Source organism: Phragmites australis, chromosome 12 (assembly GCF_958298935.1).
Source record: "Phragmites australis chromosome 12, lpPhrAust1.1, whole genome shotgun sequence".
Taxonomy (NCBI): Eukaryota; Viridiplantae; Streptophyta; class Magnoliopsida; order Poales; family Poaceae; genus Phragmites; species Phragmites australis.
In genome coordinates this window covers 3,553,217-3,608,297 of record NC_084932.1, presented here as the reverse complement: position 1 = coordinate 3,608,297, position 55,081 = coordinate 3,553,217, and the positions used below count along the sequence as shown (strand labels likewise).

The 55,081-nt window shown below is 44.7% G+C and overlaps 1 protein-coding gene and 1 pseudogene across 2 annotated transcripts; one reads left to right on the top strand and one right to left on the bottom strand.

Moving 5' to 3' along the window:
- Positions 1 to 10,052: 10,052 nt before the first annotated feature.
- LOC133887299 (aldehyde oxidase GLOX1-like) lies at positions 10,053 to 14,546 on the top strand (annotated as a pseudogene).
- A 15,674-nt stretch (positions 14,547 to 30,220) lies between these two features.
- LOC133887473 (putative disease resistance protein RGA3) lies at positions 30,221 to 45,734 on the bottom strand. 2 transcript variants are annotated; one of them, XM_062327440.1, is made up of 5 exons: positions 45,651 to 45,734; positions 33,989 to 35,034; positions 30,949 to 33,079; positions 30,727 to 30,838; positions 30,221 to 30,660 (listed from the first exon to the last, which is right to left on the bottom strand). In XM_062327440.1, the coding sequence occupies exons 2-5, from the start codon at positions 35,018 to 35,020 to the stop codon at positions 30,609 to 30,611; spliced, it is 3,327 nt and encodes a 1,108-aa protein (XP_062183424.1). In that variant the 5' UTR covers positions 35,021 to 35,034; positions 45,651 to 45,734; the 3' UTR covers positions 30,221 to 30,608. The 2 variants fall into 2 exon arrangements, with proteins under 2 accessions (XP_062183424.1, XP_062183423.1); XM_062327439.1 differs by lacking the exon at positions 45,651 to 45,734 and having other exon boundaries at positions 33,989 to 35,900.
- Between the last annotated feature and the right edge of the window lie 9,347 nt (positions 45,735 to 55,081).

The following is a 55,081-nucleotide window of genomic DNA, read 5'->3' as shown; positions in this document are numbered from 1 at the left end:
GGGGAGAAACGAATGAAAAAGGGGAGAAATGAAAAATATGCACCAAATCACAAACAAGAATCTTGCATAAATGAAAAATGTGCATTCATCAAGGGGGAGTATTTGATTTTGTGTTTTTTGAGCTTTTATTGCTCTTTTGAGGTTTTTGGATTGTCTTTGCCTCTCTTAGGCCTTATGGAATCTTTCTTATGCCGAGTGATATGTTTTTACTCCTTCTTGAGTTTTTGGTCACGTGGATGAACATATCTTGTTTTAACTTCTTCAAACCAAAATCTTTGTGCTTTGAGGTGTTGTCAATGCACTCATCAAGGGGGAGATTGAGAAACCAAGTTCAAATGTGCATTGGTTTATATATGATGAGTGATTGACAAAGTTGTCGATTTAGTTTGTCGAGTTTTGGATTGCTTGAGCTTGGTTAGCTTGAAGTTCAGTTCAGTCCAGAATCTGGAACTTCCGGCCCATTCAGAATCCGTTGTTCGATTTTTCTGAGTTGGGAATTCAAATGAGATGTGCTTTGAATTGATTTGGGATTTCAATTGAGCATTTTGATTATGAACTAACTGGAAATAGAGTTGGAGATATGTGTTTGCTAGTCTTATGGTGTGCAGGTGATGGATGCAACTTGGCGGTCAACGGTGGGATGATGAGGGCCAAACGGGATGCTTGGTGCCGGATGATCAAGGAGGCTGGACGGAGTCAAAAGTGATCCTAGCTAAACACGTGGAGGTCAAGCAAAACTTGGAAGATGGATAGAGATGGCATGTTGACAAAGTCAAGCTAAAGGGATGCCTGTGCAATTGACAAGGCGGTCCGAGGGATCGGGAGCGGGAGAGACTTACCGGCGGTCAGGATCGCAAGACGAAGTACACATGTCGACATCGGAGCACTTACTTAAGGTGTAAGTAAGTGGAGAGTCACGCTTTAAGAAGCGTGCTAAGATTTCACAGTTTGGTCTCAAAACCGTGGGAGGACTGAAGGAGTGCGTGGCACCATCGGAAAGCTTGCTTTGAGGCGAAGTTAAGTTATGAAGGCACCGCACCCGTCCGATGAATGTTGAAAAAATAGACCAAAATGCCATTGGTGGTAGGTAAGAGTGTACTACAAGAGAGAGGTATTTTGTGAATAAGCTAAGAAACTTAGGGATCAAGGAATCTAGACCTATAAATAGAGGGGTAGGGCTATGAGAGAGTTTGAACTAGCCACTTGAGCCCCTTGTGCCTCCATATGAGAGCCTTGTGCTAGGGTTTTAGAGGAGAGGGAGAGAAATGCTTAGCCTATTGTTGGCGAAAGAAAAGATGTCTTTCACGAACAAAATACGACGAGAGCCTCTTCTAGAGAGGAGACTCAAGTTTGGAGAAGAAGTGGAGAGTAAGGAGAGCCACAAATATATTGATAGTAAAAAAGATTGGTTCCCTGGCCTGATGGCCATGAGTCCGTATTTATAGTGCCATTTAGGGTGCAAATGTGCAAGTATACCCTTACAGAGATAGCGATACAATTTACCACTATACCACAGGAGTCTAGGCCGGTTGAATCACACAGCCTGGGTCCCGGTAAAATACTTTTACCCCTACCTAGAAGATATTATCTGTCATGGAAAATATAGTGGTGGAAATGACCCTAGGGGCGTGCTACTTAGCCGGTCATCAATTGCGGCGCCGCGCTGTCCCATATGTCAGGGTGGCCTCCACTTGCATCGGGATGTCAGGATAGCTACCACTTGCATCGGCATTAACTGCTGGTCATTTCGTGTCAGGCCAATTGCAGTTGGTATTCTCCCTTTGCTGATATTACTCTCAGAGGCCAGCTACATCCCCTGCTGGGAGAGGCAGTGGTCGGAGGGGTTCACAACCTTCGGAAGCCAGACTTCTGCTGAGGATCTGGAGCCCCAGAACTCCGGATGAGCTATTGATGGCGTTCCCTTAGTATGTTTGTGGGCTGGGGTATTTCCCCCAACAGTACCCCCTCATCCGCTGACCCCGAGGTAAGGAGGAGTGAGCGGATGCAGAAGGAAACCAGCTCCAGCCCAGTATTGTAGTCAGGATATCCCATCATAGCTTCTGGCCATTGAGGAGCCTCTCAGTGGTGACCTTGAGAAATGATGGAGAGGCTTGATGGCGATAGCGTAACCTAGAGGAAATTACGTGGTTCTTCTAGGCTCGATGGGGATGAGGCTGTTTGGAGTCCATGCTAAGACGGGAGGCGTATTAGACATTGGAGCTAAAGGCCGTCAAGGTTCTATCGTGGGGCAACGCGCTTCAGAGCCTATGCGGAGGTTGGAGGCATGGAGGTGTTGGAGCCGAAGGCTGTCGAGGTTCAAACAAAGGCAATGTACTCTGAAGCCCATCCCGAGGCTGGAGCAGGCTCTTCAGCTTCTCTGATGGTGAGTCTTTTCTCCCTTTGAGCCATTATAGCGGAGATCGTGTGTGGAAGCAAGATATTCTCCCTGTTTTTTGGCACAAGTAAATGACGCGTGGTAACGTCAGTGCGTCTGACGGGGTAATGAGCCAGTCCTCCTGGGGTCTTGTGTCGGATGCCCTTATATGCACCGAAAGGGATTCAAGTAATAAATGTGACGGGATAGTTATGCAAAAAACCAGGGCGTACGCAAGCGTTTAGCCTGGCTATAAAAGATGGGGTTTACCCAGTTGGTCCTTCATTGCGATGTAAGGGAGCGACTCTTCTTTGGCTTGAGCATGGCGTCCTCTTCCTCCTCATCGTCGGAGATGTCGATGATTTCGACTGGCTCAACTGGGGTGGGGTCACCTTCGGTGTCGGCTCCAGTTCCTCCTGCTGCGGTGCCTCCGAGGCCGAGTGGTCCCACGGGCATGCTTGCAAGGTTGGAGCCAGTTCTTGCAAAGTTGGAGCCAGCGACCATCGTGCTTCCCTCCTTTCAGAGAGAGCCACCCCTCGCTGCTACGTCTCGATTCCCAGTCCGATCGGTCACCCCAGTCGAGATTATCGACATCCCTGATGATGAAGAGGAGGTCAACTGGGATCTTTTGGAGAAGGAGACCAAAGAGGAGGAGGCAGTGGAAGCGAAGAAGGAGGCAGCCCAGGCGAAAAAGAAGTAGGCCAAAGAGGAGGGAGAGAAGGCCGTGGAGGAGCCCTCCCACTCTTCCTCCTCTTCTGACAGCTCGGGGGGCTGATTTCTGCATCAGCTTCCGCAGCAATAGGCCGTAGATGAAGCACATTTGCCGTGACATGCGCTGTTGTTAGGGCTCGTGGTTTTCTTCTTCCTCCTTTGTTGTTGCCTTCTTGTCTCGAGTAGTCCAGATGTTATGAGCTCGGGAAGGCATATAAGCATCCTTTGGATGTAAAATTGATTAATATCACTAAATCCTTGGACCCGCTTAGTGTTTTTTCTTTGATCAAAGTGTATGGCAATCCTCTAAGCATGTAGCTAGGTATGTTTTTGGCATTTTAGGGGTGTCTGGTGCGATGAAGCTTTACATAGGTTTAGGCCTAAACGTGACCGAGGCAAGTGCCATCGAAGTGTGGAAGGTTTGGACCCCAATACTTTGGGCGGACAATATTTGACCTCGTCTTTCCTGGCAAAGGAAGTGTAGCCGATAGTGGGGCCAAGAGACGAGTTCTTTGACGGTAGGAGAGGTAGTCTTGGAACCTACCAGTGGTGGACAGAGGCGGAGCCAGTGAGCAAGGCTGAGGGAGGCAGTTTACGACCCCCTTAGCCCTGGCTGCCGCTATAACCTTTCTTCTGTCTGATGCTGGTTCACACTCCTCTCCAAATTTGGTCCAGATTTTTGACTCAAAGCAATCCATCTAGAGCCCGATGACGGTTGCTGGAGGTGAAGCCAATGCCCAGCCTTAGCTACGTCGGGGCTCCGAAGGTAGGGCCATCCGAAGCCCCATGGTGGTTGCCGGAGGTGACGCCAATAGCTAGGCCAAGGGAGGCACTTTGAGACCCCCTCGGCCCTTAGTCGTGGTGAGGCTCCGGAGGCAGGAGCCTCACAGCGGTTGCTGGAGGTGACGCTGATGGCTAAGCTGAGGAAGGCAGTCCGCGACCCCCTCGGTCCTTAGCCATGGTGAGGCTCCAGAGCCAGGGCCATCCGGAGCCTCACGGTGGTTGTCGAAGTTGAAGCTGATGGCTAGGCTGAGGAAGGTAGTCCGCGATCCCCTCAGCCTGTAGCCGCAGCGAGGCTCCAGAGGTAGGGCCATTCGAAGCCTCATGGCAGTTGCCAGAGGTGAAGCCAATGGCTAGGCTGAGGGAGGCAGTTCATGACCCCCTTGGTCCCTAGCCGTGGCGAGGCTCTGGAGGTAGGGCCATTCGAAGCCCAGTGGCGGCTACCAGGGGTGAAGCCCATGGCTAAGCCAAGGGAGGGAGTCTGTGACCCCCTCAGCCCTTAGCCACGGCGAGGCTCCAGATGGCCCTTCCATCCGGAGCCCAGTGGCGGTTGCCGGATGTGAGGCCGATGGCTAGGCCGAGGAAGGCAGTCCGTGACACCCTCGGTCCCTAGCTGCGGTGAGGCTCTAGATGCATGGCCATCTAGAGCCTCATGGCGGTTGCTAGAGGTGAAGCCGATGGCTAGGCAGAGGGAGGCAGTCCATGACTCCCTTGGCCCTTAGTCGCGGTGAGGCTCCGGAGGCAGGGCCATCCGGAGCCCATCGACGGTTGCTGGGGGTGAAGCTGATGGCTGAGGCTGAGGTGACCTCTTTGGTACTCGACCAGCGCCTGCGAGTTACCAGAGGCATCCATACCTCGGCAGCATCAGGGCTTATGCCTCCGACCTGCTAGAGGGTTTCTTTGTACCTCTACGACATTAGGGCTTACGCCTATGACCTGTCAGGGGGTTTTTAGTACCTCAATGGCATTCGGAGCACTCGGAGCCTTCTTGCCGGAGCCCTGCACCTCTTTGCCACTGCCAATCTTACAAGGGTCAAACTCGACGGGGGAGGCATGTCGGGGACCCCAACCGCCTCTAGAGGCTCAGGCGGGGCCCCTACATTGGAGGCTTGCCGGACTCTCGTTATGGCTAGGGCCCTTTCGTGACTCAATCCTCATCACTGGGGTATTGCACTATTGGTGGTGCAGCCGGGGGCGGCATAGCTAGCCGAGGGGGCTTAGTAAGGCCCAGTCGCGTGCCCGGCGGCCCGCTGTACACTTGCGACCCCTAGGTCACCTGCCGTCGAGGGGGCTTAGTAAGGCCCAGGCACTTGCGGCGCCCTCCTTTCTAGTATTTTTTGGTAATGTAGATGTAACATTCCGAGTTTTAGCATTTAGATTATAGCAAAATTCACTCCTTTTTAAAAAAAATTATAATTGTTTAAACCAACTTAAAAGCAAGGATATATATATATAATTGAATATGTGTATATATATATATACTTGTATGCATATATTCAAATATATTAAATTTGCTAAGTATTTCAAAGAGCTCCAAATTAATTTCTAAATTAACCCTTGCAACAATTGGTTCATATGCATTTTGGTTTAATTATTTTTATGGTTCTTGAGTGGAGATTTGAATTTGAATGTCTCTCATATTTCAAATCTATTCTTAGATTAAATTCAGCTGAAATCCAAATTTAATTCAAATCTTTTGAATTCAAACCATCTTCCAAATCTCATGAATTCACGTACAAATCCTTAATTCAAATACTCTTATTTGAATTTATTCCAAACCCAAATCCATTTTCAAAACCAAATTCAAATGTTTTCATTTGAATTTACCCAAATCAATTCCAAATCATTTTTCTCTCCCTAGGCCACCAATCTCCCTTCTCTCTTTCTGCACCAGCCTACCAGCCTGTCGGCCCTGCTCACCTCTCCACTTTCTCCCTCACCCTTGCCCCCCCTGCGTGCATGCCTGGGCCACAACGCCTCCTCGCCCCATTCCCAGCGCGTCTGCCCAGCGCCGCGATGCACGCGCGCGAGTGCTAGCCTGACCACGCTGTATCTCTCCTCACCCACTGCCACGTGGGCCCCACTGACTTGAACTATCCCCAGCCTCCAGCTCGCCTTGCCGCTCACTATTGCTAGTCACGCCGTCACCAGTTTTCCTGGAGCTTTCAAAGCCCGACTTCCGTGCCCCACCTCTCTCTCCCGCTCTCTCTCTCCCTCCCTCTTTGCTCTTAGCACGCGTGAACTGAGGCCTAACATCGGCGAATTCCTCGCCCGCCTTCCTCGGCTGGATGGTGGCCACACTGCCACGCGTGCCGTGGAAATTATGTTAGGCGCCTGGTTCAACGTGATGCTGCTTGCGCTCTGGCGCACCTCGATGCCAAGGTAGTAGCTGAGCAATCCCAGATGGCTCATGCGGAATCGCGCCTTCATATCCTCCTTGAACCGGCCAATCTCGTGAGCGTCGGAGTTGGTGATGACCAAGTCATCGACGTAGATGCCAATGATCAGGTTGTGACCGCCCTTGTCGCACGTATAGACTACGAGCTCGCTGATGCTTTTGCAAAAGCCAAGTGACAATAGAGTGTCATCAAGCTTGGCGTTCCACATGCTCAGAGCCTGGCAAAGACCATGGAGTGCCTTGCACAGTCGAAGCCAGGCTGTTGCGTGACGTAGACTTCCTCCTGGAGGTCCCCATTGAGGAATGCCGACTTGACATCCATATGGTGGACCTCCCAGGTGCGGTGCTCGGCGACGGCGAGTAATAGCGTCATGGTCTCTAGCCGCACCACCGGAGGAAAGACTTCCTTGAAGTCGATGCCCTCGCGCTGGACGTAACCTTTGGCGACGAGGCGCGCCTTGTGCTTCACCATGGCACCGCACCCATCCCGCTTGATCTTGAAGCCCCACTTGAGGCCAATCACCAATGACCTGTAGGAAGATCCACCAGGTTCCAGGTCCAGTTCTCATTGATGAATGCCAACTCCTCCTCCATCGCCCTGCGCTAGCATGGTTCCCTCTTGGCCTCGGCGAATGAGGATGGCTCCTCCGCTGTCACCGCATGGAGCTCATCGAGGCTGCACTCCACCAACCTAGGGTTGCTAGCCGTGCCCAAGACGTCGTCAAGGTCACGAAGCCTCAGCAGGCAATCATCGTGATCGTTGTCGAGATGATCATCGACCCTAGAGGTAGGGACGTGACCTCCACACCAGCGCTGGGTGTTGGCACATCAGATGCCGCATCAGGGTTGGTCGTGCCCACGCTATCTGGTGCGGTAGTGGAGTGGTGCAGCGTGCTTGGCATCTTTGCTCGGTCGGGGCAGACGAGTGTTCCTCTGGCCTGTTGTAGCTCACCATGTACTTCACGGTGAAAGGTTCATGGTCGAGCTTCACTTCATCTGCCGACTTGTCCCAGTCCCATTGGGCCACTTCGTCGAAGACGACATCCCGTGTAACGTGCACACTCTGGTCAACGGGATCGTAGACACGGTATGCCTTGGCTCCGGTCTCGTAGCCAATGAAGACCATTGGCTTGCTATGGTCATCGAATTTCTTCAGGTGCGGCTTGACCACCTTGATGTGAGTGATGTAGCCGAAGGTCCGCAGGAAATGTACTGCTAGCCGCTTACCGCACCACGCCTGGTACGATGTCATGCCGTTGACACTACGCGTCGGTGACCGATTGAGGACGAACACCACAGTGGAGATGACCTTGCCCCAGAACTCCCCTGACATGTTCTTGGCCTTCATCATGCTGTGCGCCATCACCACGACCGTCTGGTTGCGCCTCTCCACCACCCCGTTCTACTACAGGGAGTAGGGCACTGTCAGTTGGTGCGCCAAACCGGTCCCAGTGTAATGGTCAACGAAGGCGATGGAGGTGAACTATCCGCTTTGGTCCGTGTGGAATGCACAGAGCTTGCGCCCGCTCTCGACCTCGACCACCGTCTAGAACCGTTTGATCGCCTCCACCGCTTGGTCCTTGGTGGCAATGAGCACCAGCCACATGTAGTGGTTATGGTCATCCACCAGGAGTAGGAAGAAGCAATCCTCGCTTGGCGTTGCTGGCGTCACAGGACCGCACAGGTCACCGTGCACGAGATCGAGGATGTCCTGTTCGCGGTAGTTGGTCTTCTTCAGGAACGATGACCGTCGCTGCTAGTGAGGCAGCCATCGTAGACCTGGTCCGGCTACATGATCTTCCTCAGCCCCTGAAAGTTCAGGTGGTTGAAGCAGGCGTGCCATCGCCATGCCTCCTCAGTACTACGTGCGACAAAGCACTCCGGTCGAGCGACCTCTAGCTTGAGGAAGTACAACCGGCTGGGAGATCGCTTCAGCTTGGCCAGCAACCGCCGCTACTGGTCGTGGATGCAAAGCGTCCCATCATCGATCACCATCTAGCATTCAGTTTCATCGAGTTGCCCCAAGTTGATGATGCTCACGGTCAGCTTAGGGATGTGGTACACTCCGTGAGCGCGCGGTGTGCGCCGCCCTTGCACGTGAACAACATGATGTCGCGCCCCTCGATGCCGACGATGGATCCGTCCCTGAAATAGACAGTCCTAGAGATCCCGGTGTCAAGCTCAGAGAAGACGCCCCTCTCGTCAGTCATGTGGTTGGTGGAGCTCACGTCGAGGATTCATTGGCCGTTGTAGTGCTTCTCCTCTCCCTTCAGGTGGGCGAAGACTTTTTCCTCAACGAGGTGCACGGGGCTGCTCTCCAGCGGCCATGACAGTGTAGGCGATGGTGGGGAATTGGAGGCTAGGGTCGCTTGAGCCATGAGCAAAGTGGGCTCATCGTCCTCCGCCTGAGTCAGATGGGCCTCACCCCCCTTCTTGGGCTTGCTGCGCTAGTCCTTGGCCCAGTGGCCCACCTTGCCACAGCTGCGGCAGGTGTCCTTGGACACATCGCAGCCTGGCTCGGTGCTGCTGCTTTCGTGCCCAGCTCCGACACGCCCATGACCGCGCCCGCGCTGGTGGTTTCCAGTGCCGCTGCTGCTACAGGATCTCCCACTGTTCCCTTTGAGCTCGTGTTTCCTCAAGCGAGCCAGCCACTCCTTCATGAGGAGAAGTCGATCGCCGGTGTCGCCTGCGCCCTGTTGAGGCCGTTTTGCTGCTCCATCGCCTTTAGCCGCCCTACCAACTCCTCAACCGACAACTTCTCAACATCAAGAAGTGTCTCGATGAAGAACGCGATCTAGGAGAGTCACGAGGGAACAGCCTGCAGGAAGCATCGAACCACAACATCATCGTTAGTATGCTCATCGAGGGTGTTGAGCTCGGTGGTAATGCCCGTGATGCAGAGGGTGAAGTCATCAACCATCTCGTCATCGCGGAACGTTAGCGCCTAGAACTCCCATCATAGGGTTGGTGCCTTCTCCTTGCGGACATGGTCGACGCCAATGCGCATCATGTAGATTGCATCCCAGGCCAGCTTGGCGCTTCCCTTGGCGGCGAGCGTGCGCATCATCTCCGATGGCACAGTTTGGAGGATGGCCTCCAATGCCATTCGGTCCTCCTGGTAGTCGACATCCCCGGTCTCGACAGCGGCCCAGAGGCTATGAGCCTGCAACATCACCTTTATGAGCACCGCCCAGTCAGTTTAATTCGTCCTGGTCAGGGCCGGGTACGTTGTCGATCCACTGCCCTCCTTCACAATGCGCTGTAGGATGATTTCGCAACCACCATTGTCGCGGCGTCGCCCTCTGCTCGAAGGAGGCGATGGAGATTTCCGCTGCTTGCTCAGGGGTGGCATCCTGGACTGCTTCATGTCGATTGATGCTGACATTGCTTGCCCGCCAGACACAACAGGCTCTGATGCCAATTGACGGAGTTAGCGGCGCAATCGTTCAGCTGGAGTACTCCTTGAGCGATCCTCAAACACATGCACGCGAGCTGGAACACATGTTCTTTGTGATGCGGAAGAACTGAGCCATTTTCTCTTTGTATTAATCAACTATTTAAAACAAGCTAACTGCCTAAACTTATGCACCATGACCTCCTACACCCGTGCCATCCCACTAACTCAAGACACGGCGCACACGACGCTAAAAAAACACGAAAGAATGTGGACGACCCCGTGTGAATGCAGCACAACGTCAGGCCACCCGGACACGTGTGGCCATGAACATGACCACGCTCACTAGCTAGATAAAACAAGAAGCTGAATGTGTATGGATTATCTTATCTAACATGCTCGACCTCCTCTCCAATGTGCTACAACCTTACCCGCTCACCACTAACCCCTGGTGCTCGTCCGGGGCGCTGCTCCCCAACGGCACGCTCCTACAGACAAGCGGTTTTCATGAACGATGACCACGTCGTGCGCCTCTTCTCCCCCACCACTGGGTGGAAGAACCTGTCGTCATTCGTTGCTGCTCAGCGGTGGTACACCACCGACATGATCCTCCCCGACGGGCGAGTCATCATCCTCAGCGTCCGTCGGTAGTTCAACTTCGAGTTCTTCCCCCAAGACGACGTGTCGGCACTGACCTTCTTCCTATTCCTAGATGAGACGACGGAGCTGGATGCCGAGAACAACCTCTACCCGTTCCCCCGCCTCCTCCCCGACGGCACCGTCTTCTTCTTCGCCAACGATTACGCCATTGTCTTCAACCCATACAACCGCGCCCCACTCTGGCGCCTTCCTGTCATCCCTGGCGGCGTGCTAAGGAACTACCAGTCGTCCAGATCCTCCGTCCTCCTCCCGCTCCAGCCGGACGCACTGGCGCACGCTGAGGTGCTGGTCTGCGACTGTACTCCACGAGGCGTGTACCACCTTGCGCTGCGCAACAACACATTCGTCCCTACCGGTCGGACCTGCGCCGCATCGCACTGACGGATCCAGACTCGGTGTGGGTGATCGAGGAGATGCTGTTGTCAAGGGTAATGGGCAGCATGGTGCTGCTTCTCATTGGCGATTTGCTGATCATGAATGGCACGGCGGTCGACACCGCTGTGTGGGAGCTCGAGCGGGAGCTCGTGACGCGGCTAGTGCTGTACAAGCCGGACACACAGTTGGGCGCGTGGTTCGAGGTGCTGGAGGGGGCAACAATCCCGCGCATGTACCACTTGGCAGCCACACTGAACAGTACGGCCATGTGCTCGTCGGTGGAAGCAACCCGCACGTCGGGTATGTGTTCGCAAACACGACGTAACCGACGGAGCTGAGCCTGGGGACGTTCCTGCTGCCCAACATGGATGAGCGGCTCGACGGTGAGCGGCCGCAACTATTGGCGGCGCCGGCGGAGGTTGGGTACGGGGAAGCGACGGCTGTGCAGTTCGAGGTTCCCGGTGGTGCGGTGGTGGAGGGACCCGGGGAGGTGCGGGTGGTCACGGTGGCGCCTGCGTTCGTGACGTACTCGCTCGGGATGAACCAGTGGGTGGTGGCACTTGCCGTGGGGAGGGTGGTGCAGCTGGGCATCGGGCTGTACGAGGCCTGTAACTCCTCAATTCTTTCACCTGGGCCGAGGCCTATTTCTCTGTTCTTGGGTTGAGCCAGCCGAAGCCCAGCCTTTCTCCTGTTCCCTCTCTTCATCTCTCTGCCGCGAGGACCCCGCCTGTGCCTCCTCCGGCTAGATCCTAACAGCCGTCGAAACCGACGCCACCCATGCCTTCCCAAACGTCTCAGCATGCGCACGCCCTCCCTACAACCGCCCGTCCTCCCTTCACTCCTATAAAACCCGCCCCCAACCTCATCGCCCACTCTATTTTGCTTTCCGCCTGCTCCTCACCGTCGTCTGAGACGCCATTGCTGCCCCGAAGCTCTGCTGCGCATCGTCTGCCACGTTTGAGCCCTCCCTAATGACCCTGAGCCCTTCATTGGCTTCGCAAGAGCACGAGGAAGCTTCCTCGACCCCCGACTTTCTCACTCCACCACTGGAACAACCTCCTCGTCGAGCTTCTGCATCGTCGACCACTCCTCTCCATTGCCGACCACCGTCGAGATGCCTCCGACTGCCATGAAGCCCTCGGTGAGACCCCCGTGAGCTCCTCTCCATTTTGCGCTAGATCCCCTAGCTTCCTGTGCCCCATAGAACTTGCACGCGTAGCTGCGGCGAAATTCTAGCAAGATCCGAGGCGGTACCACCGTTTCTCCGTCGCCGTCGGCCGCCGACTTCCCCCAATCATCTTGACCCTCCAATCCTAAATCTAGGGCCCAGATTGCATACCCTTTCGGGGTATGTAACCGATCCACCATGGACAAGTGGACCAAGTCAACAGCCTTCGATCCATGGGTCTACAATCCATGTCAGCGCCACGTGTCACCCACGTCAGCACACCCGAGCCCGATCAGCAGTCCTAGTCAGCGATGATGTCAGCATTGCGCAATAATTAGGGTTTATAATTAAAAATGATCTGTTATTTCTTTTAATTAGGTATTTTTGCATTTAAGTCCCTAAATTTTCAATTTTCACAAAAGGCCCATGTCAGTACTGTTATCTTGCATTTAACCACTTTTAGTTTTATTTATTTATTATAAGTCCCTAAAATTTTACAAATAAGCCTCTAGACCTTTTCTATTTTTACTTAATAGCCCCTGCCTTTTTATAGAAAGACTCATATAACTTCAAACCTTTATAACTTTTTCGTTATAGCTATGTGTTAGACGATTCTTGTGCTATTGCGATCATAGCGATGAATACTTTTTGTTAGTAGGCTTTTTATAACGCTTTGCTACTATTTGGTGTAATGTTCTTTGATGTTTATGCTTACTTGTTTCTGGTTGTCGTGATTGAATTAGGAGGTGAGCAGTACGTGAGCCTGTAGGACCAGACCTTTGAAGAGTTTGAGCAGCCCGCTGCTGAAGGCAAGTGTCCTTGATCACATTGACTCTATTGTAGGAAAGTGTGTCTTTTATTTCTATTGCATGCTTGTCAATATGAATCCCATGACTATGGTTTACTAGATTCTTCCATGATTATCTTTGTCGCCTATGTTGTAGTTTGGTTGTCGATGGTAGAAATGCTTAGTTGTGCTGTCGAGTCGGGTGGTTTAAATGTTAATTTGTTTAATAGTCTATGCAACATGAACTGGTTTGGTAATCTTGGTAGCAACATGGATACTTAAGGGCTTAGGCAAGTGGACCGCATGTGGTTGTGATGTTATAGTTATCTCTGGTTGACCTGTGGATGTGTTCCAGGTGGTTTGGTTATTCTGATATTCATGACAATTAGTTTACCTTGTGGTTTGTGGTAGTCTTGCCCAAGTCGATGGCTAAAGACCAGTTCATGGACATGTAACCTAGCACAATAGCGCAACCACGAGGCTTATATGGGTACGGCTGGCCAAGTAATTAGATGTTCTCCCAATATTGTATGGGCCATATGGTGGTGTAGGGTGTGGAAGGTGCATGTGTGGACTTCCATGTAAGGAGCCTGTGTGGACTTCCTTTTTACCTACATGCACAAGAGGGTGCCTCTGGGGTAGAGTATTCCTCCACTTATATACGGTGGTGAAACCTTAGTGGGCCAATACAAGCCTGGAGACGTTTCGGAAAGGCCTTGTAGTGAGATCCAGCCGCACACCAAAGGAAGTGTGTAAGTGCTTGGCTGGCACAGGCATACGAGAATCACGACTCATGGGTAAAGTGTGCAACCTCTGCAGAGTGTAAAACTGATATATCAGCCATGCTCACAGTTAAGAGTGAGCTTGGACTTCTTCATGATTAGTGGGGTTTATGGTTGGTTTTTTTTGGTAATCGGGTGGTGGTAACTCGATGAGTTGGTAACCAGGTTGTGGGATGCCTAATGAGTCTGGTAGTCGGATGAAAACCGATAAGCTGTTTCTCTCATTGTGGGTGTCATCACACCTAGTAAATAGGATGCGGTACCTTTCTTTGAGTCCTAGGTTATGATGACATAGATACAGTAAACCTGAGTCAAGCCTTTCTTATCTTAAGCCCTCATATCATACTTTCCTACACTTGCTGAGTACTTTATGTACTCATCCTCCTACTTCTCCCTTTTCGGTCAACTGCTGTTTAGATGTTGGAGATGAGGTGAAGTTCTTCAACGACGATGACTTCAACCCGGATCTCCCTACTAGGCTAGCGCTCCCCCGGACGACGCCTATGGATTATGAAAGACCGCCTACGCTGAATGTTTAGTTCGATGTATCTTTTCTTTAGACCTACAGGTCCTTATGTAATGAAGATTTATCATTTTACTTATGGCATTGTAAGGATTCACTAATGAAGTTACCACATGTATGAAAACTTGATCCTAGAATACATGTGGAATGCACCTATTGTCCCTTTAAAACAGGGATTCACTAATACATGTGGAATGCACCTATCATTTTACTTATGTAATGAAGATTTATCATTTTACTTATGGCATTGTAAGGATTCACTAATGAAGTTACCGCATGTATGAAAACTTGATCCTAGAATACATGTGGAATGCACCTATTGTCCCTTTAAAACAGGGATTCACTAATACATGTGGAATGCACCTATCATTTTACTTATGGCATTGTAAGGATTCACTAATGAAGTTACCGCATGTATGAAAACTTGAACCTAGAATACATGTGGAATGCACCTATTGTGACAAGGCCAAGGTCTAGGCGCCGCCGACACCAGGGGTGGTGCCACCAAGGTACTACCTGTGGTTCGTTGTCCACGCCGACGTGCCCAGCAACACGGAGTGGGTGCGCATGCAGCTACTCGGGCCAGCCACATGATGTCGATGGGGTCAAGTGAATTCAGCAACACATTAAGTTCGAAGGAAAAAAAATCTTTTTATACAGTTGAGTGCATTTCTCTCGCGTAGCTTCCCGTGCGTGCTCCAATCCAACATTATCTTTCCATTCAATGTTTGATCACCGCGATTCGTGGGGTGACGGGCTGGTCGGCGCAGTCACGCGCTGCGGCGGATCGAGCTCTGGATTCGTTGGAGGAAGAGCGGCAAGGTTGCACATGCACATGAAGGTCGCACACATCGATGAGGAGAGTTTGGTTATGCTGATGGCTTGGTAATGGCGATAGCCGGCAGGGACGGAACATGGACTCCTTGGCATCGCTAGAGGAGATCAGCGTCGACGACTTCGTTGGGCGGCGGCGGCACAGAGGTTAGGGCTTGGATGGCACTGTAAGGTACGTGTTTCAGAGCTTTGTGCTGGCGTTCGACAACTTAGCTACCGCTGACAAGGACAAGAGAGTGAGAGGGCATTCATGGACAAAACGTTCCTGATTTACAATGTCTGTATTCTGATGCATCATTTAAAGTCTTAGTGTAATTCGATTCCATTATCGTTTGTGTTTGCGTTTTCCCAACCAAACACCACCTATATGGTTTATGTATTTACTAGGTGACGGTCAACTGAAATCTCATTCTGTTTCATGCGACGGTGTGTCCGTGCGAATGCGTCACGATTCATGCAACAGAACGAGACTGAGCCCGACTCGTTACGTCTGTTATCGGGCCCGCACAAGCTATTAGATCTGGTTCTGAACCCGTAGTAGTGTGTCATTTCGACTTCTTCTTGTTTTCGAACCGCGCGCTGAGCTCCGGTTTCATCGAGACTTCGAGAGAGGGAGAGAGAGAGAGCAAGACGGAGGCGGAGGCTATTTCATCGGCGGTGATGGCAATTTCCAGGCTGCGGAGCCCTGACGGCGGTTTTGTTCCTCCCTCGGTTGATCTCGTTGCTTCATATTTATCTGTGTTGTCTATCGTTTCGTCTCTCTCTCATTTTGCCCCTTTGGATTTGAGCAATTTGATCGGCGGAGGCCTCAAGATGGTGATTTCTAGGCTGCGGAGCCCCCACGGTGGACTTCTTTGCCAGTGAGCTGCCTCATCTCCTGTGAGATAGCATGCTCGCCGGTGACATCCTTCAGCTTATCTGTTTGCGCTCTGTTTGGTTGCGATTTCCCCTTTTTCAGTCGTGGAGTCTGCAGTTTTCAAGTCGGTAGTGTTCTTCAGCGGTGACGTGCTTGAGCTTGTCTCGCGCTAGGTGTACTGCTCCCTCTCCCGTGCACTAGTTCATCTCCTCTTCAGTTTTGGTTTATGTTTTGTTTGCTTCTTATTCCCCCCTAATGCTTCCTGTCCCGGGCAATTTGTTGTTTTTGGCTGTGATTATCTGCCATTTTTCTTGTGCGAATTAAGATTGAACGACTAGACAGTTTGCTTTCTAAATAATGGATTTTACACATTGATATCGGTTGTTATCGGTGGTAATGGGCTATAGTTATGGGTAGTTTCGGTTTAGTGGAACGTTGTTTCAGTGTAGTGGGACGTGGGTTGTGGAACTGCTATGTGGTTCTTTTGCCTATTTACTCAGCCAAGGTGGTGTTAGCATTCGTCACTTCTGTAGGCGCGTAGTTGTAGTTAGTTTCTGCTTCCTCTGTACTTATATGAAAGTAGGATTATATGAGTCAATCGAGTCATGTACCAGTTAAATGTTTAATGATATGTAATGAATATTTGTTGTTATGGTTTGTGCTTATATGAAAGAACATGTTTGTCAGGTTCATGTATTTGTTTCATATATTCCTGTACTTGTTTCATATGTTTGTCAGTTTCTGAATCATGGATGATGATGAAAATATTTTTTTTGATAATGAATTTGTTCATGGCAATGAAGAAAGTGAGTTTGAACTGAATATTGAAGAAGATAACTTAGAGATAAGTGACAATGGCAAGGTAACTTATATAAAGTGTCTTTTGCATCTTTCTAATTTAAAAAAAATATTTAAAAATTCTTGCTTTGAATGTTGTTGTTTCTGTTTAGGCCGTATGTTCGTCAGAAGATGAAGTTGATGATGATAAGCTTTTCAAGAGTTTCAAAATTCTGAGACGGGTATGTGTATTTGTTTCTTAGTTTAATATGCAGTTAGTTCAAGATATGTTTAGTTTTAAATTTGTTGTTGTGAAAATAAACCTTTATGAAAACATAGATACAAGATTAGTTAAATTGATCGATATGTTTTGTTTTAAATTTGTAGATGTCAAAATCAATTGAGTCTAATATTGAACATCCAGGTTTACAGTGTCACAACAAAGCTAAAACAAAGGCCTTCCAAAGGAATTTCTGCAGCTGGTTGCAGTAAAGCTATTAGTAGGTGCAATCATTCATACTTTAGAGACATTGTTTTGCCTCTAGACCAGCATAGGAGAGTTGTTGTGGATGAGTATGGGTTTGCTATTCTTCTTGAATATGATGGTTGCCCTGTTCCTAGAAACTTTGTTCAATGGATAGCAGATCAAGTTGATGTTAACTGTTTAGATATTCGTCTCGGTGATAAGGTCATTCCTATTTCTCCTTTATTTGTCCATAAGGCCTTGGGTCTCCCAATAGGTGGTCGAGATATTAGAGAAATTGGAGAATCTGGTAAAGCTGATTTTCTGACAAAAATTGAAGAAACTAACATTCCTCTGATAAAATCATGTGGGTCCAAGATATTATCAAAATAGGAGATGGCTGATGATCAATTCTTCCGATATTTCATGGTTGTGGCATTGTCTAACATTTTTATGTCCCAATTCGAGCACAAAACCAAGTCCAAAGTACTTCAGCCCATTGATTGATGTTGCCACTGCAAGGGAATGGGACTGGTCAATATTTGTGTATGAAAGGTTATTCGATTCTATCAAGAAGTACAGGAATAAGAAGAGGAAAACCTTGGGTGGTTGTATATACTTCTTTGTTGTATGTGTTATGCTGATCCTTTGTATTTTAAAATTTGTGTATGTGTTGTTTAGTCTTTTTGTTATTAGTAAGTTTTTATTTCTGTTATCTTATCATATTATAATCAACATTGACAGTTGTTCATTACTAGTTTCATTGTAGTTGTAATATCTTGATTTTCTTCAATTTGGGTCTCAAATGCAAGCAATTTCTCCTACTCTTCCAAGAGGAAAGGTTCAATGATCAAGAAATATAGCTCTTATGATCGTGTTTCTCAGAATACTTTTGGGAAGCGTCCAGTAAGTCTATGACTTTGAATCAGTAACTATTATTACTGTCCATTAGCTTGTTATATAGTTCTATATAAAATTTAATCTATTTATAATATTTGCAGGTTAAGTCCATTGAAGATACTTGCTATGGTCCTGTTTTACCCGTTGATCATGTTGCTTCTTTTAGGGATTCCCTGAATTCAAGATTTGGGTACTTACCAGATAATGTAAGCTAGCATTGCCTTTGTCATTTTCAGTTTTGCTAAATTCGAGACATGATTATCCATAATACTTACTGTTGTAGTAGTTTACAATAGTAAGTATTAAATTGCATGTTTGACTTTTAATAATTGCTATTATTGTTATGTGCAATTCTGTTACATTAAGTGTGCAATTTTATTTTTTTTGTTTGCAGTCTTTTTGAACCCTATATTTCCAGATATTCTTAAGTACTTGTTTTATACAATATTTTTCTATTTTCAAGTTAGAGATGATTTATGTGGGTTGTACAAAGGTTTTTGTGATCATGGGTTTCATCCCCCAGACCATGGTCCTGATCAACTTGTTTTTTCTATGTTCCAGTACCTTCGTGTTTCTGGTGTTAATATGTCTTCTAACTCGGAACTTGTTCTTGATAATTTCAATAATTGGCATCCAAATATTAATGATGATGCTGATGAGAATGAGAATTTTTGATAATTTGAACAAAGATGTAGTGCAAGAGCGAGAAGCAATGGCTACTAAAGTGCTTTCATCTCATGGCACATATGCTCAGTCTGATGCTAATAATCGTGCTTCTCAAGCTACTATCGTAATTCCTTCAGATAACACTACATCTAAAGGTATTTGTTTCATTTCATTTGTTTTTTGTTTGCAACTCTTTGAAATCAATTTACTAATCATTTAATTTTTTGTATAACTTAATTAGATTTAGGTGAAGTTTCTGGTCCAAAAAAGAAGAGGAAAAGGCAATGTTTGAGTCCTTAGTCTTCATATTATGTTGCTTGTAGAACTCGACGTCGACTTTCTCAAAGATTCGGGAAATCTCCTTTGAGCGAGCCTGTCAATAAGGTTTATGATGTTGGTTCCTATTGGTTCTGTTCATTTAGTGAATTTGTTTTACAAATTGTTTGTTCCCTGCACCTTGATGCCAAGGAGAATCCAGTTGTTGTTGAAGAGGTAGCTGTTGGAGTCTCAAAAGTTCCCAAAAAACGTAAAACTATTAAAGAAGCATTAGATGAAGTTGATAGGATGCATGATTAATATAATCGTGCCAAAAAAGCAAATGTTAGTGCAGCTAAAATTGGAAGTTCTTTTCTAAAATTTGACATGAATTTGTATATTTTTATTTTTTCTTTTTGTTACCATAAGGTGCCTCTTTTTTATTGTTAAGTTTCTAAGAAGACTAAGATTAAACAAAGTTGTGCTGCTGCTATTGTAAATCAGTCTGTATCTGCCAAAATGACATGTCTTCTACTTTGATAAATGAGGTTGCCCAGGATTGTCCTATTGCAAATGTTCATGTTTATGATAAAATTGAAGTACCAGCACATGAGGTTATTCATGATACTGATAAGGTTAGCTATTGTACCAGCTCACGAGATTGTTCATGATACTGAAAATTACTATCACCAATGTTGTTTTCATGTTAGCTATTATTTGTGTTCTCATTTATTTAATTTTAATGTTCATGATAATGATAAGGTTGAAGTAGCAGCACATGATATTGATGTATCCAAATCTGGCTCCTGAAACAAGGCCACTGCTTCTGATTTGGGAGATAAGGGTTATATTTGTATTTCACTTGCTTATTTTGAAGTCAAAATTTTCTTCTTTTACCTGCATTTCATCTCTCTTTTTTGTTTGTACATATTTCTTGTCTTAGGTGAATTTGTTAAACTTCAAGGACATTCAAAAGAAATCCCCTTATTTTAACTCCTCATCTGTACCTCCATTCTGCATATTTGATGATGAAGATGATCTTGGGAATTTTGTAGAATATCCTAATCTTAGGTGTCCAATCGGTTCTGTTGTCCCCCCTACTTCTCATGCATCTTCTATGAATGCTAAGAGTTCAGAATCAAACATTCCAACCTTCAAGGATTCTGCGAATGCTACTTCAAATGTGTATATTATTTTTCTTGTAAATTTTGAATTGTCCATGTTTTGTTTGTAGTTTTTTAATTGTAACTTTCTTTGATCTAGGTATACTTATCATTTACTGATTTTAATTAGTAACAATTTTTATTTTCCATGTTGAAGCCTCAAGCTTCTACTAGCTTTGATTTTTTTCCTCAAGGTGAAGGGCATTTGTTTTCCCATTGTATGAGAGGTCCAGGGAATGATGAAGGTGAATTTGTGGACATATGTCAATCTCAGTATAGATATTCAACACAACAATTGTGCAATAATCTTAACGTGGAGGAGGTTAGTTTATCTGATTATTCTTTTTTTATTCTCTTTATAAAGTATCTATCATTACATTTTCTGCTAGTAACATGCATTTTTTTAATCTTGTAGGACGCTATATACATGCAAACTCTTCCTTTCACCGATGGTGAAAGTGCTGGCCATCCAATTCAAACTGTTCCATTGTCTTTCTTTCTAATAAAGGGGTTTATATGAATCTTGTAAGTTTCAGTTTCAGTGTGAACTGCTGCTAGATCTATTTTTTTTATTTTCAATTCAAAATACTTATTATGTCTGCCATGCTATCTATTATAACAGAGTCAGGAATCTGATGATGAAGTTTTAATTGTTGGAACGAAAAATTTCTTTGACAAATGTTCTGAAATGTCAAATGACTCTGATAAGTTCTATAATAGCAATGATGGTGGTGTTGGTAGTGCCAGTTCTTCTACAAAATTAGTAGCTCATCGTGGAAAGAGAATTGGAATTCCTAGTAGATTAAGTGCTCTCTTTATGTTACTACACGTCAAAAGATAACAATATCAATCAAAGATGTTGATGTGTACAATGTTGTTTTAATACTTGGTTAGAGTCAACATGAACTGTAAGTTCTCCTTCTTTTAATTTATGTGTGTATTGTTATGTATAGTTTTCATTTATTTGTAATCAATAGTTATAGTTTGATTCTTTTGATATAGGAAAATAGCAATTGACTATAAGGGTGTCAAAGTAAATTTCAGCTCCCTTGCAAATTCTCTTAAACCTGGTGGAAATGTTCAATATTTTGTAGCCAATGCCCTGTGCAAGAAGATATTCAATTCTATGCATCCTCGTGAATCATATAAGCACTACTTCTTCACAAAAGTTGGTGTAAGTACCTTATAGCATTACTTCATATGTTTGTATAGATCATTTGGTTGTTAATTTTATATTCTTATTAGTTCACAACTTTGTTTGTACCTTTAGGATTTTTTGATGAATAATTTGTCATATGAGAAAAAGAAGGGAGACCTTAAAGAGAACGCTATCAACTGCTTTAAGGGTGCATGAACAGCTAGGAGATTATATTCTTCAAGTCTGGTACAATTTACATATTATCTAAATTTAAATTTTCTGTGTTTTAGTTTTTTGTTTCTTTCGTGAGTCAGGGATTATTGTCCCTTATGTACCAGAAATTTGTATATGTTTTAGCTATAGAATTTTTTTTGCGAATTGTCTTTATATATTTTAGTCTCTTGTTCTTCTATGACTTGTCATGTTTTATGTAATTGATTTTGTATTTTTTGCTGCAGATGTATTTCCCTATTCACTACGAAGGGCATTGGTTTGTTGTTGTGGTGCATTTCAAGGATAGAAAATTTGTTATTCTAGATTCATGTCAGCGTGATTTTGGTGAGTATTCAAACTACCATAGGAATTTCAAAGGCATCTTTGTGAGTTGAAGCTATTCTTTGTTTTATACTATTTTTAGTTCAACTGTGCGGTAATATGAAATCTTAGTGATTGTATCTATCTTTTTTTTAATTCTATTTAGATTCCTAATTTCGTCAAGATTTGGGAAGAGACTGTAAAAATGGACATGGCATTTTATGGATATAAAACTATTTTTGCTAATGTCCCTCAACATTCTATCGAGTATGTTCTCTTCTCCATCTCCCGTATGTATATGTATTAAAGCTTTCTATACTAGACATTTCATAGAGTTTCCCACTTTGTTTCATTCAGAGATGATGCTGGCATTTTTATCATGAAATTACTATAGCTTTGGGAACCATTAGTGAATGTTAATGACAAGTTTTCTTAATTAGACATACCAAACATTCGTATCAAGTACATGAATGAGATGATTTTCCACGATTCCAATACTGAACAAGCTGCCATTGATTTAGTGATATGATCCCGAGGTTCTGATATTTGGTTAACGACATGAATTTACCTATTTTCACCATCTATACGAATTTTGTTGTAAATGAATGTATTTAATTATTTTTGCAGGTTTATGCTAAATATTTCCGACATAAGTCGATGTAATGAATTTAGTCATTTATTTGGAGAAGTTGTTTAGATTTAGATGCAATGGTTAATGACCCAATTGATATTTGGTTGTAAATATGTTGTTCTGGTGTTGTGTTGTGATGGACTGATGGATGGTACTAGTCATATGGTTGTTACTAGTCTCACTGATAGACTGATGGTTGTAAATATATTTGTACTTTGTCGATTTTACTTTGTGCCGTTGATTTGAAATTATCCGTTTCTGTTACAATTACTTTCAAGCTTCCTTGATGTCATTTTTTAGTTACTAATCGGATGCAGAGATTTGTTGGCTTGCATATACTCAAGCACATATACATGATGGTACTAGTCATATGGTGATGCTGTTTTGTCCTGAACCAAGGTTAGTTCATAGCCTTTTTTGTTAGTTATGATTCAATTTGTTCTAGGATTTTGAGGTCGTAAGTAGTGTTTTCCTTACTTTGTAAATGCATGTGTTTTGGCTAGGTGAGAAGGCAAAAATCTGATATAGTAGCATATTCTATCACTGTTTTGAATCATTGACATAACTTGCATAATCTATGAGTACTGGAAAAATCCTCAATAGTATAAATATATTTTTATGCTTCATTACATCTAATACATAAATGGTTCATTTAAAGTTTTTTCTTGGGCTGTAGTATTCCTCTTGTTTGCTGGTCCTTTAATGCTGTTGGTTGTGTTTTGTATCTCCGCTGCAAATGAAATTCATGTAGCTTAATATGCTTTCTGTGTTGTGTACTAAATCAAAGACCCTTACTTATTTACCTTTATAAGTGGTTGTTGTTTTCCTTTTCTTCATTTTTTGAGGTACAGGTGGCAGATGTAGCTTGTCACAAGTTTTTATATTATGATCTTCAACATGGCAATGACTGCAGTGAATTCTTTGTTTTGTTCTCATAATCTGGTAGTTCGACATTCATTCTAACAATTGATGGTTTTCCCTTTTGTTAGCATAGTTTGGGTCCTGAATCTGAATGGTAGGTTCTGAAATGACCGTTGTTGGGCCAGCAGAATTGATGGTAGGTTCTGATATTTCTTCTTCATCTATCATTTCATTCAACTTGCTTTCCATTCTTTTAGCTTCTTGTAGCACAAATCTGAATTTTTCCATTGATTTTGATCCATCAGATGCAATTCCACACAGTCTTCTCGAGAATATGTTGAACATGAGCTAGCTACTGGTTAATTCTATTTCTGGTAAAACTGTTTGTCTATTGTCTTCTTTTCTCTCCTTTAGTCTCCATCTATTTATTATATATTTGTCATCCATCACATAGATGTTCAAGTTCTGTAATACTTTCAAGACATGGGAGCACAATAGTTCATCCTTTTGGAACTAGCAGCATATGCAGCTGTAATCATTCTGAGGCAAGTTCAGCGTCACCATAAACTTTCTTGTTCTGAAATATTTTTCTCTGTGCTGTGGTGCTTTGAAAACTGCATATCTACTGTTTTTCTCTATCTCTTCACATATATATGTAGTTGCCAGTTTAATTTCTTGCTGGAATTTGAAGAATATTTTCCTATTCAAAAACCTTGCAGCTTGTTTCTCAAACTCATATCCTGACATGAGGAACGACAGTGTTCTCCTTGTATTGTAATCTTGTGTTCTCTGGTTCTTCTCAGTTATTGCTGCTATTCTTTTGAATTCATGCATAAACCTCATAACACTGTATGTAGGTCCAACATCCAATTTGAATAGTACGTTTGTACCCTCACTTCTAGCTGTTGAATTGACAAATGGATAAAACTCCTTGAAGTAGACAGGCACAAAGTTTTCTCTGATTTTCCACCTCTCCTCCATATACTTGAACCCTGAGTCATCATATTTTCTTAGCAAATCTGTATATAAGGCTTCAAATTCTTATTCTGTCAAAGAATTCCTTAGTGTATCAAACAGATCATCGTGTAGATATTTATTTTTTTCCATTGCAAATGTCCTTCCTCCTCTTTCTTCAGCTTTCTTAGCTATGTGAAAGCAACAATTCTGATGATTTGTGTTTGGGAACTTGTTTTTTATAGCAGCCCTCATTGCTTGATCTTGGTCCGTTATTATAGATTTTGGATGCTTCCCTCCCATGCATTCCAAGAATTTTAAAAACAACCACTCAAATGTTGGAATTGTCTCATCTTGCAGAAATGCACAACCGAACAAGCAGTTGTCTCCATGGCCAGTCACTCCAACAAAAGGTGCAAACTTGAGGTTATACTTGTTTGTGTTCTATGTTGTTTCGAAGCTCATGAAATCACCATACTCACTATAGTACTTTATGCTATTTCCATTTACCCAAAATATATTTCTCACTTTATTTTTGTCATCAAAATCAAAAGTGAAGTAGAACATTGGGTCTTCAGCCTGCATTCTTGAAAACCATTGCATCACTTGTGACATTTCATTATCCGATGTTTCTTTCCTAATCTTTGTCTTGAGGTTGCTGACATGTTTCTTGTCATATGATGTTGTTGCCCCTCTGATATAAGACAAGATAGCCATTATCTTCCTATGTTGCAAGTTGACTTCACTGAATGTTCTAACAAGTTTCTTCTCCATATCAGTCATTTTCGTTTGTGACCACAAACAATTCTTTTGAACTTTAGCTGCAAAAGGGTGGTTATGCTCTAGATTGATCCTTGTTGCTGTCCACATCCCTCTTGATAGTGTAACAATCATTTCTGCTGGGCATTGTGTGTGTATCAGTGCACTTGTCTTCCTTTTGTTTGGTGTCGGTGGTGTTGCATTCTTCCTCCTTTTACCTTTCCTCAATGTCTGAACACCTGTAGCTTCAGAATTGTTTTGATTTGCAGTATTCCTTCCAAACATGTTACACTTGTAGGTCCTGCTAGTTATTTTACCATAGTTTGGATCTTTCTTGTCTTGACAAGGGTACGTTGACCATTTTACTATGAAAAAAAAACCTATTATGAACGCATATTCATTGTAGAAACTATGCGCCTCTTTGTCTGTTTTGAAGGTCATACCTAACTGAGGGACATGCTTGCTTGCATGTTCTTGTGATAATCTTTCTGCTGCTGCGATGCTTTGACTTTCTAGTTTTAGAGCCTGCACTTCATCTGATTCATTGCCTGTTTCTAAGTCAGTTTCCTCATTTCTTTGTTCTTCTCCCTCATTGTGATATATCCTTTCTTCATTTTCTAATCCATAAATTTGCTCAGCTGCTACTTCTGATGAAACCTAGTCATTGTATGTTTCTTCTGTAAGTGAATATGTTTGCTGAAAGTTTTTGTTCTTGTTATGTAGGTAATCAGGTTGCAACTGCAGTTGCTCATAAATTCTGCTAGTTGTCATGTACAAGTTGTTTTCCTAAAAAAAGGTAAAAATTCAACAAAATATGTCAACTTATAGATCATACTGTTCTTGTCTCATACTGTTTCAATTTATACACCAGATTATCTAACCTCCTTGGCAATTGGTTCTTGTAGCAGTTGCATGTAGCTACCGGTCATTGGTATATCAAGCTGCAAAAGATAAGTAATTCTACTTATTGTTTATAATTAATTTTTTTGTTACCTCTATTTGCTGTTGTTTCATTCCTTGTGACTGTATTTCCACTTGTTGCAAAAGGGTAGTTTAACTTGTTGATCCTTGTGACTGTATTATCTCACCATTTGAACTATTTATTCCCTGATTTGTAAAAGTGTTACTACTTATTTTAGGGGATATGGCCAGACACATATATATGTTAAAAAAATTGCTTATTACATTTATGAAAATTGCTCTTGAGAGACACTGCAATTAGTAACTATGGAACGTGCAATTAGTATTTTTTATGTTATCTGTGAAGAAGTAGTTGTCATCATTTGTCCATAGTTAAAACTCTGAGTGCTTTACAGTTCAATTGTATTATCACTTGTCTGATATACCTGCATTACCATTTGAGGGGTTATTTGACAAAATTCTCAAGAGTAAATAGTGGTTGTTGCAATGAGAAAGTTGCATAACTTGGTTGTTGCAATTAGTATATAACTTGGTTACCTTGACAAAATTCTCAAGACTAAATTATGTTACCTTGACAAAATTCTCAAGGGGTTATTTGACAAAATTAATTTTAATGAGAAAGTTGCATAACTTGGTTGTTGCAATTAGTATATAACAATAAGTGTAAATAGTGGAATTCTTCTTAACATGTCAAATATACATCAATAATTCACACTAATTGATCCTGCAAGTATAAGGAAAAAATATTGTTGGTTATACTAAATGGTGAAGCAATTACCTTCATACATTCTGCTGTACCTGCACTTCTTTTTGAAAGTTTATGTCCGGCCCTCCTTGCAGATAATTTGATAAGTACTATTCTCTCTGGAATTGTTTGAGTTCTATGTATTGTATTTTGTTAGGTTTTTTTTGTTTGCCATGCTCCAGAAAGTTGTTTATGTTCTAACTACAAAAAAAAATTGTTTACTTTTACAACAGTTATGTTGTTCTATTTTTTTCTGTGTATGTAGTTTAGTTTCAGCATCAACATGTGTTATTTGACATAATTCTTGAGAGTTTCATTATTTCAATGAGAAAGTTGCTTAACTTCGTTGTTGCAATTGGTATAGAACAATAAGTGTAAATAGTAGAATTTGACACTACATGTTTAATTCTACTTTTCAACTTATTGAGAATGTAATGGGAGAACAAGAACATGTACTTCTGAATCATTTGGAGTCCCATTTTTCAGCCAATTAGTGTAAGTTGTTACCTGCAAAAATTGATATGTAAGTTTTACAATAATAGCTTATTCAAGAAATTACATAATTTTTACTGGTTATATTTACTTTGTACCTGTCCATAATTGGTATTATAGAAATTATCCTGAGTGTCAATTGAAATTATATGTTGACTCAACACCTACAAGCATAAAATGTTTATTATACATCAATAATTCACACTAATTGATCCTACAATTTTAAGCAAAAATTACTATTGTTAATACTGAATGCTTTACCTTCATACATTCTAATATACCCGCACTTCCTGTTTTAATGTTTATGTCCGGCCCTCCCTGCAGGTAATTTGATAAGTATGCATTTGTTCGGAATTGTTTTAGTTTTCTGTATTGTTTTTTGTAAGGGTGTTTTGTTCAGCATGGTCCAGAAAGTTGTTTATATTCTAACTATAGAAAAAATTTGTTTAGTTATACATCAGTAAATTGTCTTGTTCTATGTTTTTCTGTGTATGTAGTTTAGTTTAAACATCGACATGTGCACTCTGTAAACTGAATACAATACTATAGCATGGTATTTCAATTTTGCATGGAGAAGACAAACAGGAGGATGATCTGTTTTGGAATGCTGTTGCAGAATTGTAGATGAACTTTATCAAGTACTACATGTCTTCATGCCATGCATCATATCAATTGTGATTCAGTGAAATACTACATAATTTTATCATTGCAGGCAGGTGGCAGAATTGATTGTTTTATATGTATGTTTTGCAGTATGTGGTTCTTCTATGCTGATTTCATTCATATATGCACTGCAGTGTAAATTTTTCAGATATTTATGCATTCAGTTTGTTCATCAATTTGACTAACTATGATGCCTGCATTTAGTTTGTACAACAACTTTGTGTGCATTGCATTCAGTCAGACATGCAGTTGCTACTTACATGACCAAGTTTCTAGTTTGTTCAACTCATTTGATTTTGTTGTTTATACAGAATTATGATTAGCAAATTGTCAAACTATTGCCTCTACATGAATCGTAGATCAACCAATGAAGAAAGTTCATCAGACAGAGTTTTTCATGAGAAGAAGAAATTTGTTTTGTTCATGTGGAGAAGCAAAAAATTTGAGATTAGGTAATGTACCTTCCTACACGTTGGATCTTCCTGGTTTTTCTTCTTCTTCATCCCAAATCTTCCAGATCTGTTGTTGATCGATATGTTTTTTGTGCTCGTTTCTTCTTTGTTGTTGATCGATCTAGTTCAGGAGGGATGAGTCGGGCACATCCCTAGTTCTTTCTTGCAGATCGGGGTAAGGATATTTTAGTCTTTTGGCATTAATTGGGCTCCCATCTATTTCAACTGGGCTTTTGTCATTTAGTGTCCTGGAGTGGGAAGTTTTGCTGGGCTTATGGAACACATCTAGCATGCAATCTTAATGGGCTACGTCGTCGTTGACCCATTTGGGCAAGGAAGCGGTTTGGGGAGTAGTTGAATCGATAAGGAGGTTGTCACATCTCCAGTACGGTAGGGTGTAATGCAGGTCGGTTGGTTTATTGTGCTCTCTCTCGTAAACGTGGTTACCAATCGACACGCCTCAATCTCCGCACCGGTCTTTTGCCTTCCTTCCGCTCCGGCCCTTTTCCTTCTTCTTTCTATTTACTTCTCCGCCCTCTCTCTCATTTCTCTGCGCCAGATTCATTGCTGATAGTAGATAGAGGTATGTGAGAAATAGTTTTCATCTCATGTTCTCTCTCTTGTTCTTCTTTTCTTGTATATGCTTATGTTAGATTCATCTGCTATTCTTCTTTTCAACAATGTTCTTCCTCTAGTGTTCTTAGGTTTGTTCATCTGATAGTACATGTATGTTTAGTTCTAATTATAGTTCATTTGACAATTGACAGTAGATGTTTGCCTTCAAGTTTCTTATACTTATTATAGGTTTTTTCTTGTTCTTCAGTTCATATCATGTTCCTATTCTTCTGTTGATATTTGTAGTGTTCTTACTGTTGTTGGGGTTTTGTTACTTGTGCTAAATCTGATAGTTACTGTACTTTCCTAAAACTTCCATGTTGAATCACTGTACATGAGTATGTCGATGTGTTTTGATAATATGTTGTGTTTTCTCTTTTTTCCAGATATCTTCACTTTCCTGCTGAATCCAGTGAAGTAGTCACATTTTGCTGTTTAGGTATGATCTATACTGAATTCCTTGTAGTATTTTCATTGTCTTTTTATTGCGATTTCCTGTATAAGTAACTAAATCTTATGAAGAACAATAAATTCGTTCTCTTTTTTATATCTCTTTTGTAGAAGTAATGAAATGCATGTTTTCATGATTCTTGGTGGTTTGATGAGGAGACAGTGTTGGAACAAATGCTGTAATTGATGGTTTTTGTTTCAATGTCAGTCTTAATTCGTTTGGCCATGTATTTCTTGCTGCTGTCTGTGCTTATAGTATCTACAAAGATGCTTTATTGTACTTCAACTGATAATTTGCCTGTGTTCCATGCATAGTCGGCAGCATTGACTTTGCTATTATTGATGAATTGATGAGCTAATTTATTCCAGGGAATTTCATGGTTCAGTTTATAGATTAACATTGCATAAAGTATTCCATTGTATACCCTACTTATTTTTTTATACACAATATCAATTTGAATTGCTTTGTTCATGCATTTCTTGCACAGAATATAACATCTTGATGATTTTTTTTTTCTGTACTTCATTTACTATTTGGTGGAATTGGTGTCTGATTTATCTTGCTCTAGATCATCTAAACATTAGAATTTAGGCATGCCGATGTGTGTGGCTAGCACATGCCATACAGTACACTGTGAACATGCTGTATGTTGCTCTACCATGATGATAGTAAAGAGTTCTTTTCTGCTGAAAAATGTGGATGAAGTCCAGTAGGCCTCACAATGCGCAAAGGGCAATTGTTATGGCTCAGGAAATCATTGCTTCGTTGGTTTTAGTATATGTCTTGCTCTGTACTATATATGAGCTTGCCTTATGTAACTAGTTGCATATATTTCAATGATCAATAGATTATATGTTCGGTTTATGATTTGATGAGTAGAAGTGTTAGAATGAATACTGTGATTAATGGTTTTCGTTATAATGTCTGTCAGTTTCAGTTCTTGCAGTGCCTGTAGTTTTTCTATGTAGATACAGGTTGTAGTGTTGAGCCTGCTAGAAGCTCGTTCAGTGGACTGATGCAGTCAGTCATGGACATGGCCACTTAACCTGAAATCAGGTCTTCGCTCTTTTCTGAGTCATTTTCGGCAGGTATCATCATAAACTCACAATGGATTCTGTATATCAGTTGTGTCGGGATGTTTTGATTGGGTAGTATATCGGTGTTTCTTCTTGGACTGAAACCAAAGTTGTGTATGCCAGTTGCCAGCGTTAGATTGCAGCAATTCACTGCAATATGAAGTCAATTCTGCATCTCTTTGAGGTTTTGTAATGCAACACGATGAAATGTATCATGTATGCATGATTGTGATGGTGTGGATGGCACCTAGTGAGCATGTTCGATATTATACTGTATCATGAAAGGCAGACCAATGGGAGGCCAGCACGCAGTACTCACTAGCAATGGACGTACTTGTTTACATTTCTGACATCTGTCAAGAAGCTGCACGCACACTCGACGCAACCAGGCAGCCAAAGGAATATGTTTGGACACACATGCCACATGCAATGTAGACGCCAGCGGACTGATTACAGCCACCGTGTATCACCGTACACAAGTTCTTCTCCTCCTCTCCATCTCCTGAAACGGGACATGTAGTCAAGTGAAGTGTACTCAGGCTGCAGGCAAGCAGTTGTGTTAATTTACCTGAAGTATCTGCAGAGTCTCTGACGTTCGTCCGCATTCGCATCTCCTACCGGCCACTCCTCTTCAATGGGCCATGTTGTCAAGTAGGCAAACTGAATGCGATGCCTGCGGGCTGCGGATGATGGATTGAATCAACGAGAGGCAAATAAGAAAATAGACAAAACAAAACAGAGCAACTGAAAATAATTTGTATCAGATGAAGCAGTTGTTGTGTTAATTTACCTCGGGCAATGGCAGAGCGGCTGATATTTGTCTCAAAGCTGAAAGGATCTCTTGTGTACAGCACATACCGTTTCCTTGGAATGCCTTCATCCTTTGCATATGCCTTGACTCGCTGGATATGGCTGAACTTGTCCCACTCAGGGCTAGATTTCCCAGAGGCTATGGAAATGAGCAGAGATAAGGTGCAGTCTAGCTGAAAATGCCCTGGTTTTGCATCCTGCAGATATCTCGGGAGCGTTTCCATGCCATAATCCTCTAGATTGAGTCTCTGTAGTTCAGACACACCCTCCAACACCTTCATCTTTGGGCAGAACTTGATGTCGAGCTTCTGCAATTTCGGGAGATTACTGATCCTCTCCAGGTCAGTGTTTTCAAACAAGTCAAGGTGAACAACAGAAGCAAAGTTCTCTAGAGACCTTAGGTGCTCAACATTGTACACATATAATCGTCTCAAAGCCCTCGCGTGGAAGGCAAGGCCAGGAGGAATGTGCCGCAACTTGCACCTCTCGAGTTGAAGCTCCTCCAAGACAGGCATGGCTTGCACTTGCTCCTCCCACTCCCACTCCTCCCATTCCACCATTCCTGCCAAGTACAGCTCCTGCAACCTAGGAAACACAGGTGCTACCTGGGAATGATTGTGGCGATGATGATAGTGTTGCAGGAATCCAGGCCCAACACGCTTGATAGCTGGGGCGCCATCAATCTGTAAGAGCTCCAAGCAAGGGAGTTGACACAAGCCATGAGGGAGTTCCGTGCAGCTAGTCAGGTCATACATCATTACAAACCTCAACCTCTCGAAGGGCGTCACTGCTGTCGACATCATCCACCTTGGGGACCGTCGACCATAATACCCGTAGATTCCAAGCCTTCTCAAGCAGGGTGGAGGGCAGAGCTCATCAAAGACTTCCTCGATTAGTTGCTGCTCTTCCTCTTTTACCAACCGACCATCATCTCCCAATCTACTAGTGCATCTTAAGTGCAGACTGTCAAGACGCACCTTTTCACCAAGCATGGCCTTTGTGGCAAATGAGGAAGCAGGCACATTCTCTAGGACATCTATAGAAAGGACCTCGAGCTCGGAAAGAGGACCCAATTCTTGCAAACTACACCACTCACCATCCATGTGGACGGGAAACCCTACCAATTTCCACAAATTATTAAGAACGTATAATCCCCTGGGTATCTTATTTATTCCTGTGCCACAAAGGTTAAGAGTCCTCAGCTGACGTAGCTTTACAATGCTACCAGGGAGCTTCACCAAACTTTCATTACCAGAAATGTCAATGTGCAGCAAGAGTTTCATCATGCCTATGTTTTCTGGTAATATAGATATGCCACATTCTGTTATGCACAAGTACCTCAAGTGCTTGAGCTGAAACAACGATTCAAGCAATGCATCACAATTTACAAAGCTTAAATACAGCGTCCGCAGACTTGAAAAAGAAACAAAGGAATCTCCAGGCTTAATCTTTAAATGTCCAAATGATATTATTGTTCTCAATGATTTTTGTGCTTGTAGAGAACTCCACTCTAATTCATTTCTTTCTGATCTTTCGTAGGACAACCGAAGGAATTTTTGGGAATTAAGTTTACTAATGATATTGATTTCTCCAAGGTGATCTACCAATGCTCCGTCTTTATCCACATAATGAGCAAATGAGCGAATAACATCATGCATGCTGCAATGCGTTTGGTCGACCCACCGTTGGTCTGGATCTATAAGGTTCCTGGATATTAACTCGCGGTAATATTCTACCCCTAAATCTTCTAGTTCATCCGTGTTCCCGTGAACAAAGCCTTCGCTAATCCACATGCTAATTATGGTATCAATAGAAAGCAATTTACCCCTAGGTATGAGGGAGTAGTGCAGAAAGCATTGCTTCAAAGAAGGATGCAAATCTTCATAGCTAAGGTATATTGCGTTGTTTAGCTCTTCGGACAAATTAGATACTGACCATATAGAATCCTTTAGAACCTTCTCCCAATCACCTCGTCTTGTCTGCTTTTTTTGGCGCAAGAGCCCTCCCATTACTTTGATAGCAAGTGGCAAACAATCACATTTTGCTATGATTCTCATTCCAATATCCTTTAGCATGTCAATATCAGGTTTGTCATTTTCATTTTTAACTACCTGCAAGAAGTTTAAGGCCAAACAATGAGTAAGGAATATATCGGTAGTAACTGATGCCCTTGTTTAGTAATAACATCAAGAAAGAAACTAACCACGTCACAAACTATATGTTGTTTTTAATTTATGCGGTTGCTAACACAATATTTTAATAAAGTATGTTCTAAGGAAATTCTTACAACATCATTTCCATGTGGTCAATCTATATACTCCTATATCTTAGAGATCAAAATTTTAACTGGCAGAAAGTATTAGAAAACAGTTTTCATGTTCTGAATTTAGGAGTTTGGATTCTCAAAATTTCAGAATTTGTGATAGCAGATTTGAAACTTTGGACACGAATACTCAAATTCCGTGAGATTGAATTTCTAGAGATTTACCACAAACTTCAAACAGATCTAATGTAGCCATCGTATATTCATAGTAACATGTTGACTTGTAGTATTCAAATTGGGCCCAATATCAGAATAGGAGCGCAGCTGCACAATAATGATGCTGCTCTACCAAACATACTATGACATGATGAATTGCTTAATTGTTAAGTATTTTCCTAGGTTTGCTAATTAATTTTTTTATGAAAAGTGCCTATTCGAACAATTGCCATTGTTTCTTTTCACGTTTCTGTTACAGAACATTTTTGTCCCCATAATTAAATTACCAGCGGTTTACTCAGCATAATAGATGACCCTTTAATTCAAATACATTTTTTCATAGGAGACCGTAAATAACTACCTCTCATGTCAGTCCACACCACCGGTATATTCTTATTCTTACTAGAGCTAGATGAATGTAGCATTGAAGAAATTGATTGTTTGGAACAGAAAAGCTATTGCGCGGCAGGAGCAGCACATAGTGTGGTATGGAACATGCTTTAAATGAAAGAATTTAGTGCATGAATTAACCAGTACGGACCTCCATCTTGAGCAAGGACCAGGCATCCTCAAGTTCTAATTTGTTGACATGGTGGTAGGGCTCCACAGCCTTCATCCCTCGGGCAACCATGTCATGCCTTGTGGTGACGAGGACACGGCTACCTCGAGCTAGGGCATTCACTAATGGGGTTTTTAGTACACCCTCCCATGCCCGGTAATCCCAAACATCATCCATCACCAACAAGGTCTTGTACCCCTCCAAGGCTTCCTTTAGGATTCGCTCAAGCGTGTTCTTTGGATAATCAGCTGCATAGTGGCCTCCCCCAGATTCAATGATGGCTGTCCTCAGCAATTTATTCTCATCAAAGTGTTTATTGACACTCAACCATATTTTCTTTGTGAACTCTTGTTGTATGATGTCATCATTAAAAATCTTCTTGGCAAGGGTGGTTTTGCCTATCCCGCCAACTCCCACTATGGCAAAAACCATAATTTTGTAATTTCCACGATTGGTTTCCTCCTCCTTTGTTAGCATCTTCACAAGATATCTTGTATCCTCAATGATCTTCTCACCGACCACATCTGACTCGTCGAGCATCCCTGACGTCTCACGGCTAGCCGAGTGAGGCTTTCTACAGTCCTTGTATGAACTAAGGTTGATGAAGTTGAAGGTAGCGCTACGTGCCTTGATGCCATCTAGCCTTTGGTTAAGGTTCTTGATGCGGCTGCCGATGTCATGAGCATGAAGAGGATCCCGCATGCAAAACAGTAATGGGTTAAAGCACCCCGTATTCGAGGGTGGACCTTGCTCCATGACCTTGAGCTGGCATAGATCGAGGATGTCGGTGGCGTCATACATGATGTCCCGAAGCTCTTTCACCCATGCCTGCACGCTGAGGTCAGTGATGTTCCTCCTGTCGGCATCGGTGAGGAAGTTCTTGAGGTCCCCGAGCTTGACACCCATCTTGTTAATCTCCCCGGAGACACCAAGCAGCATATGCACCTCTTCTTTCGCCATCTCTGTCAGCATGTTTTGGAGGTAGGATGCCAAAGCATCCAGGACCGTCGCCATTGCTTTGGTTTTTGCTGTAAAAAAAGTTAGACCAAATATCATCTCCAATATGTTATTTTCTTACAATAAAGATTATACGCACTCTACATGGAGTCATCTCGACACTGTTGAATTTTCCTAGTAAAGTTTCATTCTTGTCTTGTATGAAAAGGAATTACCATAGTCTCTCTACAACTCTACGTATTAGCACATCTGTAAATCCAATGCTAAAAAATTACACGTCATGAAGGAAAAAACAATAATCAATATACCTAACAGAAGCTATCATTTGTTAACAAGAAAAAATTAAGCACGGTATCGATCTTTGATTCCTAACGAGAAGCATGGGAGCTACATGCATGCAAGACAGCACAACCGGGCAGATAAAATCTTAACTGTGGTTCATATAATACACGTGAAGGAGAGAGAATTAGAATTACCTCAGTTGAAAACTAAAATCTTAACTGTAGGGATAGCAGGGAGGACCATGGGTGTGGGTCGAGGTCCCCGTGGGTTCTGCACCCGGCGGGGGTAGGTGTGGGCGCTGATTTGCACTCAAGGGTTTCACAGGTTAGGGCCAAAGATGGGTCCGGGGCAGGGATGGAGGCGGGCGGAAGATTTCACCCACGGGTGCCTATCAGGCCTCATACTACAATGTCAAACCCTCCACCCCTCCTAAGTTCAACTAAACTAACCCTATCTCCACACAACCACCCAAGTCAGACCCTCCACCACTCCTAATTCTCCTCTATTCAGTTGCTGCCACTCGTCTATCGCTATAGCCCCACCCATAGCCACCTCACCGATTACCCACACCAGTGGCTAACCAACCACCATCCATACGCGGTCACGTGGGATAGCGGGTGTGTGTGGGAAAGATCCCCTTGCCACGTGTGGTGCACAGAGAGCTCGAGACACTGATGTCTATATGTCGGAGGTGGGACTTAGAGTTGCCGAGAAGGAGCCAGAAATGCTGGTAGTTTGACACTTTTGTAGTTTGGCACATTGGCTATTGACTACCCCTTTGGTTAATTCATTGCAATTGGAACTTGGAATTATAAACTATGATTACCGCTTAATGCTCTGGACCCTTGGCTAACTGTTGCCAAAATGAAGTGGTTTGTTGTTTTCTTGTCGATATGGTTAAGTCTATGGAGTGATTATGTTGTTCAAATGCATTCCTAAATTGAAAATTTTGAATATACTCACAGAGCAGGTCATGTTGAGATGTTTCTTTGCTGGCATTACCAGATCCACTAGGTGCTAGCTAGGTTTTGGGTGCCCGTTGGGCTTAGGTTAGGTGGCAAATTTCCACCCGATTACCACTCCAGGGCTTGTTGATGCTAGCACTTTTAGTATCAAATTATCTTAATATATTATCAATAAATCATCATCATTATTGATTATTGTTGCTAACCTTGATAGTTGTCATACATAGTGTTTGAGCATGTATTGCAGAATCAGCAGAAAAGATGTTGTAATCAGGCATATTTGGACATTACTGGAAAAGAGGCGGCCATCCACTAGGGCTTGGGCCATTTGGGGCCCAAGCTAGGAGGTTGCCACGTGGCACCATCCCTCGGGGGTCCTCTTGGCCCATCCAAGGTTGAGGATTTTCCCTCACGCAAGTCTTCCAGAAGCTACTATGATTCACCGCTAGAGATGTTCTAAAGCATCAACATGAAATCCAAAATCATTGGAGATTTAGACTTATCCTTAAAAGTTTATCTCAAAGAAATCGACGCACATTGGAACCATATGCAATCCCCTAGACATCTTCTAGAAGAAGGGAAATTGACATACCAGAAGGCAATGGCTGACATGTGTCATAGGGCACCAACTCTAGTGTCACGTAGCATCGTTTGGGTTTCACCCTGGTAGCCACCACCACCTCCCAAGACTATAAATAGGGGACCCCTTCTACACTTTCCAGGCATCCAAGGTCTCAAGTCCAGAGCTAATATCAATGGAAACTCGTGCCACTTTAGCTTTAGTTGCCTATGCTAGTTTAGGCTACTCTAGGCTATCTAGTTAGGCCATTGGGTTCTAACTAGATCAATGTTCATAGCAAAATCTGCGGCCATCCAGGTATGCCATGATGGTGATTGTATCCATACTTCAATGAAGTGTTATCTATTGTTATATTGAGTTAGCAATCTTGTTTTCTCTTGGTCCTAATTATCATGAGTATGCTTTATTCTTAGTCTAATTCATCACTAAATGATTAGCTAATAGGTTTAATCATGGTAATTAAATATGTTACTCAAAATAATTATGGTAGTTAAGGTATAGCCTAAGTAGGTACATTGCTAGTCTTTCCCAAGTTTAACCTAGTTGGAACGTCTCTAGTAGATCCTGCATTTCTATAAGCCTTATAGACTTCTGAGAGCTGTTAAGTATTTTCTAGTAGCGAGTCTATCTGCTTAGATTCTATCTACAAAAAAGTTAGAGAATTGAATTACCTACGACGTATCAGGGAACTAGGAAAGTCTTTGAGAGTTTAGCAGGTGATAATCAAGAGAAATAACAGAGTTAAAGATGCTTCTCATGCATCATACAATATCATCATTTGGCTACAAACCACAACTATTAGCTACTGAGATAGAATTTAATGCATATCTAGCTAAGGCTTGTACATCTATCTTCTGTGTTGTATCTATTTTCTCACAACCATTACAACCACTGCCATCATCTCTTATTCAATTATATCCATGAGTACATCTAATTTATTACTATAAAGTAATTACTCTGATCTAATTTATTTGTTGATGCTTGTGGATATCATAACCTTTGTATACTCTAGGTGAAAAGTTATAGATGACCCATGCACTAATACTGTACGCATAACTAGTGTCATCAACGTCAGGTCGGTTTCTCTATTTTAGGTTTCATCGCAGGTGGATTTTGGCTAAACCCATACCTGACCCGCCCTATTGCCATCCCTAATCTCTAGATTATTTATTAGGAGAGACTACAGTCCAGACAATTGAAATTTAGAATAGATGTAGTCATTGCTTCGAGACCGTTGGATTAACATCCAACAATCTATACCATTTCTTCTTCTTTCCACTGGAAGTCCTACATGCAACACACATGTGAAATCATGAATGATGAAAATTGAATTTATTGTGAAATTGGCAAAAGAAAAGTGTTTAGTATATTGATGATTTTGTGTGGACTGAAATTGAGTTAAGTTGGGAAGAACATGTGCTCAGAATTGATTGTTGGCTTTGTTCATATACAGGTGTGTCCTGAGGACGAATGTGGTTGGTGACAAAATCATGACTAGGTTCAAGGAGGAACTAAGGTCAAAACGGTCATGAGGTCATGCGTTACATTCGAGCTACGGTGCACGTGAAGATGGGTTGCACCATGAGACGTATACAGGAGATGTGTATAGTCTATGGTGCGGAAAATTGTGTCATGTGATGTATTACATGAAAGAATTATTCCATATAGCATGCATTGTGCTATGGAATTAAAATAAAGGGAATTAAAAAAGGTGTTGTAGTGGTAGAGACGTGTGACCTGGTACTGCAGGAACGGTGGAGCTCAGTAGTCAGGGCGTAGTGGCGTGTGGTGGCGTAGGTAGGGCACACGGAGACTAGCATGCGAAATCGGCCTAGGTGTCATAGCTGGGGCAGTCTTAAGGCCCGGGAGCACAGGTGTGAGACAGCCTGGTGACCCATCAGCGCATCGGTCCATCTAGGTGGCTCACCTGAGAGTCTTTTACATTTTCTAATTTAAAAAATTAAATAAATACACCCTAGATAAAAATTTTTACAGGAATAGACGCCCACTGCCCTCTCAAAAGGGTTGTAGCCCTTTCAGAAGGCAGTAATGATGCCACAGTGGTAAGCGCAGGTCTTACCGTCTTCTGTGAGGGTGGTTAGCCCTTGCAGCCATTTGAGAGGCGGTTAGTACTGTTCCAACGGTGAACAATACTCAGTCGTTCAATTTTCTCTTTGCATTTCTCTGTTCAAAATAGTGGTCTTTTGATACTATAAAAATCCTAATTTTTTTTACATGTTTCATAATCCATGTGCAACCCATTTTAATTGTATTCATCTAAAAAGCATGTGTAGAGTTTAAATTAAAATTCTCTAAAAAAAGTGTACTTTTGTAATTTCTAGCAATTGTTAGGGCATCAAATAAATTCTTAAAAATCTAGAAAAAATTCACTAATATTATTCTTATAGGATGGACTAATTTTTAAAATTATTTTGAGCCCTAGGTTTGTATATGTTTGAATTCAAATTGAGTTAAAAGAAGAATATCACATAAAATTGTAGAAATACATATAAAATAGAGCATTACAAAGTAACTCACTTGTTGGAGAAAATAGACCAGCTTGAGTATAATGGTTGACGATCGCTATCAAAGGTCCCTCCGGTGCCTTCGGCCTCCGGACTCCCAGCAAGAGGCATATCCCTCGGAGGCTGCGCACCCCTTCGGGCCACCCCTCCAGCACGTACGTGACCTTCCGAAGACTCGAAGCCACAACAAGTTCCACCAGAGCCTTCGGCCTCCGGACTCCCAGCAGGAGGTCTAGCCCCCAGAGGTTGTAGACCCCTTCAGGTCACCCCTCCGGTGCCCATGCGGCCTTCCAAAGCCTAAAGATGCAGCCAGCCTCCGGAGATAATATCAGGGAAGAAAGGACACCCCTGTAGCCGATCTAACGCAAGGCGATGGGCGATTAATGCCGGTGCAAGTGGTGCTTATCCTGACACCCTAGCGCGATGAAAGTCGTCCTGACACCCCACAACAGAGCGGCGTCGGGTCGCAATTGGCAACCGGCTCACCCCTCAGGGGGTAGGCACCACAATAGTTACCACAATAGATATTTATCTGCTATGTAGGGTAAAAAGTAGTTATCTAGGATAAGTCCAGGTCCTAGATATTTGTATATCATGATAATTTATACACTAAGCTACGTACTACCTTATAACTAGGGGGTCGTGGTCATTTGGGAAGGGGGAGGTCACAAGGGGCACGCTCAACACAGCACGGAGGAGCACAATCACAAAATCCTCCTGTGATAGTCCCCCTAACTTGGTCCATATTTTTACTATCAATACATTTGTGGTGTTCATTCCTCTCAAATTTGGTCTCCAAGCTTGAGTCTCCTCCTTAGAAGAAAATCTCGCTGTACTTCATGGGGCAAGATGAACTCTTGCTCTAACAGCGCGCAGTCTGTGGGGATGCAGATACACAAAGCCATGAGAGGAAAGAGGTTGGGAAGACATCAAAAGAGCGAAACATGTCCTCGGGTCTGTAGGCCGAGACGACGCCTCCAAACACATGTCCATCAGGAACATGTCTAGAGGTTGCACATGGACGGTGCCGAAGGGTAGCTCTTGACTTTTTACGGTACCCATGTATCCTTGCTCTGGCAAGCTTACCGCATTATCGGTGGCAGGTGCGTTTAAAATATGGCAGCCCGGTGTGCCTGCGTCCCATTTGCGAGTGGATATTTTCACACATGCCTAAATGCCAGGAGCAACTCAACTTGAGTACGCACTCCTCTCTATACTAGCTACCTGCTAGGCACTCCTAAAAAAGGTAAAATATCTCAAGGTGGTTGCCTGCTAGCCACTCCTTTAAAGAGAGCAGACTCATTTAAAATATGGTAAAGTTAAGGCTTGTGTTAGTGCTACAGGTTGCTTCTTATCCTCCCACCTAGAACTTTGTGCTCCACAGCATGCCATGCTCCTTTTTTTACTCACCTGTGTGATGTCCCTTGCTTTTTATATCCCACGTGTATTACGAAGGCCATGCAGCTGGACGGTGCTGTGTTGTGTTTGCCTTTGTCATTTCATCATGCATGTAGGCTTATAAAAGCTACGAAGCCACTCACACCCAAGGCGTTTCACCATGTTGGGCATCGCTAGCTCCGGCTTGAGCACTAGATAGCCTGTCGAAGCCCCTGTGCACTCGGTCAGAGCCTCACCGGAGCCATTTGCTCACTTGCCGAGGCCTCCGTTCGGCCTCAGTCGGAGCCCTCCACTGCATCGGCCAGAGCCCTTCTGCTCCGCTGACCGGAGCCTCTCCGCGTCACCACGGCCGGAGCCTAGTTAGACTGAAGCTTCCCCGTATCTTCATGCTCGAAGCCACTGAGCCCGCTGCGTCGACGCTGGAGCACCCTTCGCTGCAGGACTCGCTGCGCTCCACGCAAAAGCACCTCCACCCTCCACAGAGTTCATCCTCTCCATACCAGAGTACCTCAATCACCAGAGCTCCTTTGGTCTGCTACCGAAGCCTCTACAAATGGTGGCCAGAGCATCTTCGTACTTAGGCCGGGCCTCCTCCAGCTCATGACCATGCAAGAGGCTCTCTTTGTTGCACCACTGCACCAAAGGCACACTCCGGCTCCGGAGCTCCATCCACCTGCCAGGAGCCGTCCATGCCACGACCGAAGCCTCTTCAAGCTCTGTGCCGGAGGAAGTACTCCGGACCACCCAACAGCATGTCGACTCTCCTCCGCATGCTGGTTGCTGCCACAGTTGCATGTGAGCGGATGGGTAAATGACACACTACATGCCCGCGTGCTTCTGCATCCACTACGTGCTTCACAGACTACAGACATCAGCGCTGCGCTCTTGTCATCAAGTGCCATGGCACTCATTTGACTTTGGCGGCACTCGAGTGCACCATGTACCTCACTGAGCTCTGCTCCTCCGGAGGCCTCGCTCCATGCCAGAGGCCACTCACCAGGGCCCCAGCCTTTACAGCAACCACGATGACTCATTTTGCTCGGATCCTGTTAGCAAGTGTGGCAATGAAGACCTCGCATGCCCGATCCCCAAGGAGCTCTTTGGGCTCCAGAACTTAGCAAAGCTACTGCTGCTGAACAACAAGCCGTCCGGGTTCCTACTGACGGGCAGTGGTAACCGTACCACTCCACCGGCTCTGACCCAACGGTAGCCAGCTGACTGACACCATACCCACCGAGGTGGGCACCCTCAAGAGCCTCAACTTCCTCGACATAAGCGAGAATCAGCTCGTCGGACCAGAGCATCGCCGGACACATTACCGCATAGTCCTCAGCTCACTGACGACCCCGACAACTAGCTCTCTCAGTGTTGTTGAACTTCGTCACGCTCAACACCTACAATGCCTTCTCCAACGAGGCTCCCGAACACTCCATACTCCCAGAAGTTGCCCCTCCGAAGGCCTTCAAAGGCATGCAGGCGAAGGCCAGAACCTGCGGCCACTGGCGCGCGAATGCGTTGCCACCTTCCATGAAGGACGAGCTCCTCTGAAGGCCAGGATACGCGCCGGAGCTCACCTCCGTGCCCATATCAGCATCAGGGGTTGGCCTCCGGCCGCCATTCACTTCAGAAGCATACCCCGGTCGCTCTCCACGCCGGCAGTTGGAATCTCTGCTCCCACCTTGTGTCGGAGGCCAAGGCTGGCCGGCCGGTCCGCTAGGAGATCGTTCGTACATTGAGGACTACATATCCAGGCACGCCCTACCGCTGCCTGCTAGCGACCACCCAAGGACGTATGATTACCAGTGGCCAGGCATGCATGCATGCAACCATGCACGTTCTATGGCGCACTGCTGCTGCATGCGTGCATACAAGGCCACACAAATCGACCCTTACGTGCGCATACGCGTACGCCCGTGCTCCGGTCCATCGCATCCTCATCCTCATAGGAGGCTACGTCAGAGGTCTGGCTCTGGCCCAACTTTGCTCTAGAGGCCACCCTCGGTAAGCTCGGTGCTAGATGGAAGTGTCTTGTAAAACCCTCCAGAAAATGGAGATATCTTAAAAACCTTCACGCCTGATGGCATAGCCTCGGTGATGGAGATATCTTAAAGACCTATATCAGAAGTACCTCCGGCATCTTGAAGGCAGTGCCTCCATGCTGAAGAAGTATTCTGTCTGCCATCTTTATGGTCTAGCTAACCTACGTGGCAGATAGGCAAAGACCGCTCTGGTATTTTAAAGGCATAAGCCTCCGTGCTAGACATGCATATTCCGTCCGCCATCTTTAAGGTCTAGCTAACCTATGTGATGGATAGGCAAAGACCGCTTTGGCATCTTGAAGGCGTAAGCCTCCGTGCTAGATAGGCATATTCCGTCCACCATCTTTAAAGTCTAGCTAACCTATGTGGCGGATAGGCAAAGACTGCTCTGGCATCTTGAAGGCGTAAGCCTCTGCGTCGGACATGCATAAACCCTCCGCCTGAAGGCCTAGCAAGCCTCCGTGGCGGAAAGGTAACGAAATCCTCAGGCATCTTGAAGGCAATAGCCTCCGTGCCAAATAGGTATAGCACTCTACACATAAAGATGTGTGGCCCACTTATACATACATCATACATACATACACTCATACATCATACATACATACATACATACATACATACATACATACATACATACATATGTACATGTACATATGCTTATAGATGATCAGGGAGCCAGAGGGCTCGGTCGATCCTGCACATGTTGCAGAATTTCACCGTTTCTTGTAGGAACACATTATGTTCAAAACTCTTTGGCATCTTGAAGGCAATAGCCTACATGCCGGAGAGGTAGGAAACCCTCCCTCATCTTGAAGGCAAAAACCTCCGTGCCGGAGGGGTAATTATTCTCCACACAGTAATAGGTACAGTGCAGGAGCGGAGATTCCAACAAGTTGAGTGGGACTCGGAGTACGTAGGCTCCAGACAACTTTGCCTTCGTTACGTCCCTCAGCCTCGCCGTCAACTACGCTTTCGGCATCCACCGCTGAGGGGGTAACAGGCTGCTTCCCATAGCCCCATTGTTGACTTCGCCTCTAGCTTCCATCGTCGTGGGTTCCGGACGACTTCGCCTCTGTTACGTCCCTTAGCCTTGCCGTTGACTACGCTTTCGGCATCCACCGCTGAGGGGGTAATGGGCTGCTTCTTGTTGCCCCATTGTCGACTTTGCCTCTAGCTTCCATCGTCGTGGGCTCCGAATGACTCCTCCTTCGTTACGTTCCTCAGCCTCGCTGTCGACTATGCTTCCTGCATCCACCGTTGAGGCGGTAACAAGATGCTTCCCGTAGCCCCATCGTCGACTTCGCCTCCAGCTTCCATCGTCGTGGGCTCCGGATGACTCCGCCTTCGTTACGTCTCCTCAGTCTCGCCATCGACTACGCTTCTGGCATCCACCACTGAGGGGGTAATGGGCTGCTTCCCGTAGTCCCATCGTTGACTTTTCCTCCGGTTCTCCACCGTCGGGGGCTCCGAACGGCTCTGAACAGGGTGCTCCTTTACGCTCCTTAGCTTCGCCAATGACTCTACTTCTTGTGAAAGCAGCAGCATAAACAATCTCGACATACGCAATGTCGTGTTTTGATCTTACTCAAAGTTTTTGTGACCAGCATACCACACTCATTGACCGTTTTTGGTGGAGCCATCCAAGAGGAAGATACACTGGGTTAGTTGGAAGAAAATGGCACAATCGAAGGAAAATGGCACAATCGAAGGAAAATGGTGGATTGGGATTCAGAGACCTGTACATTTTCAATAGGGCCATGTTGTCGAGGCAGGTATGGCGTTTGTTACTTGATCCTCATTCACTTTGTGCTAGAGTCCTAAACGCTCGGTATTTCCTAGATGGAAATCTTCTCAAGAGAACATCTAAACCGGATATTTCATATACATGGCGCATTATTCTTAAAGGTGCCCATTTAGTTAAGCAAGGAATAATATAGCGGATCGGGAATAGAGAATCAATAGATATATGGAATGACCCGTGGCTCTCTTGAGGTGTAACCTACATGCCAGCTACACATAGGGGTCAATGCATCCTTCACCGAGTTTTGGAATTGATTGATCCAACTACGACTCAATGGGACTCAGAGTTGGTAAACTCAATCTTTCGGCCAAGTGAAGTAGAATCTATATTGTCAATCCAGATGAATGCATAATTCGAGGACATGCCTGTATGGTACTTCGATGCTAAGGGCTTGTTCTCTATTAAATCAGCTTATAAACTGGGAATCCAATTGCGGGATCAACGTCTGTAGAGAGATTCTGCGACTTCGCAGGGAGAAAAAAGTACCAAATCAATTTGGACAAAAATATGGGAGATGCAAGTGCCAAACAAAATGAAGATGTTTCTATGGTGACTTGGCCACAACGGTCTGCCTTTGCGCTCTTGCTTGGCTCGCCGAGGCATCGATGCTAACATGATATGTCCAGTATGTTGTAGATTGGATGAAGATGGGGGTTATCTTTTTATAAAAATGCAAATGGGTGAAAGAAGCATTGAGAAGAGAACATATGGAGAAAGTTCGATTGAAGCTGCTAGTTTGTGAATCAACTAAAGAAATGTTTAGAACCATATGGACTTTGGAGCCAGCAATGCAGACAAAAACTTGCACTCAGTAAATTATCCCTACTCAAAAGGTACCGAATCACTATACAACGGCAGCTAATCACGAAAAGAAGGATACTAGTAGCGGCTGCCCTTTTCTGGTGTTCTGGCATAAGAGAATCAAAAGCATCTAATTACTAAATTAATGAATGGACGTGGTACGGTCCCGTTGCTATTGTGCAGTTACAGCAGCGAATGCACCAGGTGTTAATTCGCGTGTGGAGACAGTGAGATCTGCGTAAAAAATAGAACGAAAAACATAGAGAGCGGGAGAGATTTAGCATGGTGATATGCACCTCAGTTTGCAGGGGTCCGGCGCTCTTGGATCTTCAGCTCTTTGCTCTCGAGTTGGAGGGCGAGAAGACCCAGGCGCTCTATTTATCCTAGGAAAGGCGTGTTGTCCTTCGATTTCTAGTGATAACAAATTTGTGCACCTATGCTACTTGCCGCATTTTCGAATTATAAATGTCTTCGTCCGAGATGAAATCAAAGGCTTGGGATTCAAAGAGGTGACATCAGTCCCACACGATGATTAGTGGAAGAATGCGACGCCAACTGACTATCATAAGGTACCAGTCTTCATTAGGCATGATCTTTATCTTTTATAGATGCACTACTATTTAGTTTACTCATCAGATCTAGAGTACGTCAAAGAGATGGTAACCAGCCTAAAGAAACAAGCATATAATACATAGTGAATAATGCAAAGTTGGATGTTGGCGGGGCCCTTGGAGGTAGTTTGCTCCCCTCATATTCGAGATAGTGCAAGAACTCAAGTGATGGTGATAAGCATTGATTGTTTTCATTTTCGTAGCCTCACAATCGCATTCAAGACGGAACAGTTGGACACCAGTTACATCCAGCCACGTCGTACCTAAAGAACCCCTTGCCTCAGGATCGCGATTTTAGCCGTTTGGTAACTGATCGGTTTTTGCGATTTATTGAGCGGTTTTTTCGAATTTTCCGCATTGTCGATAAACACTCGGTTTTCTCGGTAACTGCTCAGTTTTCTCGATTTATCGAGCGGTTTTCTCGATTTTCAGTGAAGTTCAACAAAAAATCCAAAAATTATCTCAATCTTGTAAAATCAATAACTAATTCATCCGAGCTTCAAATCAAGTGAAACAAAATTTGTTGGTTTCCTTGTAACATGATCTACATGATAAAATATACTCATAAAAAAGTTCAAAATTTTCTGTGAGAAATTGTATATGTTAAACCAAGTTAAATGCATAGTTTACTCTTTGCTAATCCAAAAATCATGAAACTAATTTTGTTAGTCTTCTTACATGATCCTATGTCTTTTAAAAATACATGAACTCATGAATTAGTTATTGTAACATGCATGATTGTGTAAATGTGTTGCAACTAGATTAATTCATAACTGACCCATCACACTTCAAAAATTAGTGAAACTACTTTTATTAGTTTATTTATACTATTATTTACATAGGAAAAATAATAGTAGACATGAAAAAGTTAACTACAGTGCTGTTTCTTAACATATTCACTTTATGCTTGTGAGCTTTGTAAAAATCATAGAGAAATTAATAAAACTCTAAATAAAGTGAAATCAATTTTAAAGATCCTCTTAAGATACGTTTTACACAAGAAAAATATGTGTTTGTATGTTAAATTTTTCCTTAACATGAGTTAATAGCTGAGCCGCACGCTTCATTTTTTTTTCTTTTTTTCAAACTTCCTCCCTATAGAATATGATGCAAATGACATTATTTTTGAATTTTTTTTTGCACAGAAGGTCTTAGAATTGTGTCTAGTTTTTTTAAAGATTTTTTTTGATTTTTTTGATTTTTTTTTCGAATTTTTTGAATTCAAATTCGGTTACCGTTCGGTTTCTAGAACCAAACAAGACCGAGAAGGTCGGTTATCATGATTTTTGCTCGGTTACCATCGGTTTTTTAACCCTGGTTGGAGGGCGAGAGCACCCAGGCGCTCAATTTATCATAGAAAAGGCGTGCTGTCCTTTGATTTCTAGTGATAACAAATTTGTGCACCTATGCTACTTGCCGCATTTTCGAATGATAAACGTCTTCGTCCGAGATGAAATCAAAGGCTTGGGATTCAAAGAGGTGACATCAGTCCCACACGATGATTAGTGGAAGAATGCGACGCCAACTGACTATCATAAGGTACCAGTCTTCATTAGGCATGATCTTTATCTTTTATGGATGCACTACTATTTAGTTTACTCAACAGATCTAGAGTATGTTAAAGAGATGGTAACCAGCCTAAAGAAACAAGCATATAATACATAGTGAATAATGCAAAGTTGGATGTTGGCGGGGTCTTTGGAGGTAGTTTGCTCCCCTCATATTCGAGATAGTGCAAGAACTCAAGTGATGGTGATAAGCATTGATTGTTTTCATTTTCGTAGCCTCACAATCGCATTCAAGACGGACCAGTTGGACACCAGTTACATCCAGCCATGTCGTACCTAAAGAACCCCTGGCCTTATGATCCTGATCCTATGACGTTGACGTCACGGTGACTTCATCGTTGATGTATGGATCGTCAGCGACGACACGCGATATCAGGGGATCCTTATCCTTGGCCTCAGTGGAATGGGATCCCGAACTTCACCCTAAGTCAGGTGACTTTATATCGTTATAGACTGTTGGATCTGAGATAGGCGCACCATATTTGATGATACAGTACTAACACAGTAACAATACAGTATTTTTTGCAGAGTATTATTAGCTACATTACCGCATGCTACAGTAAATGATCCTATAGCTCCTCTCACAAACCATGTTCACCTCTGACTTCAACATGAAATCAGAGGATTTCGATACGACCTCAGTACCAGCTACCACTGGATATATATCCCTTTATTATTATACTAGAAATGGGGCACCCTCGTCGGTAGGTTGTATGTAGATAGAAGAGATTATTACTTTAGAGGGATCAAAAGGTTGATTATACTATTTGTAAGATAATATCTATATTACAACAAAAGATTTGTAGAATTTATTTATATTATAACAAAACAACATTTGTAGCAAAGATCACGAGTTGTTGTCGCTGTCATCGCTGAAGATCGAAAAAACTTTTGCAGCAACCTTTGGTTTGTTGATAGGATTGCCAATCGGATGTTGAGAGGGGTAGGGTGCCCATACTTGATACGCCTCTAAAGTTCGGATGGGGCTCCCTACTCCCAACGGGACGTGCTTGACATCCCCCTCCAGCAGTGGCCTTGAAGGGATCCAGTGTTCGGGGCATGTCGAAGAGGGGTCTTTAAGGGGGCCTTCAACCATGTTATGCACATGGCGGATGTTGAGAGGGGTAGGGTGCCCATACTTGATACGCCTAGCCAAGGAATGATCGCCATGTACAAAGATCAGCCCCAGAGGCCCAGGTATCTTCAGGCAAAGGTTATTGTGATGGGAACTGCTCCGAATTTTTTCAGAGTTCCCCAGCCCAGGATGATGTTGTATGTATAGGGCATGCCCCCAATGAACCCTTGAAGGGGCCTTCAGGCGGGAGAGAACCGGCTTCGCGAAATGTGGAGCTAGTTGAAGGTATGTACGAATAGGATATCTGCAAAGCTTCCTCCATCGATCAGAAGCCTCCGGACTTTGACTTTAGCGATGTTGGATGTGATGACCAGCGCGTCGGTATGAGGGAAGTTTACTTCCATAGCGTCATCTGGGAGAAGGTTACATGGGCTTCAGCCCATCCAGGGACTTGGTGGTGGATGCTGGTGGCTCCGACATGGTTGACCTCACGTGCATAGTCTCACTACTACCGCTTCAAGGAGCCACCGGAGGGCTCTCCCCCTGTTATGGCCAGGACCAACCGCCTAGAATGGTCTAACTTCATCGACATGATGCACCGTGGGTGGTGACGGTGGTGGAGGTAAAGCCAGCAGGGGAGGGTTCTGTGAGGCCAAGTGATCAATCTGGTGGCCTGCTACTAGCCTACGGCTTCCGCGCTACTAGTCACCAGCCCTGTCCCCCGTTGCACGCGTTGCCTGCCTCTCGAGGTACTCCTCTCGAAAGGTGACGAGTGTCCAGCAATCTTCGGTGTTGTGGGAACGTCCTGCCCCATGCAGCGTGCACCAGTATCTTTCGTCTGACTGTCATCTAGGGACGTCCTGCCGCTCTATGAAGGCTCCGGAGCGCCACTGGTCGCGCCCTCTAGAGCAGGGTGAGCTTGGAGCACCTCGTGTTTGAGCGATGTTGTGCATGCTGCGCCGTTGTTTTTGCCAGGGCTTGCGTGCCCCGACGCCCTCGGATTCCTCGGAGCCCCTTTTTACCGATGGAGCTTGTAGGGCATACAAGGACCCCACTTGGGAGGTGGGGTTCTCGGGCTCGCAGCAGGGAGTCGTGGCGGCAGGTACGATCTCTTGACGAAGCTACTCCTCCTTTGCACATGCGTACTCCTCGAACTTGCACATGAGGGTGCTTACTGAGCGCACCGGGCATCGATGTAGTCGATTGAAGAGAGGCTCGAAGGCTAGACCTTGGGTGGTGACGTCGATGACCAATGACTTTGAAATGGCCTTCACCTGGGCCTTGGTTTGGGCGAACCTCCAGAAGTACTATTGGAGGGTCTCGCTGGGCTGTTGCTTAATGGCATACAGGCTCTTGGAGGTTACGGGCTCGATGAAGGTACCCTCGAAGTTGTTGCAAAAGGTGTCCTTGAGCTGGGCCTAGGCGTAGATAGACCTAGACTCCAGCGCTTAGAACCATCAGAGGGCAATTCACTCCAGAGCGAGAGGAAAGCACTTGGCCATGGTGGCCTGCCCGCCTCCATTTGCACGAATGAACTCCTCCGGATCTGAATCACCTTTGGATTTAGGCAGCTTGGGGGTCCGGAATCCGTCCGGGAAAGGCACGGCCTATAGGTCCGCCTGAAGGGGAGAGTCGGAGTTGACGAGCGCCCCCCCCCCCTGTCTGGGATAGCGTAGCATTGGCCGTTACGAGTGCTACCACGGTCATGCTAGTAGGCGGCTGTGCGGCCCGTAGGGCCACCTGCAGCACCTCCAGCTGAGCTTGGAGGGACACCACGTGCGCCTACAGGTCGGCCGTGATGGCTTTTGTGGTTGTGGCCTCTATCGCATCCCCTTGGGATGCAGCGAGGTTCACACCTTGCTGTTGCTGAATGGCCCCCAAAACGACGGGGCCCTAGCACCAGCCCCGGCCAGGCAGGGGCGGATTCAAAGGGTGGCACGGGTGGGCCATGGACCACCCTAGGATTTTGAACCGGCCCAACTCCCAAGCCCATTCGGCAGCCGACACATCGACTAGCGAGTCGCGACTCCCGTTCATTCACCACCACTCCGGTAAGTTGAAGGCATAGCATCGATGTCATAAAGGCATGGAACCCTCTAGTAACTCGAAGGCGCTAGCCGAGTACCAAAGAGGTCACCTCAGCCTCACCATCGACTTCAGCTCTGACAAAACTTCCATTGGGGCTTCACCTCCTCCAACTCTTGCTGGGCTCCGAATAGATTGCTTTGAGTTGGAAATCTAGAACAAATTTGGAGAGGAGTCTGTACCAGCATCGGATAGAAGAATGTTTGTATCATGCTGGAACCTAGTGGTGGCTAGGGCTGAGGGGGTTGCAAACTGTCTCCCTCGGCCTTAATCATCGGCTTCACCTCCATCCACCACCACTAGGCTCTGAAACTACCCCGCCTCTGTCAAAGAACTTGTCTCATGGCCCCACTATCGGCTACACCTCCTCTGCTAGGAACGATGATGTCAATATCCCCCGCTAAAGGCGTCAGGGTCCAAACCCTTGGCACGTCGATGACACCTACCCCAGTTGCATTGAGGCCTAAACCTGTGTAAGACTTTGTCGTTCCAGTCACCCCTAAAACACTAAAAAAATACCTACAATCGCACTCTCTGGCCGCTAACAATCGCTACATGTGAGGGGGCCAGGGAAGGTGAGGCACTAAAGCTTAGGTGCACACACAAAAAACATGTCTGGCTGCATACCCATAGGATCGCCATACACTTCGATCAAAGAAAAAAACATTAAGCAGACCCAAGGACTTAGTTATATTAATAAATTTTACATCCAAAAAATGCTTACATACCTTCCCGAGTTCCTAGTATCTAGACTACTCGGGACCAAAAGGACTGAGAAAGGATGGGGAAGAAAACTACAAGCCCTAACAGCGGCGCATGAAGTGGCATATGCGCTTCATCTGTGTCCTACAACTGCAGAAGATGATGCAGTAGCCAGCCCCTGCGCTGTCAGAGGATGAGGATGAAGACGACGAGGACTCCTCCACGGCCTTCTCTCCCTCCTCCTTGGCCTTCTTCATCTCCGTCTGGGCTACCTCCTTCTTTACTTCTGCCTTCTCTTCCTCGTCGATCTCCTTCTCCAAAAGATCCCAGTCGACCTCCTCTCCATCGACAGAGATATTGATAATCTCGACTGGAGTAACCAATCAGACTGGAGATCGAGATGGAGTGGCAGGGGGTGGCTCTCTCTGCAAGGATGGAAGAATGATGGTTGCCGGCTCCAACCTTGCAAGCATGCTCGCGGGACCACTCGCCCCTGGAGGCACCACGGCAAGCGGAACTAGCATTGGCACCAGAGGTGACCCCACCCCAGTCAAGCCAATCAAAATCATCGACATCTCTAACGATGAGGAGGAGGAGGACGCCATGATCAAGCCAAAGAAGAATCACTCCCTTACATAGCAATGAAGGATCAACTGGGTAGACCCCAGCTTTTATAGCCGGGCCAATTGTTTGCATACGCCTAGGGAAGGAAACGAAAATGCCACGGGTGCCGTCCCGCGGCCTTCCAAATTATTATTTTGAGGGGCCGCGGCCACATCCTGGTCAAATCCACGCACACGTGGCAACTCCCGACGGCAGCACCCTAGTTTTTTGCATACACATCCCATCGCATTTATTATTTGAATCCAACACCTCTAGCCTCAGCATGGGCTCCGGAGCACATTGCCTCCGTTCGAACCTCGATGGCCTTCGGCTCCAATGCCTCTACACCTCCAGCCTCATCATGGGCTCCGGAGCGCATTGCCTCCGTTCGAATCTCAATTGCCTTTGGCTCCAACGCCTTTACACCTCCTGCCTCAGCATGGGATCCAGAGCACATTGCCTCCATTCGAACCTCGGCGGCCTTCGGCTCTGACGCCTCTACGCCTCTGGCCTCAGCATGGGCTCCGGAGCGCATTGCCTCCATTCGAACCTCGATGGCCTTCGGCTCTAATGCCTCTATGCCTCTGGCCTCAGCACGGGCTCCGGAGAGCATTGCCTCCATTCGAACCTCAACGCTCTTCGACTCCAACGCCTCTATGCCTCTGGTCTCAGCATAGGCCCCAGAGTGCGTTGCCTCCGTTCGAACCCTGACGACCTTTGACTCTAACACCTCTACGCCTCCGGCCTCAGCATGGGCTCCGAAGCGCATTGCCTTTGTTCAATCCTCAACGGCCTTCGATTCCAATGCCTCTATACCTCCGGCCTTAGTAAGGGCTCTGGAGCGCATTGCCTCTGTTCAAACTCCGATGGCCTTCGTCTCTAATGTCTACTACGCCTCCGACCACAGCATAGGCTCCGGTGCATGTAGATCCCAGCAAACCCCCACAGCCCTTGGCTCCGACATCGGCTCAATCTCAGGCAACCCCGCCGGGCTCTGGACTACATCATCCCCGCTGAGCTTCAAATAAGCCAAGTTGATATCTCCGACTCTCGTCATTGGGCTCCGGACCACACAGTTTCCTCCGGCTTATGCCATCTCCATCTGGCTTCGTCACCATCGCTTACAGTCATCACCGAGAGGCTCTTCAATGGCTAGAAGTTATATTAGGATATCGTGACTATGAGGCTGGGCTGAAGCTAGTTCCTTCTACATCTGCTCGCCTCTCCACACCTCAAAGCCAGTAGATGAGGGGGTACTATTAGGAAAAATTTCACAGCACACATATAATACTAAGGGGACACCGTCAAGAGTTTTTTCGGAGTTCTCAGGCTCCAAACTCCCTACATAAGCTAAGGCTTCCAGAGGCCATGAACCCCTCAAGTCACCGTCTTTCGAGACAGGGGCAGAAGCTGACCTCCGAAGAGAATATCAGCAAAAGGAGAACATCAAAGGCAATTGGCCTGACATGAAGTGATCGACAGTTAGTGTCGGTGCAAGTGGTGGCCACCCTGACCTCCCGATGCAAGTGGAGGCAACTCTAACACCCGGGACAGTGCGGCGTCGCAATAAACGACCGGCTAGGTGCCACATCACTAGGGCCACTTGTACTATTGTATTTACTATAGTAGATAATATCTTCTAAGTAGGGTAAAAGTATTCTACCTAGGTTCAGATTGGGCGATTCAGCCGGCTTAAGGTCCCTGTGGTGTAGTGATAGTTTGTATCACTTGCATATCTACACCCTAAATGACACTATAAATACAGACCCTTGACTACTAGATCAAGAGACCCAGTCTTTTTTACTATCAACACGTTTTTTTCTCCCTACTTTTCACTTCTTCTCCAAACTTAAATCTCCACTCTAAAGGGGACTCTCGCCACACTTTATTTATAAAAAACATCGTCTCTTACGTCAACACAATGCGACACAAGCAGACGATAGCACACCTGCGAGCGTCGGGCGAGCTGTGGACTGAAAGCAGAGCCATCTCTCTCTCTATATATACGTCAGTTAGAGTGCAGTGATGTTTCTTGGACTGAAGCCAAGCCTGTGTATGGCAGATGCAATTGCTAGATTGCAGCGATCAACAGCAATCTGAAGCCAACTCTGAATCTTTTTGAGCTTCTGTAATGGAACATGGGGTAGTGTACTGCTTGTTAGGTTGTCATTAAGGACCTCTGACGTCTCTGATCTCATCAGCTTATGCCTGTGAACCTCAGGTCTCCAGAGGCCTTGCAGATCTCTGAACTTCAGAACTCTTCAGAGTCCCAGCCTCTCGAAACCCCAGTCCTTCAAAGACTGGGCAGGCTCCCCGAAGCACGTGATCAGTCATCATGTCTTAGAGAAAGATCAGTCAGAGGAGGCCTGTCAGCTATTCTCTACTTGCAAGGAAGTGATTGTCATTTAATATCGATGCAAGTGAAGGCCGTTCTGGCATACCAGCGCAAGTGGGAGCCAGACTGATACTTTAGACAGTACGGTGTCGTAATAGGTGACCAACTGAGTACCACACATTTAGAACACTTGCACCATTATATTATCATAATAAATAATATCTTCTAATTAAAAATAAATATAACTTACTTAGACCTATACTATACGATTCGGCCGGCCCAAAGTTAGGACAGGCTTGAGATTTCTCAACGCAGTTCCCATTCAGACACATTTTTTCACCAACTGTAGCTTGCACGAGACCATCATACTTAGGGGGAATTGCAGCTTCCTTTTTTTATAAGAAAAATGCAGTTTCTTGACAGATGTCAGAAATGTAAACAAGTATGTCCATTGCTGCTGAGTACTGCGTGCTAGCCTCCCATTGGTCTGCCTTCATGATACAGTATAATATCACAACATGCCCACTAGGTGCCAGCCACACCATCACAATCATGAATACATGATACATTTCATCGTGTTCCATTACAAAACCTCAAAGAGATGCAGAGTTGATTTCTTGTTGCGGTGAATTGGTGCAATCTAACGCTTACATCTGGCATACACAACTTTGGTTTCAGTCCAAGAAGAAAGACCGATATACTACAAAATGAAAACATCCGACACAACTGATGTACAGAATCCATTGTG

Bases quoted from the DNA above. Each gene is read 5' to 3' on its own strand.
- LOC133887473 (XM_062327439.1), bottom strand. From the start codon at position 35,062: ATGATATTTGGTCTAACTTTTTTTACAGCAAAAACCAAAGCAATGGCG. The intron at 33,080-33,988 runs GTCCGTACTGGT...AACTTCTTGCAG, and splicing joins GGTCCTTGCTCAAGATGGAG to GTAGTTAAAAATGAAAATGA. The intron at 30,839-30,948 runs GTAAATTAACAC...CATCATCCGCAG, and splicing joins CCGCTCTGCCATTGCCCGAG to CCCGCAGGCATCGCATTCAG.